Source organism: Phyllostomus discolor, chromosome 13 (assembly GCF_004126475.2).
Source record: "Phyllostomus discolor isolate MPI-MPIP mPhyDis1 chromosome 13, mPhyDis1.pri.v3, whole genome shotgun sequence".
NCBI classification, from domain to species: domain Eukaryota; kingdom Metazoa; phylum Chordata; class Mammalia; order Chiroptera; family Phyllostomidae; genus Phyllostomus; species Phyllostomus discolor.
In genome coordinates, this window is record NC_040915.2 from 43,915,654 (window position 1) to 43,967,934 (window position 52,281).

General features: G+C 62.3%; 3 protein-coding genes across 8 annotated transcripts; 1 reads left to right on the plus strand and 2 right to left on the minus strand.

The window, feature by feature from the left end:
- Positions 1 to 255: 255 nt before the first annotated feature.
- ARL6IP4 (ADP ribosylation factor like GTPase 6 interacting protein 4) lies at positions 256 to 20,140 on the minus strand. Of its 4 annotated transcripts, XM_036014280.1 has the most exons (7): positions 20,129 to 20,140; positions 2,463 to 3,469; positions 1,901 to 2,074; positions 1,194 to 1,496; positions 994 to 1,111; positions 583 to 652; positions 256 to 505 (listed from the first exon to the last, which is right to left on the minus strand). In XM_036014280.1, exons 3-7 carry the CDS (start codon positions 2,061 to 2,063, stop codon positions 449 to 451), a joined length of 711 nt encoding a protein of 236 aa, XP_035870173.1. In that variant the 5' UTR covers positions 2,064 to 2,074; positions 2,463 to 3,469; positions 20,129 to 20,140; the 3' UTR covers positions 256 to 448. The 4 variants fall into 4 exon arrangements, with proteins under 4 accessions (XP_035870173.1, XP_035870174.1, XP_035870175.1 ...); XM_036014281.1 differs by lacking the exons at positions 2,463 to 3,469; positions 20,129 to 20,140 and adding an exon at positions 2,339 to 2,421; XM_036014282.1 differs by lacking the exons at positions 2,463 to 3,469; positions 20,129 to 20,140 and adding an exon at positions 2,379 to 2,397.
- OGFOD2 (2-oxoglutarate and iron dependent oxygenase domain containing 2) lies at positions 3,913 to 8,273 on the minus strand. Of its 2 annotated transcripts, XM_028528298.2 has the most exons (7): positions 7,954 to 8,270; positions 7,475 to 7,531; positions 6,611 to 6,724; positions 6,417 to 6,516; positions 4,842 to 4,969; positions 4,362 to 4,619; positions 3,913 to 4,287 (listed from the first exon to the last, which is right to left on the minus strand). In XM_028528298.2, the coding sequence occupies exons 1-7, from the start codon at positions 8,083 to 8,085 to the stop codon at positions 4,024 to 4,026; spliced, it is 1,053 nt and encodes a 350-aa protein (XP_028384099.1). In that variant the 5' UTR covers positions 8,086 to 8,270; the 3' UTR covers positions 3,913 to 4,023. The 2 variants fall into 2 exon arrangements, with proteins under 2 accessions (XP_028384099.1, XP_035870172.1); XM_036014279.1 differs by having other exon boundaries at positions 3,913 to 4,619; positions 7,954 to 8,273.
- Positions 14,030 to 38,356, plus strand: ABCB9 (ATP binding cassette subfamily B member 9). 2 transcript variants are annotated; one of them, XM_036014278.1, is made up of 12 exons: positions 14,030 to 14,208; positions 18,799 to 19,559; positions 23,378 to 23,492; positions 24,051 to 24,130; positions 25,026 to 25,231; positions 27,234 to 27,431; positions 28,619 to 28,747; positions 29,932 to 30,120; positions 30,601 to 30,774; positions 32,999 to 33,158; positions 35,131 to 35,267; positions 37,186 to 38,356. In XM_036014278.1, exons 2-12 carry the CDS (start codon positions 18,953 to 18,955, stop codon positions 37,444 to 37,446), a joined length of 2,256 nt encoding a protein of 751 aa, XP_035870171.1. In that variant the 5' UTR covers positions 14,030 to 14,208; positions 18,799 to 18,952; the 3' UTR covers positions 37,447 to 38,356. The 2 variants fall into 2 exon arrangements, with proteins under 2 accessions (XP_035870171.1, XP_028384836.1); XM_028529035.2 differs by having other exon boundaries at positions 14,032 to 14,208; positions 24,000 to 24,130.
- The last annotated feature ends 13,925 nt before the right edge of the window (positions 38,357 to 52,281 follow it).

The window sequence follows — 52,281 nt, forward strand, 5'->3', positions numbered from 1 at the left end:
CCCTGGCCCTGCACCAGGGCCCTTGGCCGCTGTCACCTGCGGGCGGGCCCCGGTGAGGGCAGCGGTCTCCCTCGCACCCGGGGGAGCTGGGTAGGAGAGCTGAGTGGGGTGATTCCAGGCAGGCCGACCCGAGGATGAGCGCATGAGCACCAGGGCCCACCCCAGTTTCCCCAGAAACCCCGGCAGCCCTTGTGTGTCCCCCGGAGGTCCGGCAGCACCCTCCCCACCTCGGCACAAAAAGCAACAGAACAGAAGTCTCCGAACAGGGAACGTTTAATGTCTGGGAAGCTGTGCGCATCCAGAAGGCTGACTAGGACAGCCGCCCTGGTCCCCCCGCACCTGAGAGAAGGCAGCCAGAGGCCGGTCCGCCGGAGACAGCCGCACCCATCTGGCCTCCTGCCGCCTCCCTGCTGGGCCACCACCAGTGCCCGCAGACCTCGGTGGGGCCTCAGGGCAGCAGCCCCGCGCGCATCTGGAAGGCCAGGCCGTCCCCTCGGGTGGCTTGCTGGGAAGAGAGCACACAGGAGGGGCCTGTCACAGACAGAGCTGGGGGTGGGCCCTGGGCAAGGGGGCGACACCTACCTTGTTGATCTCCCTGTGTCGCTCCTTAGTTACAATTTCTTCCAAGACCTCACCGTCTCCCTTGATGAGCCTGGGGAGGAGGGGCGCGGGCTGAGCCTCTAGCACCAGAGCGACAGAGCCACGGCCACCCGCCCGGCAGAGGGACGCCCGGCCTCGGCCCCACCCCTCCCTCTCTCCCACCCTTCGGTCAGGGGTGAAGGTTCCCGGGTAGGGGCTCTGCCACCAGATCAGCCCACGGTGGCTCTGTGACGACCCCCTGAAGGCCCTTCCAGCCCCTGCACCGGCTTCCTTCAGGCAACGGGGAGGAGAGGCCCCGGAGTTCTCCTCTCCCAGCCCTTGGCCTTTTCAGCAGCCACAGCCCCTCCCCCCAACAGTGCCACCAGGGGCAGGGCCCCACCAAGCACTTCGCACCTGGTGCGCCCAGTCTCGGGGTCCACCACCTTGCGGATGACGCTCTGCCGTGCATCCCACTCCTCCTTGGTCATGGGCTTCATGGCCTGGATGCGCGATTTCTGCTCGTCCGTCAGCACTGCAAGGAGAGGTGGCAGGGAGGTGGCGGTTGGATGGCCGGGGGCGGGCCCACTCTGTCCTGCACCCCAGCAGCTCGGTACCTGGGCCGTCCTCCTCCTCCCCGGCGGATCGGTGCCACTGGTCCAGCGAGGGGCCTGGCAGAGCCTCGGGCTGCTGCACCTTTGCTTTCTCCTTGCCTTTCTTCTTCAGCTTCTTCTTCCTTTTCTTCTTCTTCCTCTTCTTGTCCTTGTGCTTCCCCTTCCTCCGCCCATCGCTGGAGGAAGAGGAGGAGGACGAGGAGGAAGAGGAGCTGGAAGAGCTGGAGGAAGAGGAGGAGGAGCTGGACCGTGCCCGCCTCCGCGCCTTGTGTTTGCTTCTCTCTGTGACGCAGGGAGAAGGCAAGGCTGGAAGGCCGGGAGGGAAACCTTTGTCCCCTTGCTCTGGCCCGGGCAGGCTCAAGCCTAGCGGAGGGATGAGGCCTCCTGGGAGGGATCAGCACGCCCTGGAGAGGCACCTTCTGGGCTCCGCACAGTCGCTGGCCAGGGGCAGGGTGGCCAAACCCGGCGGCTCAGGCGCAGCTGCACAAAAAGCATGATTAGGCGCTCCCGATAAGAAACCCATGCTGAGTAGGCACCCCAGCCCCTGGATCCTGGGTGTCTCAACCCAGACATCTACGTTGTACTCTCTGCACCCCTCTGACTACTGCTCACTGCGATTTCCCCACAACTGTTCCCAGGAAGCCCGCCCAGCTGCCTGCAGCTTCCCCACCAAGTCCCGGCGCTCCGTTCCCATTCCTCCTGGTCCTCACCCTCTGCCCCAGAGGAGGTGGTGCTGGCCTTGCGGCCTTGCGATCTAGAAGCCGAACAGCTCTTCCGGGCGTCCTTACTGCTCTTTTTCCTTCTCTTTTCGGACCCTCGCCCCCGGGACCGGCTGCGGCTCCTCGAGCGCTTGCGAGAGCCAGAGTGAGCCATAGCGCCGCGGACTGGAGACGGGGAGACGCGCTGAAACTCAAGTTCTCAGGGCAGGCCCGAGGGCTGGGCTGCAAAGTCCTCGGGGGCCCACTACCCCATTCCCTACCCCGGAGCAGGATATGAGAAACTCCGCGACAATATCACGACTCGCAATCACCCCCAACCCTGGGAACTGCAGAGCCTCCGCTGCGGCCCCTTTAAGGACCCGCCCCCGCCGGGACGCTCACGCCTGCGCAAGTGGCTCTGGGGCCCTTAGGAGCCGCCGGGACCCTCACCCGCGAGGTGGGTCCTGAATCCCTTTTCACGCGCTCCTACCCTCCACCCCCACGCCCTCGGTCTTAAAGAAGGTCCCCGAGCTGTTCTGTTCCCTCCTAAACTGCCCCCTGTCCCGCTCCACACCACGCCTTCGCGTGAGGAAGCGGCTGCAAGGCGACTTCCGGCCCGGGGCGGTGCTCCGGAAGGCCCTCCGGCTGCGAAGCGGAGCGCTGCTGCCTTTGGTTCTGACGTCCCACGTTCCGTCTCTGGGGCGGCTCGGGAAACGGAGCCAGGCGCACCCACTTCCGTTTAGGAGGCGCGCTCTGGAGATCCAGGTTCCACCTCTACGCAGGTGGAGGTCGTGCTGGCGTCCGCGGCTCCCGGCCCAGAGTCGTGCCTGGCTCCAGACCCCGAGCTCGCAGGCCCTTTGCTGCAGCTGTGCCCTCCTCCAAGACTGTCCTTCCAGCGCGCCCGCAGCACCCCGTCTCCCTCACGTCCCAGCGGAGGCGACCCTACTGCGCGCCGCTCCCCAGCCTGGGTTGTCTGCAGACCTTGTCCACTCCATTTGGCCGTGAGCTCCCGGGCTGAGAAGCCCTGGTCTTTCCAACGTCCGCAATCAGTAGTACGGACACCACCGACTCAAATGCCCATAAGGGGCACTGAGATCGTGGCAGCGAACGAGGGACTCCCGGGACGGGGTGCACCGCAGGTCCGCTTAGAATGGGCGCCTGAGACTCCGCTCCAGCCGGTGTCTGCGGTGTGGGGATGGTGCCTGGAGTCTCCGGGTGTCCCCACAGAAGCCGGAACTCGTGGTTTCAACATGGAAATCCCTGGTTTTCAAACGTGCCACCCAGTGTGCACAGCTGCACTCCTCGCCCAAACCAGGGCCACGGAGTTGCAGACTCTTCAATAACAATGACTGCAGCAAACGCAGGCAGATGTGGTAAAGCGCTTTATAGATTCTGTACCTCACCTGGCTCTCACAGCAGCTGTGGGACACAGGCACTCTCCTGGTGGGGAAACTGAGGCACGGAGGTCAAGTGGTTTGCCCATGGTCACGGAGCTGGCAGTGGCAGAACCAGAATCTGAACCCGGCGGTCTGGCCCCAGGGCCCCTACTCTTAACCCCTCCACAGTAGCCCCCAACGCCACCTGCATCCCCCTTACAGGCGGGGACACTCACCCCCCCAGTCGTGGTGTCTGATGCCGACAGCTCACACCTGTACATTTCTCTGGAAGATTCCCTTGGCCACTGGGAGCCACTTGTCCTGGAGGTGGATGTCTGGGAAGTTTCTCTCTCCCCCCACCCCACCCCTACACACGTACATGACCTCTCCGGACACAGCCTGCTGTCAGACTGATGCGGGGGCAAACGGGTGGACTCAGGCTCCAGAGCCGCCACGGGCCCAGCCTAAGTTTCGACGCCACCTGAACCCACGTCCTGGGCCAGCTCCTTCCTGCCGTGTCCTGCGTCCCAGACGCCCTTCCCTTGACAGTGCTCCCTTGATGACCAGGAATCCCCTTCTCAGGCTCTGCTTCTAACGAACCCGGCCTAAGCCAGCCGCCTGCTGAAAGAGGGACCTGCCTGTCCTCTGGAACCAAGACGCGCTGAGGGGTGCAGGAGTTTATTTCTGCCCTGCCTGACACGAGGTGGCAGAGCCCTCTGCCATCTCGCTGCCCCCACCCCCCGCAGGTCCCGACCAGGCTCAAGTCAGTGCGCACACGTCCACGGTGGCGGGCTCCTCTCGGGTGAAGCCGTCGCCGAAGCCCTCGTCGTCCACCAGGTCGGGCTTGCGGCAGCACATGGGGCAGAGGCGGTTGCGCACGGCGGAGGCCCGGAGCCAGACGACGAGGTTCCATCGCTCGCCGGTGCCCAGGGGCCGGGCCCCGTGCAGCTGGCCGCCCCGGTGCAGGACGCCCCGGCCCACAGCGTGCTCCACCTCCAGGGGCTTGACCAGAGCTGGAGGCCCCTGCGGACAACTAGACTCAGGCCTGGGCACTGCTGGCTACCCCAGGCCCTGCCCGGTGGGCCACACACACTAACCTGGAAGAAGCCCCCGAAGTATAGGGCGCCCCCGGTGAAGGCCTTGCCCAGGGCCACGTTGATGGTCAGCTCGGCATTGTCGTAGTGGCAGCCCAGCTCTCGGTCCTGGCCCGGTGCGTACTTGACCACGAAGGCCCTGTGGCTGTCCAGCCAGGCCCCCCCACAGTCAGGGTACAGCAGGGCCATCAGCGGCCGCAGGAAGCGCTCCCGCAGCGGCGTCACCAGTGGCTCATCCAGGCCCAGCTCATGTAGCAGCACCTGGGAGGAGGGTCCTGGGGTCAGTAGCGAAGCTGGGGGGGCCTCACCCTGGGTCCCTGGGATGTCCCTCGACTTGTTTAACTTCATGATCCTTCCAAGATTCATCTTACAGATAAATCGAGGCACAGAGAGGGCCACACCGCTGGGCCGCAGCACTGCGGGGGAGTCCCCCACAGCCAGGAGTCCCTGCCGCCTCAGCCCCCAGGGCAGAGCCTCACCCACCCCGTAGTTGTTCATGGTGTTGGGCCGCCCCTTGGGCAGGTCCGACTGCTCGAAGTGCTCCAGCTCCTCCAGCAGGGCCTGGCAGAACGGCGCCGTGAACACCGGCAGCCGGTAGATCCGCTTCTCCTCTGCAGGGACAAGGACAGTTCGTCGCCTGGGAGCTCGGTGCGGGTTTCAGCCTGCGTGAGCGGTGTGAGCCCGGGCAGGCCCTTCCCCTTCCCCAGTCCCACTTTCCTCTGCTGGACAATGCGGAGAACTCAGGCACCCCCCTCCCAGGGCTGTCACAGCAGTTCAGTGATGCACCGTGTGTGTGTGTGTGTGTGTGTGTGTGTGTGCGCGCGTGCAGCAGGGGACGTGTATTCTCCAGCCGCCCTTGTCCCAGGAGCCTCTCATCCTGCCTCCACGGTGACCACTAGGGTTCGGGCTCAGATGTGAGTCCGATGAGGCCCTGAGGTGGGAAGGGGTCGCAGCCCAAGGACGCCCGGTGGGCCAGCTGCAGAGCCGTGCCTGGACCATGGAGCCGGCCTCAGGGTCTCTCTGCACCCCTCTCCCCAGCGAGCCATCAGAGTCTGCACCCCAACTCAGGTGTTTCCTGGGGCCTCTTCCCCCAGGGAAGGCTGAGAGGGGCCATTCTTTCTTGCCAGGCTCTGGGGGTGGGGGGAGCCTGACTCAGCATGGAAATGGGAACTTTTCTTGGCAGCCACAGCAATGCCCCAGGGGGCCAGGGTGACTCAGCCAGCTCCCAAGCACCTGGCCCCATTCAGACCGCCTCCTTGCAAGCTCAGCCGGTCAGGAGTAGATGGCAATGAGAGCCCCTCCTACCCCACCCTGCCCCTTGGGGCACTTCATTCCACATTCCATCCACCTGGTCCTCAACAGGGCGCAGGCTCCCAGAGTGGAGTGGCCTTTCCATCTGTCCCCACAGTGTCCCCCGGGCCCAGGACAGCAGGAATCATAAGCTGAGGAGACACTTTCTGTGCAGTTACTTAGCTCCAAGCCCTCCATGTGCATCGCCTCTCACTTGGGCATCACGACACCTTTTAAGGTGGGTGTACTATCAGTTCCGTTCCCCAAACGGGGAAACCGAGGCAGACAGAGTAAGGAACTTGCAAGGCTCCCCCACCCGGGGACTTGTGCTGGGTCTAGGCAGTGGGAGATGACCCGGGCAGTACAGCGGAGACACTGGCGTTTGGCATGGCCGGGAGCCCCGGCTCAGGGCCACAGCGGCTCTCTGGCAGCCCCTCCCACAGCTCCACGTCCCGGCAGCTTCAAGAAACCTCACTCTTGCCCACTGCTCAGGCCTAGGGACGGATTTGCTCCCCTCCGGTGCTGGCCCCGCTGGGGTGCTTCACCCCAGCCCACACCTGTCCCAGGTGTCCTTCTGTCAAGGCCTTGGGTCCGGCCCCGCTGGCTCACGCCTGACACGGGCACTGAATAACTGTGTCTCGGGTGAGTGGGTGAGTGAGTGAGTGAGTGGATCCAGCTGCCCCGCCCCGGTGCCTTCCTGCTCCTGCTGGCTGGGGTTTTGGAGTCTCCCACCCCCGGGTCCTGCCAGGTCCCGGGCCAAGAGCTCACCGGAGACGGTCTCCAGCCGCTGCAGCAGCCCCTCGAGGTTTGCTCCCGGCAGTGTGCTGTACTCGGCCGCGGCCAGAAACTCGGGAGCCAGCGCCGCATCCTGGGGGCAAACCACACACCCACTGTGGGGCGGGCAGCCCCCCGCCCCAGCCAGGGCCTCGCCTCCTCCCGGTAACCCCCCGCCTGCCTGGTACCTGCAGCGGGCTGTAGATCTCGGGCCGCACCGGGTGGTAGGAGCTGGCAATGAGGGCTTTCCTGGCTGCCGACTCCTGCCCCAGCCGCTGCCGCCGCCGCACCTCCTGCTCAAGCTGGGGCGGCACAGCACCTGCTTACCAGGACGGGCCTCCCAGTCCCTCCAGGCCATTGTACAGATGAGGAAACCAAGGCTGAGGAAGGCCAGAGCAGGCCAGGCTGGGAGCCAAGTCTCCCCATGCTTCTGACTCTGGTGGGTTGACTGCAGGTGCCAAGCTGCTGGCTGAAGGGGACTCCTTCCAAAGGGGGCCCACCCCACTCTGGGCTGCACCAGCCTCAGCCAGGCTGGGATGAGGACCCCTCAGGTGCACCTCAGCCAGCTGGAGCCACTCAGGGAGGGGGACAGAGTCCCAGCCAAGTCTGTGCCCCAGCAGCTGCAGAGGCCTCGCCGGGAGCTTCCACCACTAACCCACTAGTGAGGGAGGAGCAGGGCACAGGGAGCATCCCCAGTGCCACCGAGAGAGGGTCAGGGGAGGGACGGCCGGGAGCCTGGCGACCCTGTGGGACCTCAGCCCCAGCTGCTGGGAAACCTGGAGCAAGCGACTCCCCTCTCTGAGTCTAATGTTTCCATCTCAAAAGGGCGTGAAGTAGACAGCTTGGCATTTTCCTTTTTCCTGGTGCCAGGCCTCAGGTCAGCCCCAGCCGGTGAGTGGACACAGGAAAGGGGAAAGGCGGGTTTAGGGGCCCTCCAGGGATCTGGGCTTGGCAGGCCTGAGGCCGGGTGACCCCCTCAAACTGCTGACACGCATGTAGAAAGGAAGATCTAGGCTGGGAGTGTGGGGGTGTTGGGGGGTGTGGAGTGTTACCTCTTCTAACAGCTGCTGGAAGTCCTTGGGGCTGACGCAGCCTCGGCTGCGCAGGATCTGGGGGCAGAAAGGTCAGTGAGCGCGACGGTACGACGGTGTGACTCTGAGCAAATCACTTAACATCTCTGAGCCACGCTTTCCCCGCCTACGACGGAGAGGAGAGCCCCGGCCTCACAGCGTCCTGGTGAGGATGAAATGCGATAAGCGCTCCACCCAGAGCTGGGCTCCCGGCTGCTCTGCCAACACCGAGCCAGGCCCTGCCGTGAGCACTGCGCGTACACGTCAGTCTACCCACTCCTCACGACAGCCCCACGAAGGAGGTGCTGTCATCCCCCGTTTAAGGGGAGACAACGGAGAAGCGGAGCCGTTCTTGTTGTCAGACCTGAGCACGCGGGCAAAGCAAAGGACCTGGGGACAAAGGCCCCTCCTCCGCCAGCCTTCCCGCCCCGTTCTCTGCAGGACGGATAGCGGCCACTCACCGGGCCGTAGTCCTGGCGCAGCTGCTCCTCGCCCCGGAAACGCACGTGCAGCCCGTAGCGCGCCACGTACAAGTTCTCGGAGCAGAAGCAGGCGCAGCGACAGAAGCGCCTCGAGGCACCTGCCGTCGCCATGGTGAAGAGGCGTGTGCGGCCCCGCCCGCTTCCTTAGGAGCACTTCCGGGTACGCCCCCCGAGGGGTGTGGCACCAGCGGCTGAGGGTCCGGTCTAAATTTCCCAAGCGCGGGAAAGAACGAAGACTCCGCCCCAGCTAAACAGCCTGCGGTGCAAAAAGATGATCCGGGCCGGGAGTGGAGGTGGTGGGGAGGTGGCTGCTTGCTTCGCCTTACTGTGTCCGCATCCACGAGGCGGGGCTTACTCGCCCCACTTTCCAGATGGGTGAACCGAGTCACATCTTCACAGGACGTGGAGAGGCAGGGACTCGGAACCCAAGACCTTTGGCTGCCTCCTTTTTCTGCTCGGAGCTTTCGTAGAACCATCCGACCGCACAAGGACGGTTAAAAGCGCTCTGCGGTTCTCTCTCGTTTCCTCCAAACGCTGCGAACCATCCCGTCCTGTGCGTCTGAGCTTGGGTTTAGCATTTTTCCCGAGTCCCTGCGTCCCCTCTCCCGCAGTTTCGGGTTTCTCCGCCGGTTGCCCTAGTGTCTCACGAAAATGCTCCGTCCGGCGTGACTTCCGGCGACTCTCCTGAAACTTTCAGGTGTGTGTGTGTGTGGGCGGGGGAAACAGGGCGTGGCCTGCCCGCGACCACATCCCGCACAGGCAGATGAGTGATATTTCTCTTATAGAGCGTGCGTCCCAACCTCGGGGAGACCCGTCACAGCACACACGGGGACCCCATCGTTGTTGGTAGACACCTTCATACACATTCCACTTACAGTCAGAGTTGCACACTCATGCACACCCTCACACCTACTCAGTACATTCACATCCCGCACGCACCTGCTCACGCTCACAGTCCTGCTCCTTCTATGTGGCAGCCTGAGCTGCAAGGTCCACCCGCTGCTCTCTCTGGAGCCCCAGGGCCCAGAGGGAGATGGGAGACGTGCGCACCCTGGGGAGCGGTGCCGGGCCGTCCTCCCCCGCGGTCTCCATCAGCACGTTTGGGGCTCCAGGGCTCCAGCCAGCGTGGTGTCCCTGCCTTCCCCCCAGTACTTTGCAGGAAGGGCCTCCGCTCTCTAGGCAAAGCCTACACCAACAGCCTGCGTGGTTTTCACACTGGCTGGGCTGTCAGACCGTCCTGAGTGGGCATGTCTCAATGAGTGTGGAAGGCGAGCACATGGAAGTGTGTTTTGAGTGACAGACAAGGTCCCTGCCCTCCTGAATGTCTCAGTCAAATGAGGGGAGACAGGAGCAAGGAAACAATTACGTGACCAAGTTATGTTCACGTGGTCGTGAGGGCTCAGAGACAAAGTGGGTGGCGATGGCATGGCCAGTGCCTGCAGGTGGCCTCTTTAGACAGGTGGCCAGGGCGGGCCTCGGAAGAGTGACATTTGAGTTGAGCCCTGACTGCTGCCGCAAGGTCTGGCAGGCAAGGGCTGCAGGCAAGGGAGCTGAAAGTCCCTTAACATGGCGGTGGGCGGGGCGGTGGGCGGAGCCTGCACCGGCAAAGGTTATGAGAGGTCGAGCGGTAGGGAACCGGGCCAGAGTGCTATTGTGGGGCCAGAGTGGTATTGTGGCGGCCTCAGCGGGCATAGGAGGCCAGGGCTAACATTTTAGAGTTTACCCTCCACGCAGAGGGCAGCTGTTTAATCCTCACAGCAAACCCTAAGAGGAACTATCCCCATTTCACAGCAGAACTGGAAACTGAGGCTCAGAGAGGCCCAACGACCCACCCAAGGTCACTCGACTTGTAAGGAAGGGGTAGAGTCCGGAACGGACCTCAGACTTGACTCTGCAGGGTTGTTTGTAAAGGTGCAGCCCCCTCCCCCACTCAAACAGAAAATCAAGGTCACTGGGCCACGGGGACCCTAGGCCCAGCCCGCGTGGCCTGAGAAGGTGTGTAAGGTTTCACGGGCATCTTGATTGCCCAGCGATAGCGGAGGGCCCTGCTCTCCAGGACTGGGTGCATTTCCCCAGCATGATGCTCAGCGTGCCCCCGCTGACGTTGTCCCCCAGCAGGCCCGCCCCCGCCTCCTGCACTCGGTCAGGTTTCTCCCCTTCGCAGCCCTTTGCAAGATGAGCCTGTTCCGCTTGTCAGCTTAGACGGGGCCCTCCCCGTGGCCCCCCTCCTCCGCAGTGTCCCCTCCCCCACCCCACCCCAGCCTGGGCTCAGTCACCAGAGAATACGGCAGCAAGAGTAATACTAACAGTAAACACCAAATCAACGTGCCTTGCAGCAGCAATGACGTACTTTTATTAACTACAGGATGCATTTCCACCATCTCCATTTCACAGGGGAAACTGAGGCTCGGTGAAGTGCAGGGGGACCTGTCTAGGGTCATAAACCCAGTGAGAATTAGAACACCCACCTTGTGTGGTTCCAGAGTGGCATGTGTGTGTGCATGTGTGTGTACATATGCATGTGCATGCATGTGTGTTTGCACATGTGTGTAGCACTTTTTGTTTAATGAACATGGAACCCCTATAAAAAAGGGTACAACTCATAAGTGTGCCATTTGGTGAGTTTTCACAAACTAGACACCAAGATCCAAAACAGAACATTCCAGCTTCACCGAAAAGTGCCCCCCATGTCCCCTCATCTCAGTCACTACCCATCTCCCACGGGTTTCAAGAGCAAAGATCCATTCTGGAATTTGCTACAAATAAAATCACGTCATATCAGTATTTTGCATGCTGCCCCTTTCACTCAGCATCACGTTCTTGAGATTCCCCTGTGGTGTGTGTAGCAGCAGTCAGTTTTTTTCACGGCTGTATAGTATTCCGCAGGAGTGCCCGCCCATTTCCTCCCATTCATCTAGCCAATCCATAGTGGACGGGCGTGTGCGTTGTTTCGGGTTTTGAGACGCCATGAATGCAGCTGCTGTGAGCATTCTTTTTTTCCCCATTGCAGCAAAATTTACCGTTTTAACCATTTTAATAGACTTCTTTAGAGCAGTTTTAGGTTCAATGCAAGAGCTGCAAGCACAGAGATTTTTCATATGCTTTCTGCTCCCCACCTCACACATACAGAGCCTCCCCCACTGTCAACTTCCTGTGCCAGACTGGGACATGTGTTACAGTCAATTAAGTCACAACGACACCTCATTACTCCAAGTCCACAGTGTACCTTAGGGCTCAGTCTTGGCGTTGGGTGGTCTATGGTTCTGACCGTGTGTAGTGATGCATGTCCCCCATTGCAGTATCATACAGAGCGGTTTCACTGCCCGAAAAATCCTCCGAGCTCCGTCTGTTCACCCCCCCTCCTCCCAGCCCCTGGTCACCACTGACGGCTTTACTGTCTCCATCGTATGCAGCCTTGTCAGGCCGGCTCCTTTCACGTGGCACCTAAGCCTGTGAGGTTCTTTCGAGTCTTTTTTAGCACCGAGTAATATTCCACCATGCGGATGGACCGCAGTTTATTTATCCACTCACCTGAAGGACATCTTGGTTGCTCCCGAGTTTTGGGGGTTGTGAGTGAAGCTGCCATACAGATACCCATGGCGAGGTTTTCCTTCGGACACACGTTTCGCCTCGTTTAGGTGAACACCAAAGGGCGTGGTCGCTGGATCCTCTGGGAAGAGTGTGCTTAGTTTTGTAAGAAGCCTCCAAACCGTCGTTTTGCATCGCCCCCCCCCGCCCCGCCCGCAGCCACGGAGAGTTCCGGCGGCCCCAGGTCCTCGGCAGCAAGAGGCGGGATGGGACCGTTCTGCTGGGTGTGTGACGTGTTTAATGACGTGTGATGACGTGTGACAGCTGGTCCCTAATGATGTGTGATGCTGAGTATCTCTTCATAGGCTTATTTGCCATGTGTACATTTTCTTCGTTGAAGTGTCTGTTTAGGTCTTTCGCCTCTTTTAAAAATAATTTTTGTTTTTTTTATTGTTGAGTTTTAAGAGTTCTCTGCACCTTTTGGATAACAGCCCTTGTTTCAGGCAGTTTTTTTGCAAATATTGTCTCCCAGTCTGCAGCTCATCTCCTCACCCTCCCAACAGTGTCCTTTATCGGAGCAGAAGTTTTCGGTTTTAACGAGGTCCAGCTCATTGAGTCTTCCTTTCACGGATCGTGCCTTTGGTGTTGTGTCTAAAGAATCACCTCTGTACTCGAGGAAATTTGGATTTTCTCCTGTGTTATTTTCCAGCAGTTTTATAGTTTTGTGTTTTGCATTTTAGGTCTGTGATCCATTTTGAGTCCGTTTTTATGGAAGTGTAAGAACTGTGTCTACCTTCTTTTTTTTTTTTATTTTTTTGCACGTTGGGTGTTCAGTTTTCCCAGCACCGTTGGTTGAAAAGGACCGTCTGTGCTCTGTCGTACTGCCTTCGGGCCTCTGTCAAAGGTCAGCTGACGCTATGGGTGCAGGTCTATTTCTGGGCTTTTATTCTGTTCCATCGATCCGCCTGGGCTTTTGGTCAACGCAGCACCGCGCAGTTTCCTGTAGCCTCACCGGCGGCCCTGCAGTGGGGAGGCGTCAGGCTGCCGTTCACGTCTCTCCCCGTCACTGTCGTGCTGGCTGTTTCCACACAGCGAAGCCGCCGGAGCCGGGATGTGGGCCCGGGGCTCTGCGTTGCTGGAACCCGTGGCCAGCCCTCACAGGACGGGCTCTGCAGGGACAACCAGATACCTGCTTTTGCTTGTGCGCAAACGGTCCCCTCCCTCAACTGTATTCTGTCCCTTGTTTCCACTCCGTGCATTTAGAAGGTCAAGGTCATTCCGTGCCTTTATGTACGTGTGATGACGTGTGACAGCTGGGTAGCTTTGAGCACAGCGAGGTGTGCAGGTTTGTCTCTGCTGCTATAGCGTGTTCCCGCGAGTGGAGCTCCGTGCCTGTCTGGCCAGTTCCCTGCGGAAGGGTCTGGAAGTTACTTCCAGGCTTTCGCTGCTGCAGTAACGATCCACAGGCTAGTGTCTTTGCTCCCCTCCACAAGCCTGTCTGTAGAAGCACTCCCACTGGGTGAAAAAAGAAGTGCGTTTTCAGGTATGAACGCTGCCACGTGCCCCTTAAGGAGGCTGTCCCCTGGGACTCCCACAGGCTGTGTTGTTACACAGGAGAGCCCGCTGGGCCTCTGACCCAGGACGAGGGATTGTGGGAGAAGTCTCGCCCCACCTGCGGCCCCTCTGGCCTTGACCCACTCCCCCCGGCTCTCAGTTCGAGCCACCTGGGTCCCCTTCTGCTCCTCCGGTGGCCAGGCGAGTCCCCCCTCAGAGCCTTTCAGCCTGCAGTTCCCTTCGCCTGGAATGCCCCTGCCCCAGACCCCTGTCCTTCTCACCCGTCACCTGTCTCAGGGGGCCCTTCCCAGGGACAGCGGCCCACGGCCCCGCCCAGCTTGACTTCCTTTCCAGCAGCACTTCCTGGACCCAGAGACTGCCCCGTGTATTTTACTTGTTGATTTCCTGCCCGCAACCCCCCCCACCCCCACCCCCCGCCCCGCCTCCGCCGCTTCCAGAAGGATGGGCGTCTCCTGCCTCTTCTTCACACCCAGCGGCGTTCCAAACACCCGGCACCAGCACTCACGCCGTGCACGGTGTGGCCTCCGCTCCCTGTTGCCGCGCCTCTGCTCGATTTCTCTCCACAAAAGGTGTCCCTTCCAACATATGAATTGGCTTGTTTACTGTATGTATCGCCTGAGTCCCTCGCCACAATGTCAGTGCCAGAAGGGCAGGGATCTTGTCGCTCCATTGTCGTGTCTCGAACGCCTAAAATGGTGCAGGGCACATAGTAGGTCCTGGCTATGTATTTGCTGAGTGGATGGATGAATGAATGAATGAATGAATGAATGAATCAATCCATCCATGAAGATCATAACCTCCACCTTCCAAAGAAAAAGGTCCCAGGCACCTCCAGCCCCGGAGGCCACCGCCTAACGCGAAGGGCTGCTGGGCGAATGGGGCGGGGCTCGCCGCAGGTGGGCGGGCGCGAGATCTGGCCCCGCCCCCGAGGCCCCGCCCCTCCTGTCAGCCGGCCTCTGGGCTCCGACCTTGCAGCGGCGCAGCTCGGGCGGGAGGCGGGAGGAGAGGAGCGGAGCGGATGCCACGGGGCGAACGCAGCGCTGGGCGCAGTCTCCAATGAGCGGCGCGCGGTCTGCGCCCCTGATGCCCCGAGTCCACGGCGCCCCCTCCTCACGGCTTACTCGGTGCCAGGTAAGGTAACAGCTAAGAGCGCGGCGCTCAGGATCTCCGATCCGGGTCCCTTCCAGGCCCGGGTACCAAGCGAGGCGTCGGCTGGGGGCGTCTGGGTCCCCCCGCCCCCGGGTGCAGTAGGCATCTCCGGTGAAGGTGGGAGCCTCCCGAGAGCCTCCCCGACCCCGCTCCGGTACCCCGGCGCCCACGGCCGCAGGTCCCAGCTCCACCCACCTCCTCTCCCTGCCCCCGCCTCCCCTCACCGTTCCTGCAGCATCCCTTCCAAGGCTGCAGGGTGAATGTTGCATTTTTTTTAACCCCTCAAGCGCTGCCGCCTCTTAGAAAATGGTGGGAATGCCTTTGGGGGAGGATTCTGGGGTGGCTGTCCACCCAGGATCGGCCTGGCTCGTTTTCTGAGGGTGCTCCCCCACCCCACCCTCAAATGGAGCCAGCTCGCACCCCCTGAGCTCCTGGGGGCCTCCTGGGCCCACCGACTGTGGTGAACACCGACCCCGGGTCTGCTCAGCTGGCCCATGGGCTGCAGCTGCCCAGTCTCTTGTGCAAACCCCCGGTCAGTGAGGCCTGTGGGTTCTGGGGCCCTCCCTGATTTCTGTGCCTCTGTTAAAACAGGGTGCCCCCTCCCCAGACCTGCCCTCTGCCCGGTGCGCTCCCCACCCTCCCGCCCCGGAGGTAGGCTGGCCTCCGTTTCCTTCTCTAGCTGGGACAGAGGCCAGTGACAAGAGGAGGCTTGTAGGGAGGCCATGGTAGCTCCACAATTTGCCTCCCCCGGGGCCACCAGTTACCTGGAATAACCTTCGAGTCCCGGCACAGGACTTGGTGGGAGTCAGGATGGAGCACTGCGGGCCAGCCCTGTGCCGGCCATGTGTCCGGAGACCGTACGGTGACACCGTGCCACACACCTGGCCTCGGTCAGCCAGTGTCCACTGCGCAGCAGACGGGCCTCTCCGCCACTGGGCCGTGACTCGCCGCACGGGGTGAAAAGTTCACCAGGTTTGGGATGAACCGGACCGCGTGGGCCACTCAGGACCCTTTCCTTTCAGTCCCTGGGGAAGGGCCCCCCCGGAGAGTGAAGTGCTGGGGTTTGGTCCTGCCTTTGCCTGATCTCTGCGGGCCAGCTTCTCCCAGCCCCGTCCCCCAGCCGTGAAATGGGGGTGAGCAACTGGGACGGCCGCCCGCCCGCCCGCCCGGCCCAGGGAGTATCCGAGACGGGAGGCGCCGGGCCCTCGGCACCTGGGCTTGCCCTCAGTAACACCCCGAAACAGCAGCTGCTGTGGGTGCGATCACAATCGTTACTTACGGTCTCCTGGCTGCTCCGGACTTCTATCGTGTGCGCCGGGGGCTGGAGGTGCCGCAACCACCATTTCTTCTCCTGGGAAGAGAAGCCTTTGACGGGCCCCCCGTGGGGATGGGGTCCCTTGCTAATCCTGCATTTGGGGTCAAGGCGAGTGGCCCCGGTTTCCTGAGCCATGTCAGGCCCTGGGTCGTGTCTGCGCTGTCCTCTGGCCACCACCTTGTCCTTGTCCCTTGGGTCACATGTCGCCCGTGTGCCCACAGTTTGCCCTCTAGCCGCACCTGGCTGAGTCCTCCAGGTGAGGCAGAAGCAGAAGGGACATGCCCGTGGCAGTGCTCTGGTCCTCACCTTGCCTCCTGCACCCTGCTGCTCAGTAACTTGAAAAGTCACGGAGGAGCCTGGCTCCAGCAAGGGCTGTAACCCGACCCGAGCTGGACTGGGCTCCGTCAGAGCCTGGAGTAGGAGGGCTCCGCGCTGGGGCCCTGGGGGCCCCGGGTGCCGCCGCTGCTCTGCCCCCAGCTCGCTGGGTGGCTCTGCATGAGCCTCGCTGCCTGGACCTCTGCGTCCCCGTCTGTAAAACGTGGTCCAGCTAGGCTGTGAGGCTGGCGTGTGACATGTGGTTGACTTCGGCGAGATAAACAACTGGGACTCCCAGGCGGGCGGGCGGCTGTCCAATGGGGTCGACAGCAGAGGGGGTGTCAGAAGGAAGCCCCCAGTGACTGGGAGGGGGGCGGGGAGAGCTGGCCAAGCCACTGCGCTGGTCTGACAGATCTGCCTCCGGCCCTGAACCCCAGCTCCTTTCTGGGGGCCGAGGGACTCCCCAGGCCCACCAAGAGGGCAGCCGAGCAGCCGTCCGGCCTCGGCTTGGCCAGCAGGCCCGGCGCGGCAGCAGGCCAGCAGCCGCCCTCCCCGGGCTCCGGCTCACGCTCACCCACTCACCGGCTCCCTGGCCTCTGCATTGCAGCAGGCAGGAGCCGGAGTGGCAGCTCCGTGGGGGTGGGGGTGGAGCAGGGGCCAGCAGGGGGTCTGTCCACTGTCCCCACCTCTGCTCCCTCCCCTGTCCTTGGTCCCACTCAGCCCTGGTTTCCCTTGGAGGGGCAGCTGCCCACAGGGCAACCTCCTTCCCTGGGGCGGATTGGAGCCTGCCTGGAGTGCTGGGGCACGGGCGGGGCTGCGCATGGGGACCATCGCGCCCCCGGGACCTCTCTGCTCCCAGAGCTGCACCCTGCAGCATCGTTGGGAGGGGCTGTTGGGAGGATCAGGACTTTGGAGTTGAGCACCGACTTTGGAACTCTGCAGCCTGGGTTCACACCCAGCTCGGCCCCTTCTTCGCTGTGCAGCTTCAGGCAGGTCACTTCACCTCTCTGCGTCCCAACATTCCCGGCTATAAAGTGGGGATAACAACAGAGCCCACCTCACAGGATTCTGGTGCGCAGTGACGCGGGTGCGTCCCTTAGACCGGGGCCGGGTCAGCTTCGTCCCATGAGGGTGGGCCGTCATCACTGCCCCTGTGGCCATCGTCACTGCTGTCACTGCTGGCCACCCTGCTCAGGGGCAGCCTCTGCTCTCCTTCCACAAACCCTCCCCGTGAGCACTAGTTCTGTGGACCAGCGTCCAGCTCTGTGGTGCGGAGCCCAGGGTCTGGAGCTAGGTGCTTCTGGGCTCACATCCCAGCTCCGCTCCTCACCAGCTGTGTGGCCTCGGGCAGATCCGTGACTGCTCCGAGCCTCAGTTTCTCCCCCTGCTAAACGTGGGTGGCGACAGCACATGGCTCACAGAGCTGCCGGGGAGTGGGGGAGGGGTAAACGAGCTAATGTGTGTGAAGCACACGGGGATCCAAAGGGCGGGGCCCGGGGGCGGGGCTGCGTCACGGGTCTGCCCGCAGCCCCGGGGCACCGGCCATGGGCCAGGCTCCAGAGTCAGGTGCTGGGGTCCTGTGTAGGCAGGCCCGGGTCCTGGCCTGGGTGGCTGCTGGCAGAGTGACAATGGGGCATACGCTTTTGCCTTTCTGTGCCTCAGTTTCCCCCACTGTAAGTAGAGATGTGGAAGCACCGGCCCCCGTGGCATTTTGTGAGGTTTCTGTCCCTGGTTTGGGCACCAGAACTGTGGGGGACGATCTCACGGGCTGGTCCCCCTCCCCGGGACCTACTCAGGGGCTCCTCCCCTTGCCCCGCCCCTCACCCCTCTGCTTGGGGACCACAGAGCTTTGCCCGTTTTGCAAACAGGACGACAAAGACCCCAGGTGGAAAGGGTGGAGCCAGGTCAAGAGGCAGCATTCAGAGGCACATCCCGGCCCCTGCAGGCCCACCCACAAACTCATGCCTCCGGGCCCACATCCCACTGCGTCCCTGCGGCTCCTGTGGGGCCCCAGGCCCCGGGTGTGTCCCAAGGGGCTCGATTTTGGGGGGGGGGTGCTTCAGACAAAGCAGACATCAAGCTCCAGAAAACCCAAAGGGCCTGGGGCCGGGGGTAAGGGCCAACCTGGGCTGGAAGGAAAGATTCTGGAAACCTCCGGGCAGACGTGAACGCCCCCGGGTCGCTCCAGAGCCTGCAGCCGCCCCCTCTTGGTCTAAGAAGGTAAAGGCTTGTTTGGGGAGGAGGGAAGCGAGCAAGCACCCATTAAGCACCCGCTGTATGTGGCAATAACAACCAGCGGCGGCGGCCACGTGCCGGGCGCTGTGCCTGGGACTGGTGTTCGCGCCGATGTTCTACACGGGAAGGAACAGGTTCGGGGAGTGAGCGGTAACGACAGGCGTCGTGGAAACAGAGGCTGTTTATCGCGCTGGTGGCTTCTCTCACCTCCATCTGCGAGGTCCCCCGGGTCCCCGCCCCCCCACTCTCCGACCTCGGGGGGAGGGGCCTCCTCCCCCCATCAAGCCCATCGGCAGAGTCCTGCCTCAGGGCTCTGGCCCCATCTGTTCCACCTACCTGAAGTGTTTTCCCCGAACACAGCCACACGGGGGACCCCCTCGCCTCCTCCAGTTTTGCTCAGGGGCTACCTTCACAGCCCCGTCCTCCCTGGCTGGCACCCCCTATTTAAAATCACCCTCACCCCGCCGTGGCCCTCCATCCCTGCCCCGCCCTTCCCTCCCCCGGCCCTCATCTCTGACACACTGTATCATTTGCTTATTCCGTTTCGGGCATCACTGTGTCACTTGTTACCCGTGATCCCTGTTGAATCCCCAACGGAAAGGACAGAGTCCGGCCCCTAGGGGGCGCTCCATGAACAGCCCTGGAGTGCAGGGACGTCTTCCCAACAGCTCTTTGAAATCGGCTCTCTTGTCATTGCCATTTTACAGATGAGGAAACTGAGGCTCAGAGGTGCCAAGCGACTTGCTTAAGGTCCAGTAGCAAACCGGAACCCCTGGCCCCACGGACGATGGCTTTGCCCCCGTGAGCTGGAGCCTGCACCGCGCCCCCCGCCCCCGGGCCCGCCCAGCGCCAGCCGGCAGGATGCGGCTGTGGAAGGCGGCGGCGGCGACCCTGGCCTTCATGAGCGTCGACGTCGGCGTGACCACGGCCATCTACGTCCTCAGCCACCCGGACCGCAGCCTGCTGGAGGACATCCGCCACTTCAACATCTTCGACTCGGTGCTGGACCTCTGGGCCGCCTGCCTCTACCGCAGCTGCCTGCTGCTGGGGGCCACCATCGGCGTGGCCAAGAACAGCGCGCTGGGGCCGCGGCGGCTGCGGGCCTCGTGGCCGGTGATCGCCCTCGTGTGCCTCCTGGCCGGCATCTACACCATGGCGAAGCTGCTGCTCTTCTCCGAGGTCCGCAAGCCGGTGCGGGACCCGTGGTTCTGGGCCCTGTTCGCGTGGACCTACGTGTCGCTGGCCGCCTCCTTCCTGCTCTGGTGGCTGCTGTCCACCGTGCGGCCGGGCGGCAAGGCCCTGGAGCCGGGGGCCGGCGCCGAGGCCGAGGCTGAGGGCTTCCCCGGGGAGGACCGGCCCGAGCCCGAGCAGGCGTCCGGGGCCACGCTCCGGAAGCTGCTGTCCTACACCAAGCCCGACGTGGCCTTCCTCGTGGCGGCCTCCTTCTTCCTCATCATCGCGGCTCTGGGTAAGTGGGCACCCGCGGGCCCTGGCAGGCACCCAGGTCATCCCCTTGTGAGGGCCGTGACCGCCGCTCCCCTCTTAAATGTCAGCATTTACTGACACGGCTCAGACGTCAGGCCGATGCAGAAGGTCAACGTGGAGAGTGTCATTCCTCGCTCTGCCTCTGACTGCCCTGATCCTCCAGTGCTAAGTGTAGGAAAAGATTCCGGAAACTTCCAAGCAGGCAGGAGGCCACTTTGATTCATTTCTTGTATGCATTGCCACTGTGTCCTTTTTTTCTTTTTTTTTTCCTTTTTTCTTTTTCCCCCCTGTATCCTTATGTGGCTCCAAGCACGTAAGAAGACATTACCCGACCCCTCACTTACACTCTGGTTTGTGTCTTGCTTTTCCTGCTTACCAGCGTATTCTAGAATTTTCCCAGTCGGGGCCTTGTTCTTTCATTTGGCGGCGTGATGTTCCACTGTGTGGTCACACTGTCGCTTATTTCGCCAGTCCCCTGCGGTTGGACTTCTGAGTCCTGTTCCCGTACAACAGGCAACCTCGCCCATAGAGTTTCCCGTGAACGCGGGTCACCTGTGGGATGCATCCCCGGGAGCAGGATCCCCGGGTCCGGGCGCCCTCCGGTTGTGCGGCAGAAAAGACCCGAGACCACCCGAGACCACCCGAGCGCGCCGTCTCTGCTGAGATCGATAAGTGTGGTTTCGTGACACCCTGTTTCGGTTAAATGCACCCGTGTGATGTCCTGTGTATTTGTTCCTGGGGGTCCACATGGTCCGAAAGTGCCACTTAGCCACGCGGGTGGGCAGGTGACGCGGCAGGTGACTTTGCAGGCGGAACGCCACGGGTTCCCGGAGCCACGGGGCTCGGTTCCAGCCCAGCCCTGCCCCTGCCCCGGCCGCGTGACCCTGCCTGGGCGAGTGCTCGCGTGTCTCCCCTGAAGGGGGACTGCTGAAGAGCCGGAATAAAAACAGGGAAAGGGCCCGTTCAGAGCCGTGTACTGCACGGCACGTGCTCCGGAACGTTGGCTGGGAGGAGTCGTCGTCGCATGTTTAACGTGCAGGGACTGGGTCCGGGAGTGGTGCAGCCCGCAGGGCACTCAGAGAGGAGAGGCGGACCCCGGCGCAGGCCCGGTCCTGCAGCCCTGCCCCCGCACCCTCTGGGCCCAGCCCCTCAACTGCTGTGTGATTTTAGGCGAGTCGCCGGACCCCTCTGTCTGGGGCACGGCATCTGTGGAACGGGGTCAGAGGAGCACCCTCCCGCCGGGGGACAGCTGGGTCAGTGAGCCAATAGAGCGGCCCCTCGGGCACTCTGGGCACACAGAAAGGTCCCAGTGCACGCCAGCACCCGGGAGTGTTGGCACGGCCCTTTCCATGTACCCGGTGTTTCTCCTCCTCATGCCTCAGGCCCAAACGTCCCCTCCTCCGAGAAGCCTTCTCAGATTTCCCCGACTGTAATAACGCCAGAGATGTGAAAACCATGAGCCCGCTCTGCCGCCTCCCCTCCCGGCGGGCCCTGAGCCCCTCGGGGGCAGGAGCCGGGTCTGACTCGCCCCGGATCCCACAATACCCGGCTCAGAGGCGAGCTCTCTGAGTGAGCGAGCGTGTGACCAGGCTGTCACCCCTGGGACCTCATTTCTGCCCCCGCCAGGGCCTTGCCGTCAGCTGGTGTGCCCTGGGGGGACACAGGTGTCCTGGCAACACAGGGAAGCAGATGCGGGCACCCACAGGACAGGGGGGAGGTTAAGGGGTCTAATTCGAGGTCAGGCCCCCAGCTTCCCTGACCCCTTCAGGCAAGCTTACGTGACTGCCACGCTCCAGTCTCTCGTCCCGAGGTGGGGACTCACCGGCTCGCCGGGAGAATCCGGGGAGAGGAAGCACGGTGCCTGGCAAAAGTGAGCACTTCCCGAAAGTCAGGGACTGGGGTGACTATTACTTAATTCTCACTCAACAAGCATCCAGGAGGGCTCAGCTTGTCGTGATAATCTAAAAGGAAACCTCATCATCTAAAAGGAAAAGGTTAGTTTTAGTGTTGAGTAGCTCCTAGTAATTGAAATTTCATGGCAACCCAACTACATACACTCGGACGAGTGACTTCATCTCTCTCAGCCTCAGTCTCCTCATCTGTAAAATGGGAAGCATAACGACCCTGTGGCTGTCGGGTTCCTGGGAGGAGCTGGGGGTTGGAAGGAGATGAAGGAGCCCGTGTCTGGGATGACGCTGCTGCAGGCAGAGGTCCTGAGGCAGGAAGCTGCCTGGCTGTCACAAGATGCCCGGGAGGCCAGCCGGCTGGAGCAGCGTGAGAGGGCCCGAGGGGGAGAGGTCGGCGAGCCACGGGGGCCCAATCGGGCAGGGCGCCGGCGGCCTGTTGCCCTGGAGGAGACGGGCGCCGTGGGACTGTTTTGACCTGAGAGACAACAGGACCCGACTTTCGTTTCACAGGCTCCTCTGTCCCCTGCTGGGGGGGTGGGGAGGCCACAGCGGGAGCGAGGGCAGGAGCAAGGGCGGGAGCGGGGAGACTCGGAGGCAGCCCAGGCCAGGTCGGCCGCCGGGACCGGGTGGGGCGGTAGAGGCGGTGGAAGCGGCGGGATCCTGGAAGTATGTGGAGGTGGAGCTGGTGGGATTTGCCGATGGATCAATCGGGGAGTTGCCTGCGGTTTCTGTGCAGATGGTCAAGAGGGTCTGCCCGGCACGGTGCCGGTGTCCCGTCGGGGCTCAGTAAACCTGTCGTGGCTGTCTGGGCGTTCGTGGGTGCTTGCTGGGGTCAAAACTCGGCCAGAGCTCGCCGATGCCCTGCCCCCCCCCCCCGCCAGCCGGTGAACTGATGCGGAGCTTCGGCCTGAGTGCCACTCTGCATCGGGGACCGCGGGGCAGGGCCCTCCAGGCTGCCGCCTTGCGGTCGCGGGGCCACCACCAGCAGAGGGCGCCAGCACCCCACAGACGGCCGCCCTGCCCGCCTGAGCTGGTCTCCTAGAGCCGCCCACCATTCACTCACTGGCCGCGATCGAGCACCCACTGGGTGCCCAGCCCCAGCCAGGCCGTGGCCTGCGGCAAGAGCTACCGTGAAAACAGGGGACCGCTGTGTCCTGACCACACTCCATTCCGTGTCCGTCATTTCCATAGCGCGGGAGTGGGCATGCCGGACTTTGGGGAGGGAAAGGGGCGAGAAAAGACCCCCCCTACACCAGAACCGGCTCGGCCTTGACCCCTGGCCCGTCCTCTCACTTGTTAAGTGGCCTCTGGCAAGTGGCTCAGCCCCCCGAGCCCCTCAATCCACCTCTGTGAAACGGGGGTGACATCCCCCCTCCACTCGCTCTCCCCGCCCACACCCCCCTCCCCCCGGGGCGCGGTGAAGGCGCAGTAAGACAGGCGGGTGGGAGATGACCCAGCCCACGGTGCGGCCTCCCCCGAGAGGCGCGGGCGGCCGCTCCCAGCATGCTGGGAGCCGGAGGGAAGCGGACTTCGGCGGCGGTCCGCCTGGCCGAGCGTCCCTCTCCTCAGCTGTGAGACGGGGGGGCAGCCACCCGCCTCCGAGTCTGGGTCCACGCCCAAGTGCCAAGGAATGCCGCCCAGGCTCCGCGGCCGAGGGCCTGGTGGCCACTGTTAACGCGGACGCAGTCGGTGCAGACTGAAGAGCCCGTGCCTCCCATGTGCCTCCTTGAAAATCAGGGGGCGGGGAGGCCCTTAGCAGCACAGGGGCCCCCACCCCGACCCGCCAGGGCGGGAAGAGGAGTGTGCTGGCGGGGTGTGGGCCTCCAGGGGCTCGGGAGGAAGGGCGCCGGCTCCCGGGGCTGCGGACGCCCCCTGAGCGCCCGTCTCCCGGCAGGAGAGACGTTCCTCCCCTACTACACGGGCCGGGCCATCGACGGCATCGTCATCCAGAAGAGCATGGAGCAGTTCAGCACGGCCGTCGTCGTCATGTGCCTGCTGGCCCTCGGCAGGTAGCCGGCTCGCCGCCCCACGCCCGGCCCCCGCCCCCAGGCCGACAGCAGGGCGGGGGTGGGGGCGGGGCTGAGGTCAGGGGCGGCTCCAAGGGGAGAACAAGCCAGAGAGGCCCCAGGGTCGCCCCTGGTGGGCCTGCCCCCCAGCCGGTCACCATAGTAACCCACCGCCACCCCGGCTCAGCACAGAGGTCCATTTGGCGGATGCACACCCTCCTCCAGGGCCCCCCCTCCCCCGCCCTGGCTGTTTTCCAAGCGGGGAACAAGGGCCGGCCTTGTCTGCCTCTCCGCAAGGAACGGCGCCTGGCCGGCAGAGTCGGGGTTCTTGCCCCCCAGCAAGCACAACCCTGTCCCGGCCCTCCTCCCCCTTAAGGGCTCCAGCTGGGGACCAGCCCGCCCCCACCCCGAGAGGGGCTCAGGCCTGCCAGCGGCGGGAGGGGCGGCGGGCTGGTGGCCGGCTGCCGGAAGGACGTCGTGCTATGTATAACGTCTCTTATCTGCAATTAGCTCGTTTGCCGCAGGTATTCGGGGCGGCATTTTTACCCTCATATTTGCCAGACTGAACATTCGCCTCCGCAACTGTCTCTTCCGCTCCCTGGTGTCTCAGGAGACAAGCTTCTTTGACGAGAACCGCACAGGTTGGTCCCCCCGCCCCCAGCCCACCCCGGGGCCCCGCTCCGCCAGGGTGGGCTCCCCTCACGCTGGGGGACTAGGCAGGCACGTTGGTGGTCTCCGCCGCGCTGGCTTTTCTCGCCGCCCAGTTCAGGATGGACACGGCCCGCGCCCTGGGGAGCCGGCCTGCTGGCCGAGGTTTGGGTGTGAGCTGTGGCCACTGTAGGACCCTGGCCAGGCCACCCGAGGTCCCTGCAGCGGCCAAGGCCTGGCTTCCCATTGCGTTCTGGGAACCACAAGGGCCAGGCCTGCCCACGCCCGTGGCCTCAAGGGCCCAGATCCCACAGGGTGAGTGGGGCGGGGGTGCCGGGCACAGTGGTGTAGTGTCCAGCCAAGAGCCCAGGCTCTGAGACAGACCAGCCTGGGTCCAGGCCCTGGTCCCACTGCTCACTAACAACCTCCGGGCCTCTGTCTTCTCATCCCTGAAATGGGAACAATAGCAGCAGCCGCCCCGTGGGCTTGGGGAGCTCGTGGCCCAGTGCCCAGCAGCTGGTAAAAGGGCTGCAGCGCCTGCCTCCTCCCGTGGCCCCCGACTGTTATTTCTGTGTGAGGAAAGAGGGGCGTCACCCCCTGCCAGTGACAGGCAGGAGCCACGGCTCCGGCCCCAGCTCGGTCCCAGACAACTTGTGTGGTAGCACTGAGTCTCAGCCCCGCCCTCTGTCTGTGGATCTAATGTCACAAGCGCTGGTGACAAGGGCCAGGCTCAGAGAAGCCTGAAGGGGGCACTGACTCTTTTCCCCGCCCCCCCCACCCCAGAAGGCGTGGGAGGCCCGAGCTCTCGGGTGCCTCTTAGGGTCCCCCATGCCCCCCTGCAGTGGCTGCACCACCGCAGCAGCGGGGGCTGAGCCGCCTGTGTTCCAGGGGACCTCATCTCCCGCCTCACCTCCGACACCACCATGGTCAGCGACCTGGTCTCCCAGAACATCAACATCTTCCTGCGGAACATGGTCAAGGTCACCGGCGTGGTGGTCTTCATGTTCAGCCTCTCGTGGCAGCTCTCCCTGGTCACCTTCATGGGCTTCCCCATCATCATGATGGTGTCCGACATCTACGGCAAGTACTACAAGGTAGGCGCGCCTGTCCCCGCAGGCACTGTGACCCTCCGAAGGGACTCCGGCGGGAGGGGGGGGAGCGAAGGCCTTGTGGGTCAACAAACACTCACTGACCGCCCAGATCCGTGGCCGGCACGGAGGAGGCTCCGGCCCGCGGGAACTCGAGTTTATAGCAGTAGCAGGAGTAGCAACACGCGAGGCGGGGGGAGAGGTGAGCGCTGAGGAGGAGGGTGAAGTGAGGGGCAGATGGATCGGGCCGGCTCTGGCTTTAACTGGATCCCTCTGAGAAGGTGACCTCTGAGTGGAGACTCGGGCATCTGCAGCATCTCCAGGAAGCACGTGCCAGCAGGGGGCGCAGCCCGTGCAAAGGCCCTGGGGTGGGGGCGTGTGCAGGAGGGGCCTCGGTGGGGCTGGTGCCGGGACCGAGGGGACAGGACAAGAAGTGCAGGCAGGGAGCTGGTGCCGGCCGGGCGGCATGGGCCCCCGACGGAACTTGGTTTTCGCTCTGCCTGAAGTGTGGGCTTTCTGTGCAGCGCGCATGCATGGTGTGGGGCGGGGGTGGTGTGGACCCTGGGGGCGAGGCCCCGCCCACAGTGCGGGTACCGGCAGGCTGCTGTCCCTCCAGACAGCCCGTGGCAGGGTCTCTGCGGGGAAGGGGGGCCGGCGAGCCAGGCCCCTGCCCGCCCCTGAGCTCAAGAACCGGGGCTGGTGGGGGCAACGCAGGGCCCTTCCCCAGGCCGGGGTGGGGAGGGCGCCTCCGGAGCAGAGGGCTGTGCCGGTGACCGGCTCGGCTGGCGGGAGCCCTGGGAGAGTCTGGGACCTGAGGCCAGCTCCTAAAGGCCTCCGTTCCCCACAAGACATGTGTCACTTTCTGGCAGAGCCCCCGTGCCCCGCAGGGGGCCCTCTCCCCGGCCTGCCCTCCTGAGGGGTCACGGGCCTCCCTGTTCCGCTCCCGAGCAGAAACGGTAAACGTGCCCGCTGGAGCTGGAGTCCGCTCCCTTCCTGCGCGCCCCGCCCCGCCCTTCCTGCCTTCCTGCCAGCCGGGCCCCTGGGACAGGGCAGGAAACCCCGCGGCTCCCCTCGGGCAGGCCTCGGTGCGCACCTCAGGCCCCGCCTCCAGGGCAGCCGCCAGTCCAGTCTGGCAGGGCCTTCTCCCCGCACCTGGGGGTGCCGAATGTCGCCACCCAGCCACGGTGGCAAGCCACACACCACCCCAGCCAGCCATGACTCAAAGCATAGCCGGGCCCCAGGTGCGGAGCGCACCGGGTGCTTCCGATGGCTGTGCGGGGCTCAAAGGTCAGGGGACCGGCGTGCCTGGTCCCGGCCGGGCCTCACGGGCAGCCTCCCTGGCTGATTGGACCTCGGTGCGGTGACTTCTGCAAAGCCTGAGCCGCGCTGCCCAGGCGGCGCTTCCAGAGCTCAGAGGGGTCAGAGCCTCGGAGCCAGTGTCAGCCACCCCACCCACACGGTCCGGGCAGGTTTTATAGCCGGGCCCTCCGCCGCCTCCCGGAGCTTGGCGGCGAGTTCTGGAGGCTTGGCGCCGACCCTCGGGCTCCCCCTGATTTCCCGAGTGTGGGCGATGTAAACGGCGCCCCCTTCATGGTGGGTGGTCTTGCGCAGCACGCACCCTGCACGCTGGGGCGTCACTGCGCTTACGTCACCGCGGCGGCGGTGCGGAGGCCCCTTTGCTGAAAGGGTCACCGGAAACCGCGTGGTCAGGAAGAACCTCCTCTGAGCACTGGGGATGAGTTCACGATCAGCGCCCCACCCCTCGGGAGCGGGGCCCCGGGGCGCTCGCCCCCAGCACCGGGCTGCAGTCTGTCTGCTAAGCCCGTGCAGTCAGGCCGGAAGGAGAGCGGGCAGAAGGGGACCTGGGTCTCATCCTCTTGTCCCCGGAGCTCCCCGCACCGAGGGTGCTGTCTAAGGCTAGGACAGCGCGGAGGGGGCTCGGGGCTCCGGCGGACCGGGAGGCTGTCAGCGTGGGGCCGCCTCCTCCTTGCCCCCGTTCCTGCCCTAGAGGCTCTCCAAGGAGGTCCAGAACGCCCTGGCCAGGGCCAGCAACACAGCCGAGGAGACCATCAGCGCCATGAAGACCGTGCGGAGCTTCGCCAACGAGGAGGAGGAGGCGGAGGTGTACTCGCGGAAGCTGCAGCAGGTGTACAAGCTGAACAGGAAGGAGGCGGCCGCCTACATGTACTACGTCTGGGGCAGCGGGGTACGTGCCCCTGGCCCCGGGCAGGACCCGCCACGGGGATGGGACGTGCAGATGGGGGTCCCTCGCTCCAGGACAGTAGCCAGGGCCCTGCACGTGGGTGTCAGGTGGTTGCACCTGACCCTACTGTGTCCCAGCTCTCTGCTGGTGCTGGGAGAAGCTGCCCGGGAAAGAACGTGGGCTCCTGGTGAATGTCTCCACGGGGTCTCTGACCCCTGCCCAGGGGCCGGGCAGGAGCCCTCCTCACAGCTGGGGAAACACCCCCTCACCCTGAGGCCACGTGCTGGCGGGTCCTATGTCACCACCACACACGCCTAGTTACAGTGTCTGACTCAGTTTTGGGGGGATGGTGAGTCTCAGCCCCTCCCTGGAGGGAGGGGAGCAGTGGACCCTTTTGTGTCTGCGGGCCACATCTGGGAGGGCAGCTTGTGGGGAAGCAGCTCGGCTGGGAAAAGGGGGTTTGGAGTTTAGGGGGAGGAGGAGCTGGTGGTCCACAGGGGAACCAGGGGACAGGGACTGTCTGGTGCCCCCAGGGGCAGACCACCCCTCGGAAGTGCCCAGCCAGGACGGAGAAGGGGTCTGGAACCCGGCTCAGCCAGCCGCTCGGCAGCTTGTCCACCGCCAGGGGCACCTTTTGGACTTTCGGTGGGAGGGAGAACCCTGAGTGAGTTGTCATGGGTGCTGTTCCCACTCCCCTCAGAAACTCCCCTAGGCGCTGGAGGGGGTGGGAGGAGGGGTGCCTGGACACCCCTTCTTTATGGAACCTGGCGGGGTGAGGAAACCCAGGCCTCGCTGCCCTGCTCTGCCTGGCCCACTGTGCAGCCTCAGCCAGTGAACTCAGCCTCTCCAATCCACGCTCTTCCCAAGCGGGACGAGGACTCACAGCTCCCGCGTGGCCCCGTGGAGGGTGTGGGGTCTGCTGCGTGTTCCAGGGCCGCACAGAGAGAAAGCCTTTTCCCCAGGCAGGCCCTGGCCGGTTCTTGCTGGGGACCTTTGCAGGGAAAACCCCACGAGGGGGGGTGTGTGAGTGACAGGTGCCAGCCTATGGGAGGGAGGCCGGCTGTGCTGCAGTGTTGGGTTACGGCTGGGCGCTTAGCGCCCCCAGCTGCCCTCACCGCCCTGCAGCCTGGGGGCCGGGGACGTGGGAGCCAGGCCTCCCACCGCCAATGCCCGCTTCCCTCTGCCCCCAGCTCACGCTGCTGGTGGTCCAGGTCAGCATCCTCTACTACGGGGGCCACCTCGTCATCTCCGGGCAGATGACCAGCGGCAACCTCATCTCCTTCATCATCTATGAGTTTGTCCTGGGCGACTGTATGGAGGTGAGGGGCTGGCTTGGGGGGATGGGGGGACGGGGGTCCGGGGGAGAGAGAAGGGTGTGTGGGGAAGAGGGATCTAAATGGGGCGCTCCCGGGTCCGAGGGATGTGGGACTTTCTTTTAAAGCAGGTGGGGCGGGGAACACCCTAATGCCCAGAACGATAATAAAACTAACAGTGACAGCAACACAGGTTATTTCAGAAAATGCTCATGAGGTGGTGAACACACGATACAATATACAGATGATATGTTACAGAATTGTACACCTGAAACCTCAATAATTACCATTAAAAATACCAAGAGAGCCCTGACTGGTGTGGCTCAGTGGACTGAGCACCAGCCTCCCAACCAAAGGGTCGCCGGTTCGATTCCCGGTCCAGGCCCCCAGTAGCCAACCACACACTGATGTTTCTCCCTCCCTTCCCCTTTCTAAAAAAATAAAATCTTAAAAAGAAAGAAAAGAAACAAGAACCGTGACCCTGGTACTAACATTGCCTGCCTCAGTTCATCGACCCAGTCACAGCACGGCAGGACCTGAGCCCGGGAGCCAGGCGAGCCTGGGTTCAAGTCCTGGCCCTGCCACTTCCCAACCGTGGGTCCTGGGGGGAGGTACTTGAGCTCTCCACGTCTCCGTTTCCTCATCAGGGAAAAGGGGACAACGACAGAACCCACCTGGCAATATATCCAAAGTGCTGTGCAAAACTCTTCATGGTTATTCACATTTATAGTGTGTGTGTGTGTGTGTGTGTGTGTGTGTTTATTTTACCCAAGGAGATGTGTAGTATAAATTAAGACCCACTTCTTTCTCATTGAAATGCCCCAGCACTGGCAGCTGGAGGGGGAAGGTTGCGCTCTGGTTCCGCAACATTAACCTCCCTGAGCTTCAGCTTCCTCCTGGGGTGGGGACAACCCCCGCAGCGCCCTGCGGGGTGGCGCCGAGGTTTAACTCTGACGGCCGCCAGGCTCTGGCTCCTAACATAGCAACATTTGTTACTTCTGCCCTCGTTTTTCCTCATTGTCACCAACGAGCAGGCGGGGCCCCAGCAGCCTCGCATAGCCCCCCAGGACCGACGCTGCGTCCTCGCTCTCTCCGCACCCCCTTCATCTCCTGGCACCCCGGGCAGGGGCGCCCCAGGAGTGGGGTGTCAGTGGGACAGGGACATGTCTCCCCCCCCCCGCCCCCCGCAGTCCGTGGGCTCCGTCTACAGCGGCCTGATGCAAGGAGTGGGGGCCGCCGAGAAGGTGTTCGAGTTCATTGACCGGCAGCCAACCATGGTGCATGATGGGAACCTGGCCCCCGACCATGTGGAGGGCCGCGTGGACTTTGAGAACGTGACCTTCACCTACCGCACTCGGCCCCACACCAAAGTCCTGCAGGTGAGAGGGGTGCTCGAGGCCTGTCCGACCCTCCTTTCCCTCATCCCGCCTCTCACACCCCCCACACGCCTCCCACACGCCAGGCCACGGCAGCGCAGCCAGGGACAGGCAAGGCAGAGTCCCTGCGAGCGTGCAGTTTGGGCTGTAGTTGGGGAAGGCTGGTTGTTAACAGAGGGAGGTGTGATGGGAGTCATCTGCAGGGGTGAGCTAACAGTCAAGGAGGGCTTCTTGGAGGAGGTGGCATTTAAGCTAACCCCTGAACCAGGAGCAGGAGCCAGTCAGGTGGCTCTCTGCGGAAGGACTATTCTGGGCAGAGGAAACAAGTATAAAAGTGCTGCTAGGTGCTAGGAAGGACAGCATGCCAGGACCTGCCCAGCCGTGACGAGGGGTCACAGACGGGCTGGGAAGGGCGCCGGCCTGTGTCTGGGGCCAGGGCACTGGAGCCAGTGGCCCCACACGGCGTCTGGATGTTCCCTGCAGAACGTCTCCTTCAGCCTGTCCCCAGGCAAGGTGACGGCGCTCATCGGGCCCTCGGGCAGCGGGAAGAGTTCCTGCGTCAACATCCTGGAGAACTTCTACCCCCTGGAGGGTGGCCGCGTGCTGCTGGACGGGAAGCCGGTCAGCGCCTATGACCACAAGTTCCTGCACCGAGTGGTAGGTGCTGGTCCTTTCTCTGTCCCAGCTTCTCTCTCGCCTCCGGCACCTGTGTGTGCGGCTCAAAGAATAATCACCCACGGAGCACCCCCCAGGGCAGGAAATAGTGCTGGCGCTCTGGGGGGCCCCCCAGGAGCAACGCCTTGCCTGCTTTTATAATCATCATCATTCTGTTGCTTTTCCACTTCCCCACCCCCGAGGGCCTCCCCGCCCGCTCAGCTGTGTCCTGCGGAGGTTGGAACTTGAGGCTGGAATCACGAGGGGCCGGGCGTGTTCGTCTGTGCCTTGCCTCTTCCCTAGACACGATTTGTGAGTCACCAGTTTGAGGCTGCGGTTGTAGTTCGTTCGTTGCCGTGCCTGGGTGGTAACTCACCGTGTAAACATGTCACGCCCCATTTCTGCCTTCTGCTCTACACGGATGTTGGCGCCGCTTCCCGGTGTGCGCTGCCACCAATGATCCTGAGGACGCCCATTCCTCTCTGTTCCCTGGGGCGCACGGGCACGTCCGCGGCGTCCGTCAGTAGTTACGGCCACCAGGCTGGTGGCGCCACTGCCCAGCCCACCCACCAGGGGTGAGCATTCCCGGGACTCCACAGTGGCGTCACCTCCCGTGCGTAAAGGAGGCTATGATGACCACGTGGTTTTTGGTGACCCTTTCAGAGAAGGGGCCTCCATCCGCGCCGCCGCGCTGACGTAAGCGCAGTGACGCCGGGACTGGCGTGCAGGTTGCGCGCTGCGCCAGAACCGCCCGCAGGGAAGGGGGCGCCGTTGGCATCACCCACACACAGAAAATCGGTGGGAGCCCCAGGGTCGGCACGCCGAGGCTCCCTGGAGAGTTCTAGAAGGTGGCAGAAGCTGTAGCATGTGAAATCAGCCCACCCAGGTGCACGAGACCTGGGGTAGATGCCTGAGACGTGGTCGTGGGTGTGTGGCGCCCTCTGCCGCTGCCCGCCGGTGCCGTATGAGGGCCCCCCCCCCCCCCGGGCGGTGCTGTTCAGGCTTCGCAATGGTTAACGCGCTCAGACACTCAGTGTAATCAGACAGCGCATGTTATGTCAGTCCTAAATTTTTGCCCGTTGAGTGTGCAGAGGGAGTCGTTGTGGTTTTTGCATTTTCCTGGTGACTAAAGACACTAAGTATCTTTCCATAAGGGTGTTCACCACTTGGATTTCCTCCTTGCATACCTTTTCTTTAATTTAATTTTTTTTGTTAAAGATTTTATTTTATATACTTTTTTAGAGAGGGGCAGGGAGGGAGAAAGAGGGAGAGAAATATCAATGTGTGGTCGCCTCTTGCACACCCCCTACTGGGGACCTGGCCCACAACCCAGGCGTGTGCCCTGACTGGGGATCAAATTAGCAACCCTTTGGTTTGCAGGCTGCGCTCAATCCACTGAGCCATATCCGCCAGGGCTAAATGTAAAATTTTAACTTTCATAAACCTAAAGCAATAAAGTGCAACAGTCTAACCAGACTCCTGATTATTCAGAAAATCTTGTAATGAAGTCATAGGTGTTCCCTTCCACCTCCCCTTTCGAACTCCACCCCATGGAAGTCACCCGTGTTAGCAGTTTATAAATAGCCCTTCCCGCCCTTTTTCTGTCTTCATGTACGCACATCACTATACAAAGACACGTAGATAGTTAAAGAAAAATAGAACCATGCTGTGTGTGTATGTGTGTGTGGCAATTCGATTTTATGGACGCACTGTAATTATTTAACCAGCCCCCAATTAATGGACAACCAGATGGCGGTGACGATGTTGGGGACTGTGCTCTGGCTCCGTGCTATCGTTTTTGTCGGCCGAATTCCTGGACCTGGGACGCTGTCGGGAGGCTCCTTTAAAGCGTTGTCCTAGAAAGGAGGCAGGCCCCGATGGCCGGGCTGTGTGGTCCCCTCCTGCCTCTTGGCGTGAACAGACTCAGTCCCAGAGGGACACGCCCCCTTTCCTTTCCCGCTCTTTTTCCAGGGCCGCGCAGACAGCGGGCTCTCTCGCAAGCCCAGTGCGGCGAGTGGAGCGGCCCGGCCTGTCGGTCGTGGGGGCCGAGGGCCCGTGCGGAAGGCGGCCTCCTCCCCTGCAGGGAAAGAAGCGAGGCCGCTGAACGCAGCAGCCGGGCGCAGGCCCCCAGCGGGTTTCAGACCCGAGACCCCGGCTGGCTAGGTTCCTGGGGGCCGCCGGCTGGACACGCTCCCGGCCGCTCACGCCCCTCCCCCCACCCCCGCAGGTCTCCCTGGTGAGCCAGGAGCCGGTGCTGTTCGCCCGCTCCATCACCGACAACATCTCCTACGGCCTGCCCGCCGTGCCCTTCGAGGTGGTGGTGGAGGCCGCGCAGAAGGCGAACGCCCACGGCTTCATCATGGAGCTGCAGGACGGCTACAACACAGGTACCTGCGCGTGCGCGCACGCACGCAGCACCGCCGGGGCGGGCCTCCGTCCCCGCCGCCCTCTGCCCTCTGCCCTTTGCCCTCTGCCGGGCGGCGAAGGTCACGCGGTGCAGGGACTGCGTCCAGGTGCGGTTCCTGCACATCACGGAACCATTTTCAAGTGAACCGGTCGGTGGCATTTAGGAGGACATCAGGACACTACACACCTGCCTCTTTCTAGTTCCCAGACAGACTTCACACTCTGCACCCGGCAGCGTAACAGTGTCTCATGGCCTTGTCACGGTGCCTTGTCCTTCTGTGTGTGTGCACGAGCACGATGGATGTTCCTCCCGCATCTGTGATGTGGTCATAGGCTCGGTGTCCCCCGTTTTGTTTGGGGGGTCACGCTGGTTCCCTTGCAGGTATTGAACTCCCCCCCCCAACTCGGGACTAAACCCCCCTTTGTCGTGGTGCATAACGCTTTCTCACTCGGTTTGCTCAGACTCCGTTGAGGATTTTTGCATCCGTGTTTATTAGGGAAATCGGCCTGTCGTTTTCTTTCCTCGTATCTTCGGTTTTGGCTGGTGTCGCAGAACGAGGTTGGAAGCGCAGCCGCCCCTTCGGTTTTTTGGAGTTGTTCCAGGAGGCTGCGCGTGAGTTCTCCCTCAAACACCCGGTGGCATCCGCCTGTGCAGCCTCCGGGTCCTGGCCTCCTGGCCGTCGGGGGTTTTGTGATTATTGCTCCTGTTGCATGGCTAGTAATCCGGGCAGATTTTCTGTTTCTTCCACGTTTGGTCTCTCTCGGAAGGTTGTGTGTTTCTAGAAATGTATCCATTTCTTCTAGGTTGTTTAATGGGTTGTCATACTAATTGTTTGTAGCATTCTCTTTTTAAAAAGATTTTATTTATTTATTTTTAGAGAGGGAAAGGAGGGAGGAAGAGAGAGAGAGAAACATCAATGTGCAGTTGCTGGGGACCGTGGCCTGCAACCCAGGCATGTGCCCTGACTGGGAATCGAACTTGTGATCCTTTGGTTCGCAGCCCAAGCTCAATCCACTGAGCTAAGCCAGCCAGGTTGTTTGTAGCATTCTTTAACGATCCTCACATTCCGCCGTCAGCTGTAACTTCTCTTCCCTTTCTGATTCTGTATTTGGGCTCGCTGTCTTTTTTCTTTATAGTTCCAGCTAAAGGTTTATCAATGTTGTTTATCTTTTCAAAGAACTAGCTTTTAGTTTCATTGATCTTTTCTATTTTTTTTTAGTTTCTGTTTTGTGTACTTCTGCTCTGATCCTTAATATTTCCTTCCTTCTACTTGCTTTGGGTTTTGTGTTCTTCTTTTTTTTTTAACAGTTACATAGTATTCCAGTATACAAATTCCGCAAAAATTTGCTTACTAAATAATTCACTCAGTGTCCTATTGACGGACACCCGAGTAGGTGTTCGGTCTTTGTTGCTTATTTTTTTTCTGGCAAGAGGGGTTCTGTGAGTCGCGCACAGCCGGAGCCCACGGTGCTGTGCACAGGGAAGCTGGTCTCAGGGAAGATTCACGGGGGTGGGTTTGCCGGCTCAGGGCTGTGCCGCTACAGTTGGGGTCTGCATGCAACAGACTGGGAGACGCATGTGATGCGGCCATCCGGGGGAGCACAGGGGCCGCACCAACACGTGTGCCCCTGGAAGATGGAGGACAGCCTGGTAACGCCCCAGCTCGGTGTGTTACCAGACACTTGGGTTTTACCAAGCTAACGGGTAGAAATGGTTACCTTAGTAGCACTTGCGTGGAGTGGTAATCTGCATGCCTCTCGCGAGCGGGGAGGGAGAGCAGCCCTTGGTGAGTTTTGGCACTGTTGGTAGTCCCAGCCGGTGGTGGTGGCGCTTTTAACCACATTTTTTCCGGAGTGCACGGTGGGGGCGGGGCTTCTCACTGTCCCCAGCTCGCCCGGCCTCACCCCCCCCGCCCCACCCCCCTCACCGGACCCTGTGCCTGTGCCATGCAGAGACGGGGGAGAAGGGAGCCCAGCTGTCGGGCGGCCAGAAGCAGCGGGTGGCCATGGCCCGGGCTCTGGTGCGGAACCCGCCGGTCCTCATCCTGGACGAAGCCACCAGCGCCCTGGATGCCGAGAGCGAGTACCTGGTGAGTGGCGGGTGGCCGGCTGGTGGACTAGTGCTGGGAAGGGCCCAGGGGCTCTCCCAGGCTGTGAGCGTCCTCGACGGCGACGGGGTGTTTCGGTGCGAGGGTGCAGTCCCGTGTCTGTCCCTTGTCTCTGTGGTCGATGTGGTCCTCGCATGCGCGCCAGGCACGTCCCAGGCCCTGCAGCTGCAGTGGCGGACAGAGCAGCCAGACAGAGGCCCCTGCCCCCGCGGTGTTGCCGCCTCCGGGGCGGGGCGGTGGCTGAGCAGGGATGTGAGTGGGAGTCCCGCCTGTGGCCCGGACTCCGTGGAAAGTGCAACAGTGACGTGACGGAGACACTGCGAGGGGTCGCTGTGGCCACAGAGAAGCCGCCGGACGTCCGTTCGTTCCAGCTGCGGGAGCAGATTCGGTTCAGTCCCTACTGTATGAGGGCTGGAGGGAAAACGCGCAGCGGGCTGCTCTGTGGGAACGCGGTCCGGCCGGGGGGTGTCCGCGCCCGCCGTCCTCCCGTGGAGACCTGGGCGGGGGAGCCCTGTCCGCCCTGAGGATTCCACTGCAGAGGGAGGGCTCCCTGGCGCCGGAGGCGGGCCCCCTGTTCTGGGGTGCGCACGTGCGTCTCAGAGGGGCAGCGGAAGGATTTCCACGATAAGCCCTTTTTAGTGAGCGTTCTCAGAGAGGGAGGCCGGGCTTGGCCGGAACATGCAGCCCGCTCCCCTGGCTGTGCCGAGCGCTTCAGGGGCTGGGTCCCCCTGGGGACGAGGCCAGGCGCCTCCAGAGCCAGGCTGCCTCGCAGTGCCGGTTGGGGACAGAGTCAGGGGCGCCCAGAGTCGGCCCTGCGCAGCGCCAGGGCCGTCAGCTACCACGTGAGCGGAGGCCGGGAAGGAAGGGGGGGGGGGGGGCGGAGGGCGTTCCAGGGCAAGGGCAGCAGGTGCCCAGGGGCCCGGGGCAGGTTCACAGCCAGGTCGGGGGGTCAGGCGAGGACAGAGCCGGAGGGAGACACAAGTGCCTCGGGCCCTTGTCAAGAGTTCGGACTTTAAAAACAAAATGAATCGGTTTTATTTTTTAGGGCAGTGTTAGGTTTAAAGAAAATTGAGCAGAAAGGACAGAGAATTCCCACTCCCCGCCCCCCACCCCCCCAAACTGTCCTCCCTACTGTCAGCATTTCTCGTGGTCGTGGCGCCTGTGTTACAACTGACGAACCGATGTCACTGCGTCGTCACCGACCGCAGCCCTGGTTCCACGTTCGACGTCCCTGCTGTGCGGGGCCCTCGGGGCGGGGGGGGGAGGGTTGACAAACGGAGTGCCGTGCGTCGGCCACCAGCCCCGAGCCTTCCCGAGGAGCCTGGGCTCTATTCTAAGTGGGACGAGACACCGTTGGGGGCTGTGGAGCAGAACTGATGAAACACTGTTAAGCCCACGTGGGCCGTGGGACGGGGAGCCAGGCAGGAAGGCGGGGGCCAGGCAGGAATGGAGGCAGAGGGGGAGATGGGACAGAGTGAGGTAACAGGGACACGGTGGCCACGGGACTTGCTAGGAGTTGGATTTGGGCCCCGAGGTGGTTGAGGGATGGAGGGTGCTGGTTGTCTGGGTGTGAGCTTCCGGGCTGGCGGTGACCTTTGCCCAAGGCCAGGGCGAGAGGCTGGGGCAGCAGGAAGCCCAGGAGGGGACCAGGCCGGGGTCCAGCTGCCGTTCACTGGGCGCCACCCCCGTGGCTGGGCACCGAGCTCTACCCCCACAGACAGCAGCCCCGGCCGCAGGCTGGGGGCGGGCCCTGGCCTCCCAGACGAGCAACTGAGCTGAGGGAGGTCAAGCATCACGAGAAGGTGGCAGAGCCGGGCCCCGGGCCAGTGGGGCAGGGCGGGTGGTGGGTGGCCTGGGTGGCACCCTGCGAGCCGGCCCCTCCTGTCCCCCTCCCCCCCAGATCCAGCAGGCCATCCACGGCCACCTGCAGAAGCGCACGGTGCTCATCATCGCGCACCGGCTGAGCACGGTGGAGCGGGCGCACCTCATCGTGGTGCTGGACAAGGGCCGCGTGGTGCAGCAGGGCACCCACCAGCAGCTGCTGGCCCAGGGCGGCCTCTACGCCAGGCTGGTGCAGCGGCAGATGCTGGCGCTCGAGCCCGCCCTGGGCTGCGCCGTCGACCACAACGAGCCGCCGGGCGACGGCTGCCACAAGGCCTGACGGTCGGCCCCGCGCCCGCCTGGCACACGCACCCGCAGAGGGCAGCCCGGGCCCACGGCACGGGGGACCACCTGCCACGTCCCACGCGCCTCTGCTTCCTGCATCTCGCCCCGGTTCCCGCGCTGCCCCCCGCTGCCGTGGCCGCCCCCGCCAGTCTGGGCAGGGCAGATGCCGTGGGCCTCTCCCTCCTCTGGCCTCCCGAGGCTCCCACGCGAAGGTAGCACCACCTTTTTAAACTAAGGTCTTACCAGGTTTTTTTTTACCGCTTGGTGTGATAGGCCCCAGGCAACTCCCAGGTTTCAAACACTTTTTTCTAATTGGGAGTCACGGTGGGCAAGACCATGGAGATGTTCTAGAAACCTCTGAGCCAGGAGTAAATGACCCTAGTAGCCTGGGGGATGTCAAGGGGAACTAGGCCTCTACCCTTTGACCCTGGAGAGAAGGGGCTTCCCTGTCCCCGAGGGAGGACGCGGGGAGGGGACTTTCTGCCTCTTCCCAGCCGGGTGAGTCAGGCCCGGGGTGGGGGTGGGGCGGGGAGCAGGGAGGGCGCCCGCCCGTCGGTCCGACACCTCCGCCACCCTGCTGCGTCCAAGCCAGTCTCACTGTGAACCACTGTGCACCTCACCCGGGGGAGGAAGGGGCTGGTCGGGCCTGGCGGAGCCTCGGGGGGGGGGGGGGGGGGGGGACCGGCCCAGCACCCAGCTTCAGCCCCTCCCCCGCCCCCCACTGGCTGGCAGCCCCGCCCCCTGCCCCTCTCTGCTGTTCGGAGGCCCCTTGGGTGTTTGGGAGCCGAGTTCCTCTCTCTGGTCAGCAGAGGGGATGGCCGCAGAGTCCAGGGTCTGGCTTTGCGGGGAGGCAGTGAGACGTGGAGAGAACCTGGTCAATAAAGTGTTCTACCTCTGACCCCTGACTTCTGACCTCTTCTTGGTTAGGTGGTTCCATCAGACCCAGCTGCTGTGACAGGTGGCGTGGGGGGTGGGGTGGGGGTGGGGTGGACGGGAGCACGTGGACATCACTGCGAAGGCTGCCGGCCCAGCGTCAGCCTCCAGTGCTCCAACCTGAGTGTCTCCAGGGCCAGGCAGGTGCGGGGTGTGGCCAGTGGGGCCGGGGACACCGGAGCACGCTCTGGCTCCCCCCTTTGCTCTCCTATTTTTGCCATGGCGCACAGGCCTGTCTGTTTTATACAAAACCCAGTCTGCTGCAAGCCTGCAGATAAACGCCACCAAGCCTCCGTGTCAGTAACCAGTGACCAGGGTGGGAGGCAGGGCCTGGGGCCACACAGGAGGGCCGGTGAGCGGACAGACCTTCAGCTGTTCCCAGACAAGCCGCCAATCCCCGCTGCAGCGTGAGGTCAGCTGCTGTGTATAGATCGGCTCACGTTATTTTTACAAGACCGAGGGGCCAGTAAAACCCATCTCCAGGTGGTCTCCGGCCTCTGCGTTGGCCCTGTCCTCCCATCCGCCCATCCTTTGCCGCCGCCCCCCCCACACCCTGGGGGCGGATTCCAGATTCTTCTCCTTGTCCCCAGCCAGAGAGGCAGCTCCGGACCCCCAGCTGGCAAACCCGAACCCCAGTGGTTCCAGAGACAGAGCTGGCCCCTCTTTAGAAGGTAGATAGGACTTTTTAAAACGGGGGTGGGCAAAGATAGGCTTATGGTCGTGGGTGACATGCTTCTGAGTCGATAAGGCTATTGACAAAAAAAAAACCCGCTAATAATTAAAACCTGTGTGTCTTTTCCCGCCCAGACAATTGCAAACCGGCTTTTGCCCAGCCCCCACATTTGTTACTTGGGAGTGATTCCATATTCACAGCCTCGCCAACCCGGACACACCCCACCCCGAGCCCCGTTCCCCCTCACGGCAGCTTCTCACGAGACCCAGGGGCGTGTGCCGCAGCCAGGGCGCCAGCACCCGCCCTGGCCAGCCTCGAACCGCCAGCTCTGTCCCCTTTCCCAGTCCCCGCGCCCACGGCCGTCCCCTGGGCCAGGGTCCAGCCCAGGGCGCCACGCCGCATTCAACGACAGGCTCGAAAGTTGTTCTCCCAATAAATTCAATAACGTTTCAACAACAACACTTTCTTTTGTGGTAAAACAGAACATTTTCCATTAGTGACATTCCATTCATGGTACGGTACAGTCGTCACCCCGTCTCATTCCAGGACATGTCCATCATCCCCCCAAAAACCCCGGACCCATGAGCAGCCCCCTCCCGCCCCTGCCCCCCCCGCCTGCCCCCGGCAGCCGCCCATCTGCCATTCGTCTGGGCGTTTGCCTGCTCTGGGCGTTTCCTCCTAACGGAGCCACACAGCATGTGGCCCTCTGTGTCTGGAGTCTCTCACATGGTGTCGTGTTCTCAGGGTCCGTCCATGTGGCGGCGTGAGTCAGCGCTCCGTCCCTTCCCACGGCCGAGTCACAGTCCACTGGATGGACGGACCACAGTTGTTTGTCCTTCATTCGCTGACGGACACGTGGGCCGTCCCCACCCTTGGGGATCAGGAACAGTGCTGCCGTGAAGGTGCCTCCTCCTGTGTGGGTGGGTGTTTTCATTTCGTTGGGGTGCAGGCCTGGGGGACAAGCCGCTGGGTCACGTGGTCCCTCTGTGCGCATTTTGAGGGCCTGCCAGGCTGTTTGCTGCGGTGGCCGCACCGTCTGCATTCCCGCCAGTGCAGTAGTAGGGTCTCAACTTCTCCACGTCCTCACCAACACTCATTTTCACCACCACGTATTTTCTGGTTTCATTTATTTATTATTCTATTTACTGCGAGGGTAAGGGAGGAAGAAAGAGATGGAGAGAAACATCAGTGTGTGGTTGCCTCTCGAGCGCCCCCTACTGGGGACCTGGCCCACAACCCAGGCATGTGCCCTGACTGGGAATCGAACCAGCGACCCTTTGCTTCACAGGCTGGCACTCAGTCCACTGAACTACACCAGCCAGGGCCTATTTTTTTTTTAATTATAGCCAAGCTGGTGGGCATGAAGGGGATTTTCACAGTTGACTTTTTCTGTTACGATTAATCTAGCAGACACGGCTGCCTTCCTTGGGCCGGGGCCCCGCCCTAGGCAATCACAGCAGTCGGAGCTCGGGGGGCTGTGGGGACCCAGAGCAGCCTGAACCCTGGCGTGAGGACCCAGGGAGAGGGCAGAGCCAGCACCACAGGGGAGACCCACGCAGGTGCACAGGGTCCTGTGCTCAGAAGGGCCTCTCGCTTTGCTTCATGCCCTGCAGCTGCTGCCTTGAAATTCTTAATCATGTTTAAACAAGGGGCCGCATTTCCATTTTTCGCCGGGCCCGGCTTGCAAATTAGGTAGCGTCTCCTGGGTGGTTGCCCCAGCTGGAGGCAAGGGGCCGGAACGCCTGTCCCCACAGCTGCGTCTTTGGCATCTGGGGCAAGGGGCGCAGAGAATTCTGGAACCAGCACTCTGCCCTCCCACCCCCTACCCTCCCCACCCCGCCCCCAGGTCCTTCCACGGAGTCTGTCACGTCCTCCCCTCTCCTCCCACAGCCCCGCCCTCTTCCCAGCTGGTCCCTGGAGCTGACGTGCTGTTAAGCATTAGGCAGCAGATGGGTCTTTCCCAGTGGCTGGCCCCTGACCCAGACTGTGCATGCTGGGAGGAGGCTGCTAATCCGATTTGGGGTCCCAATTGGAGCTGACAGCTCCAGGGACAGAAACCCAGGACCTCGGGGTGCCACTCCCCAGCTGCAGAGCTGGGGAGGGCGCTGAAGGTGGGCTCTTTGGGGCCAAGCACCCTCACCCGGGCGGCAGGAAGGAAGGTCCCTCTGTGGCGTGTTCCTGTACCCGTCGCACGGTGGCTGTGCCAGGGCTCTGACCTTGCCTTCTGCTCAAGCCCCAAAGCTGCTTTGTTCCCCAAGTCTGTCTGAGACCCTCCCTACTTCAGGGAGCAGAACCCATAGCCAGTGGGCCTAGAGATCCATCTGTCCCCTCCTCTTTGCCAGGGCAGCCTGGTGTCCGAGAGCAGGAGGGGGCCTGCACGGGGACACTCCACTCTGAGGGCGGCTCCCATCATGGCCCCGTCCACCGAGGCCGGTGCGCTCACTCAGAGGAGTGCACAGGCCGCAGGGGGACATAAGTGAGTAAATGGGACCAGCTGCGAGATGTTAGGGAGCGGCGGGGACTGCGGTGAAACGGAGGCTTCATTCCCCTTTAAAGGGGCCCTGTTGCTGAGCCCTGCCAGCTTCCACCAGGAGGAAATGTGTGCTAAGTGGAGCGTGGTTCCCCAGTTTTTCACAGGAAGTTGGTCAACCGCATTTTGTAATCTCCAGGTTTTTTTAACTGGAGGCATCTCATCTCATTCAAAGTTGAAAAACTACAAACAGGACAAACAGAACAGGTCCTTGGGCTTCTGGGTGGTGACCTCTGATTATCCCCCCGATTGTTTCGTGGGTACGAAGTGCTGGCGTGGGTGTGGGGGCTCAGAGGCCCTCGTTCTCCGCCTCTGTGCGAGTGCGGGCTGGACACCCACTTCGGACAGCAACTCGCTTCAACTAGTCAACAAGTCGAGGTGAGCAGACTCAACTTCCCCCCTCGAATTCTGCTCTTAGCAGCCCCGAGAGGAGTGGCTGGTTTTGAATTGAGAGCAAATTCACAGAACATAAAATTCACCTGTTGAAGCGTTCTCGAGCCAAGCATGCAGTGGCTTTTAGCACATTCACGCTGCTGTGACACTGTCCTCGCATCTAGTTCCAGAACATTCTCATCGCCCCAAGAGGAAACCCGCCCCCATTATAGTCCCTCCCCAACCCCCCTGCCGCAGCCCCGGCCACCACCAGTCTGCTTTCTGCATCCGCGGATTCGGCTTTGCCTGTGCTGGACGGCTCACAGAGACAGAACCCTCCGCCGCGTCCCTTTGTGTCTGGCTCCTCCCCCCACCACGTGTTCAGGGCTCCCCTGGGTCGGAGCCTTGTCGGGACTTGATTTGGGCACAGTGACACTCCCTGGTGCGGCGACACCGCACCGCGCCCACCCGTACCCCTGCGGGTGGGCATCTCGGTTGCACCCCCCTCCGGCCGCCGGAGCAGGGCCTGCACCGTGGCGTGTGTGGCTGCCGTTCCCAGCGGTCTCGAGCAGCCTTGCGCGGGACGGGCCTGTGTAAGCCTTGTTTTCTCTGCAGTCCTTAGTGAAAAAAACACGGTACTTCCCTAAAGCGCTGCACACGGACACACGCGAGAAGCTCCACAAAGAATATTACGTATTACAAATTATTCTGACCTACGTTTTTTAAGGGAAAAAATTGGATTTCATGACTTACGAATGCCTGAGGCCGTTTGAGAGCCACGGCTGTGGGGCCCGCCCACCCGGGTCGCTCTGCAAACACTAGACAACTGCTGGTCGCGCGCGCGTGTGTGTGTCTGTAAGTGTGGCCGGGACATGCGGCGGAATGTTGTGTGGGCTGTGGAGACAGACAGAACCTGGATCCGTACATGTCGCTGCGGACGCATCTCAGACACCTAAAAACGAGCCACGGGAAAAGCAAGCCGCAGAATGATCGCATACAATGATATATAATTGGCTTGCTAATACACAGAAAACAATACCCAATCAGCTCCTTGGGTATATAAATACGTAAGGTTGTAAGCCAGACCTGGAGGCTACACGCCCCACCCACGGTGGGTGATCGGAGACCGCGGGGGGCTCCTCTGCGCAAAGCTTTCTTCTTCCGTTAGGGCCAAAAGTAGGTGCAGAGCAAATAGAAGAAACTCGAACGATGGTGGGTTCTGAGTGGTGGGCACATGCGGGTTTGTTCTATTATTATTTTTTTATTGTATCCATTTTAGAGAGAGAAAAACATCAATTGATTCTTGGGTGTGCCCTGACTGGGAATCGAACCCACAACCTTGGTGTACAGAGATAATGCTCCAACTGCCTGAGCTAACCAGCCAGGGCTAGTCTGTTATACTCCTCTATGTACATTTCTGAACATCAGGATTTCCCTGTGGTGGGGGACGGACCCCCCCCCCCCCCCGGGGGAAGATGTCCAGGGGGAGACCAGTGAGCTCCGACCCCACTGCTGCTGCTGGAAACAGAAGGTGCTAGAAAGCCCGCACACCAGCCGGGAGCTTCTCCCCGAGGGCCTTGCGGGCACCTGCATGCTCCTCCCTCCCTGAGAGCCTCCCCTCCTCTTGGGCTGAAATTCTAGCAAATTCCACAGAGCAGAGGCTCAGGAGCCCAGCCCCACGGAGCCATTACAGGTGAGGTGAGTCGCTTCTGGCCCCGTGTGGGAGAGCTGGTAAAATGTCAGCTTACCGTGCAGAACAGGCTTTAGCTTTGCGCCCCCCGGGGGCCTCAGAAAGAGGTTTTCACGTTGTTTAGTGTTTCCTTTTTTTTATTGTGGTGAAACACACACACCATAAAGTCCACCATTTCATCATGTTGAATTGCTCCACCCGAGCGCTGCGTATACCCACTGTTTCCCTGTGACCGTTTGAAAGCACATTTATCACCTCCTTTCGTCGGAAGGGCCAGCCCGCAGAGACGAGCACCGCGCTGGGTGGGCGGTGGCCACGACGGCGACTGTCCTGGGAGAACGTTTTCAGTTCCCCGGGCATCGGCCCGTGCACTTTAGATACTGATTTGCAGTCCCCACAACACAAGCAGCTTGGGAGGCAGCTGCTACCGTCAACCCTGATTTTCTAAGAGGGAGAAGCAAGTCCGAGTGACCTGCACAAGGTCCTGCGGCTCAGTGACGGAGCTGGGACTCGAACCCTGGAAGCCTGAACACCTGACCCCCCCACCGAGGCCCCTAGCCAGTGCAGTGGTGACCCACTGACAGGCCGACCCGTGTGTCCGATTCCCCGCCCACATTCCTCTCCCACTTCTTCGTGTTTTTTTCTTCCTCGCCTTTGCAGCCGGTCACGAAGGGCGACGTGTTCCAGCCCAAGGAGCTGCGGAGTGCTGAGTCACTCCGGGAAGCATCGAGAAAGAGGCTTCCCTCCCTGTTTCTGTTCTCTGCTCAGGCCTGAGTCACCCCGGGGTGCTCCCAGCAGCAGCTCCTCACCTGAGATCCGTGACTCAGCAGCGATTACTGTTGACTGAGCGTCCAGGCCCTGCACCAGGCTGCGGGTCGTCTCGGAAAATAAGAGGCCCAGGTACCCCCTACCTTCTCGTGGATCAGGAGCCCCAAATGGCGAAAAGACGAGAGAGCCTTTGAGCCCTGGCGACCCGAGAGGTGGCACCTGAGCCGAGGGCCCAGTGGGCAGGGGGTGTCGGGGAGAAAGGGCGAGCCAGGCCAGCGTGGCGGTTGCTCCCGCGGTTGCACTTGGTGTTCTCATAGGGCCCAGCAACCCCGCTGCCAGGTAGAGACCCCGAGAAAGGAAAACACGTGCGCACAGAACCTTGCCCATGAGTGTCTGTTCCAGCTCTGTCCACCACAGCCTGGAGGTGGGAACGGCCCGAATGTCCCTGACGGATAAACCACCGTGGTCCCTGCCTCCCGAGGGCTGTCCTTCCTCCGGGGACAGGAAGCGTCCTGGCGCACGCCACGGCGCGGATGGAGCTCGGAAACGCCGCGGCGGTGAGAGATGCCAGACGCGGAAGGCTACGTTTCTGTGGGATTCCTTTCCTGTGATATGGAGACAGAAAGCAAGTTCAAGTTGCAAAAGGCATGGGGAGGGGGAGAGAGAGGGGCTGCTACAAAGGGTGAAAGGTGTTTTTAGGGAGGGACGAGAAAGTTTCGAAAGTCAAGAGACCCGGTGGCTCCAAAACGTTCTGAACGCACTGATGCTAACGCGTGTGTACGCTCTGAATGCTCAATTGCACGTCGTGGGAATTCCACCTCCTTCTTTTAAACGAGATAAGAGGCAGGGAACATGGATCCAGGCCAGGGTGGCGAGTACAAAGACCACGCCGGGGCAGGAGCGTGGGCAGGGACGGGTGTGTGTGGCTTCTAGGAGGGCGTTTGACTTCTTCCCCTAAGACTGGAGAGCACTGAGGGTTTTGGCCGACTGGGCCCTGGCCCCTCCTCTGGGGGTGTGTGGAGAAGGCAGCACGGGACTGGTCGTGGGGCCAGAGAGGCAGCAGGCTCCTCACTCCCCTCCCTCCCCCTGCGGCGCCCCCCCAGGCCACAGCGGGGGGGGGGGCGGGGGCAGGGGGGGCAGTCCCTGTAGGCCAGCTGGCCTGGGCTCACCCCACTCTGTGAATGAGGAGCCGCAGCCTGGGCTTGGAGAGTGGACTGGTGATTGTTTCACCCCCAGCCTTCCGAAACCCTTACTCAGGATGTCCTGCTGTTATTTATAACCGAAGGGGCCCCCGGGCTGCACAGGCTTTGAGAAACGCTGGAAGGAATTTCATGCTCTGTGTGCGGCCAGAGGCGGCCTGGGGCCGGCCGGTCAGCAGGGCCTTGGGGCAGCGGTCCGAGCCCCAGATAGACACGCACCACAGCCCTTCGCCTCCCCTGGCCCCGGGCAGAGTCCGGGCGCATGCCCGGGGCAGTTCCAGACTCCAGGACCGGAGAGGGCTGACTCACGGCACTTACATAACAGGCCTGGTCGGCTGCCAGACAGGACTCTCCTGACCTCCGACCCTCAGGAATCTAGCTTTTCTGGACGCTGGTCTCGGGAAAGGGAAGGCTTTTTTCCAAATGGGAGCGTGGCTGGAAGCCGGACTGATGTGCGGTGCCTCTGGTCAGGGACGGGCTCTTCCAGAACAGGAAGGTGACTGATTTGGGGACATCCTTGGTGCCTCACTGCCTCCAAGCAGTCTCCCCTGATTGCTCACTACCCCAGCTGGCCTCCTCCACCCTCATTTATCTGACCCGACACCACTCTGGCATGTGGCGTGAAGATACTGGAAGCTTCCGAGAGGCACGACCCATGCCCTTTCACACAGGCCCCCGCATAGTAGGTGCACTCCTCGCTTGCAGTAGGTGCTCTCGCCCTAACCACCAGCCGAGGTCGCCCATCCCCCCGCCTGCCCACTATCCCCCCTCCGATGTCCCCAAGTCACCTCAGACTCATCGGGGCGGAAATGCAGCCTCGGAAGGCCTTCCTCCCAAACCTGTTTTTCTGACGGCCAAGTCCCCCGCCTGCGTCAGCGGCAGCCTGGCCAGCCGCTCAGGCCCACGTAGCCGAGCTCCTGCCGGACTCCTCCCCTTCCCCGTCCCCTGCTGCCTGTCCCTCGGTGGGACCTGCAAGGCTGTCGGCCCCGCCTGCGGAGCCGGACCCCTCCCTCCGTGTCCGCGGCCCCAGGAGGCCGGCGCGTCCCGGGCAGGCTGCATCAGCATCTCTCAGCACCCCCCAGCCCCCCCCCCCCCCCCAGGACCCACCCTGCACACGGCCGCCGGCTTCCTTTCTAACTAGATTTTCTTCGGGAGAACAGTGTCGGAGGCCGGGAAAACCGCGAAGACGGTGCAGGGGGTGGCCGCGCGCCCTCCCCCCTGGGCCCCCTGCGACTCACTTCTCTCACTGGCGTGGTCCGGCGGCCCCGATCCCGGGGCGTTGCTGCTCATGAGAGTCTGCCCTCTGCCCAGACTTCCTTCGTGTCCCCCCGCTGTCGTGCTGCTTCTGTCCCGGGACCCCGTCCGCGTTCCCGTCAGCCGTCCCGTCCCCTCTCGGCTGTGACAGTTCTCTGGCTGCCCTTGGGTTTGGTGACTTGGACAGAGCCCAGGGGTGCTGGTCGGGGACAGGGTTCGTTGTGCCCTGCTGGAAGTCGAGGTTTTTCTCAGGACCAGACCGGGGCCGTGGGCTTGGGGGAGGGAGGTCACCTGGTGTCGGAGGTTCACACTCTCGTGATCGGGGTTCGCCGACGCCGGTGTTGACCTTGGCCACTGCTGAGGCGTGTGTGTCAGGACAGGGGTCTCCGCCGTGCAGTCGCCGTCTCCCCACTTTCACCGCAGCCGGTCTGGGCAGGGGCCTCCGCACGGCCCACTCCTGGGGAGGGGAGCGGCCCAGGACACGAGAACTGGGACTCGGCTCCTCTCGTTCCCGTGACCGAGTCTGTGACGATGTGTCCTCACACAGGCCGGCTCTGTCCCCACCTCCGGGCCTGTGTGAGGCTCCCCCCACCCCACCCGCATCCCCCCATCCCCCCCAAGTCCTCTGCTCTGCTTAGCTCCTTCTCACTCAGGTCTCTCTTAGCTCACATGTCACTTCCCCTGGGGATCCAGGACAAATCCTGGCAGGAACCCTGAACCCCACCCCCACGAAGGTCCACCCAAGGGCATTGGCCACCCCGAGCACTCAGGCTGCAGGGCAGCGGCCGGGCAGAGAGCCGCCGAGACACACCAGAACAAGACGGGCCGAGTCCTGGAGCCCAAGCAGGGGTGACGGGGCCATCGTGTCTTCCGAAGCCCACACTCATGACCTCACACTGGCCTCACGACCTCAGCCGTGCTGGGAGCATTTACACCACAGGAAGCAGCAGGCGCTACAAGCCAGGGCCGCCTTCTTTCTGGCGGCCAATGGCTAAAATTTCCCTGGATTGCCAGTGAGGAACCTCACCCAGCCCCACGCCAGGGGATGGTAGAGAATCTGTGTGGGTGCTGAGCAAGCTGGGGGAGGGGCGGAACAGGGAGGGGACCGTCCTGAGAAGCCGTTGCCCCAGGCCCGCCCACCCACCCACAGCGTCTGGTCCCCCGGGGCCCCGATGGCTGGTGCCTGGAGAGCCTGGTGGGGGCAAACAGGCTCCTCTTCAGGGGGCCGGTCATTTGTCCCAGGCCTCGGAGGGTCCTCCCAAGTAGCTTCCCCAGGGCCATGACCAGCATGCCGTGGGGGAAAGCCCGGCCCACAAGGAAACAGGTGACCGTGAGCAAGAATGGGCAGGAACAGACCCACCCCGACCTCAGACGCTGGCGTGACCCAGCTCCAATTCCAAAGAAGTCATGCTTATCTCGTTTGAAGAAACTTGCCATCAGGCTTAAGAGTGCTTACGAGGAGTAAAGGGCCATGAAAAGCCACACAGGCCCGGGGCCGGGTAGCTCTGTTGGTTAGAGCGTTGCCCCCATATGCCAGGGTTGCGGGTTCGATCCCCGGTCAGGGCACATACAAGAATCAACTGATGAATGCATCAATACGTGGAACAACAAATCAATGTTTCTCTCTCTGTCTCCCTTCCTTTCTCTAAAATCAACCAATAAAAAAGAAATTTTAAAAAAGGGAAAAGCAAGGCAACCGATCTGATAAAGAATGAAACAGAACTCCCAAAGAATGAGAGCGAGATGAGGAGAAATTATGCAGAATGTGACACAGAGAGAGGAACGAGATAAAAATAGCAAGGAGAGAAAGTGAGAACACGAAGACTCCACGAGGCGTTGGTTACACGTTAGTTCGGAGTCTCAGGCAGAGGGGCCGGAGGAAACGGGGCGGGGGGACCCAGGAAGAGACAGCTGGCTGGGGTTGCCCGGAGCTGACCTACGGATGTCAGCCCGCAGATCTGAAGAGGCCGAATATTTGCAGAGTGAGTAAGTGACTGGGAGAGAGCCGAGCTCGGTGGACCCGGCCCCCTCCCTTGCCCTCAACGTGGGCTGCAGGGAGTGGGAAGCCCTCCCCCCCTCCCCGTGTTCTCTCCCCGGCTTTGCACGCGTGGGAGCGGATCGGTGGGGCTGAGCGCCCGCCGGCGCTGTGCCGTCTGGCACCAGATGTCCGTCACCCACAGCTCAGCCCTGGCTGTCTTGCCGCGCCTCCCCAGCTCTGTCGAGGTTTAAAATAGACAGGAATGCAGCCCAGCTCCTGAGCTGTGAGGAGCCGGGCCTGCAGCAGCCCTGAACTTGCCCCTGGGAGAGCAGGAGGAGCTAAACCTGCTCAGCAGTCTCCCTTTCCTGGAACAGAGGGGAGCAGGTCAAACCCAGGAAACAGCCACCCCAGCACCCTTCCAGCCAAGAGGGAAGGAGGCAAGAGGGTCCGAAAGGGTCCGCGGCGTCGCTGCTGCCGTTCTCTGTGTGGCGCGTCAGCAGCCCCGAGCTCAAGGCTGCACGGCCTGCCGTCCCCGCGTCCCCCGGGGGGAGGGGGCTTTTCTAGAAATATCCTGCCTCGTGTCCACTGCGGAGGAGCCCCCTCTCTCTGACGGGAGCACGGAGCTCCAGGCACGGAGAGAATTGCTCCTACTGCCCACGGGCAGCAAGCAGCCCCGGCCGTCCCTGCCCCTGCCACTGCGAGTCTAGCGCCCGCTGCGCGTGGCGCGTGCCAGCAGATGCCATAGGGCACGGTGGTCCGGTTCTCCTGATCCCAGGAGTTTGCAGGTCCCTGGCACAGACAGACCTGGCCCCGGCGGAAAGGTCTCAGGCAGCTCACGAGAGAGAATGCGGATTCGCAGGCCGGCGAGAGCCAAGGGAGGCCGCGGGCGTCGCTCGAGACGAAGCCAGGCCTGCGCTTTGCGGCCCTCTGCGCGGCTGAGCTCCACGGCCGTGGCAGTGGTCACCAACCGGAGGCAAGACGCTGCCCAGGCAGAAGGGTGACCCCCGGCTTCATCCGGGCGTGCTGGACCCGCCCCGGGGTCTGCCAGGACCGGTCACACATGACAGCGTGGACGGACCTTCAACCGACTGCGTGACGTGGGAGGAGCCGGACACAAAAGCACCGTCGTGTGTGGTCCCACTTGCGTGGGTTCGTGAACGGACACGTTCAGGTGCAGAAAGTGGAACAGAGGGGGCGGGGCCGGGGGCGGGGCCGGGGTGGGGGAGGGGAGGCGGGAGTTGTTCCCGGGCAACGACGCAGTTTCCGTCCGGGGGCGCGAGCGCGTCCTGGAGACGGGGGCGTGGCGGTGGCGGCGGCAGGACCGCGTCCGTGGACTCAGGGCCTCTGAGCCTCCGGTTTGACCATGCTCGCGGGGGTACGTTGAGGTCACCTACCTTTCACGACGACATGGCGACATGGTTACAAGCGGCAGGTGGCTGAAGCAGGCCTCGAGGGGTTCACGGAGATGGGTCTCAAGGCAGAGGAAGAAGGACCTCGCGTACTGCGATGCCATTTGCGTTTTTATTTTTGAAAAGCAAGAATCCAGCCGACAATGCTAGCGTGCCCTGTGTTCCCACGTGAGAGAATTCGATGCTCTGGCGCCACCCACCCCAGGCAGAGGCACGCGTGGCCCGAGAGAGAGGACGGGGAACCGGGTTCGGGGGTCAGAGCAGACCGTGGGCTGGGATTTATTCGTTTTTACAGGTGGGCGGTGCGGCGGGCTGAACAGTAATCCCCCAAGAAAGGCCACATCCTGGTCCTCGGCTCCCGCCAGTGTTGCCGCTTGCAGCAGAAGGGGCCTGGCAGGCGCGCATGGGTTAAGGGTCCTGAGATGATGGGAGGGGCCCGGGGGCCGGGGGAACCACAAGTGCCCTGGGAAGAGGGAGGCAGGAGGGGCGGGGCCTGAGGCGACCTGGCCGAGGAGGCGGAGCTGCGAGTGATGCGCTTTGAACGTGGAAAGGGGCTGCCACCTAAGGAGTGTCTAGGCCTCTAGAAGCTTCTGGAAAGGCAAGGAAGCATACTCTCCGCTCGCAGCCTGCCGGAGGAACGGGTTCTGCCAACGCCCTCCTTGGAGGACTCCACCTGGATTCCTGGCATCCAGAACGATAAGAGAGCAACTTTGTTGAAGTTGGTGCGGTTTGTGCCAGCAGCCACGGGACCCAGATTCAGAAGGGCTCCCGAGTCACGTGTGCGGCTCCACCTTCCAGAAGTTATAAAACTGCAAGAGGAGGGCCCGGGGCGGGGAGCAACTCTGGGGGAGGGGCAGCCGAGGCAGCCCCTCTGGAAAGAAGAGAGTGGACGCCGTGGGCCTCTGGAAACCCGGGAGCTGGGAGCCCGCGGGGAGGGAGGCGGGGGCTGTTAGCACGTGCAGAGCCCCTCCCCCATCCCCACGCACTGCGGGGCCACGAGGTGTGAGCAGCATGAAGTCCCGTCTTCACGCGTTTCCTGTCAAATGAGACATGCAGATCTTCACAGCGATGACAGCGTTCCAGATTTAGTGCCCGATTAGCACCTTCTGCCGCGAGGAAGCTTTATTTAAAAAAAAATAACTGCATGGAATTAAAAATAAAAAGACACACACACACCCCTCCAACTGTGTTCGGGGCTAAGAGAGGAGAAGTCCCCTGGGCCGGTGTCCGCCCTGTGCCGTTGGAAGTGTGCGGGGGGGGGGGGGTCAGGGGACGTGGGCGAGAGCCACGTTAATAAACAGTTGACTTATCTCCTTTAGGGACGTGATTTGCAAGCGACAGATTCTGGGCGAGTCGAACAGGATTGCTTGTGCTCGGGCGCGGGGGTGGCGGGTGGGGGGTGGGCTGCGCTTTGAAAAGAATCTGGGGAAGGGAAGGCGGGAGGCCGCCAAAGATGACTTTTCTTTTCCTCTTTCTTTGCTGTTCGAACTCGGGTTTCTACCCTTTTAGGACTTTTTACATTGAATTCAATAGTGGGGGGTATCTTCAGTCAATAGAATTACGTAGGTTCCAGGGGTGTGATTCTGTGATTCTGTGTGTCGTGTTGTGTATTCGCCGGCCCGAGTCAGGTCCCCCTTAGGAACGTCTTGAAAACTGAAAAGCAAAGGGGGTCTCCCTCCCCACTCCCCGGGAGGGGCTGTGCCTGGTGACCCCTCCCAAAGAGCACAGCATGGAAAGTGGGGACAAAGAGTCAGGTCGCAGCGGAGGCACCTGGCAGACACACCTCAGGTGATCCAGGTCGGCGTCGACGGTGACAGATCACAATGGCAGTGCGTCCCTCTGACGTGAGGGGACCAGAATGGCCCTTGGCCTCGGTGGCCTCCCTGCCCCCCCCCGCCCCAAACCCACGGCCCCTGTCAGGTCCTGAGAAGAACACCAGACGAACCCCAACAGAGGACAACCTACGACGACCCTGAGCGGCCCTCCTCGGCTCTGTCAGAACCGAGGGACGCCTGGACATGGCC

Bases quoted from the DNA above. Each gene is read 5' to 3' on its own strand.
- ARL6IP4 (XM_036014280.1), bottom strand. From the start codon at position 2,063: ATGGCTCACTCTGGCTCTCGCAAGCGCTCGAGGAGCCGCAGCCGGTCC. The intron at 1,112-1,193 runs GTACCGAGCTGC...CTCTCCTTGCAG, and splicing joins GGAGGAGGAGGACGGCCCAG to TGCTGACGGACGAGCAGAAA. The intron at 506-582 runs GTAGGTGTCGCC...CTCTCTTCCCAG, and splicing joins GACACAGGGAGATCAACAAG to CAAGCCACCCGAGGGGACGG.
- OGFOD2 (XM_036014279.1), bottom strand. From the start codon at position 8,085: ATGGCGACGGCAGGTGCCTCGAGGCGCTTCTGTCGCTGCGCCTGCTTC. The intron at 7,532-7,953 runs GTGAGTGGCCGC...TTCTGCCCCCAG, and splicing joins TGCGCCAGGACTACGGCCCG to ATCCTGCGCAGCCGAGGCTG. The intron at 4,970-6,416 runs GTGAGCTCTTGG...TTGTCCCTGCAG, and splicing joins GCGGCTGGAGACCGTCTCCG to AGGAGAAGCGGATCTACCGG.
- ABCB9 (XM_028529035.2), top strand. From the start codon at position 18,953: ATGCGGCTGTGGAAGGCGGCGGCGGCGACCCTGGCCTTCATGAGCGTC. The intron at 27,432-28,618 runs GTACGTGCCCCT...CTCTGCCCCCAG, and splicing joins ACTACGTCTGGGGCAGCGGG to CTCACGCTGCTGGTGGTCCA. The intron at 30,121-30,600 runs GTGAGAGGGGTG...TGTTCCCTGCAG, and splicing joins CCCACACCAAAGTCCTGCAG to AACGTCTCCTTCAGCCTGTC.